Here is a 72,089-nt window from a genome sequence, read left to right on the forward strand (position 1 = left end):
GAGCTCTGTTTTTTTTTTTCCTGGTAATCCCTGATCTGTCTTATTAATAATTCTAACCTATAGACTAAGCTTTTAATATAATCTCTAAATATCACTATATCAACTAGCTATTCACAAGTCTGTTGTTTCTAAAAATCCTCTCAAATCAATGTAATTTTGAGATCTAACAGCAAAGATAAAGCAAGAAACAATCAGTGCCAAGTAAACTGGAATGAATATTGGTTTGTCCAAGTTAAATATATCTAGTAGTGCTGGGAAAAGTATGATATACTGTAATGTAAAGAATGAACACACTGTACAATTTAAATGCTAGGTTACAAGCTTAAACTAAATTTATACTAAGCTCTCCAACATGCAACTATGAAAACTCTGTCAGAGATACAAAATTTACAGAGGTGAATATTACCACTGTAAGTAATTTTTCTCTTTACATATATATATATATACAATTATGAAAATTACTCACTTTAGGCACAATTTCAGAAACATTGTAATTAAATGCAAAATTATCTATAATTCCCTAAAATTATACCATCCAGAATAGCCAGAGTAAACTATGTGCATATATATATATGTTTTATCCATCTCTGTGTTAAGTACGAAGAGTTTGATTACTAGGTCAAAACATGTACATTTCAAGGGTTTAAAAAGTTTTAGACATATTTGTGCTTAAAACGAAAAGTAGAATTGCAACATTATAGAAATTAATTAAAATAAATAATTAATTAAAAGCTTTAATTCAATCTATGTTATTCTTAATAAATTAGTAAAGTGCACATTAGAGACCTTCCTAAGCTTAAATATTTGCTTAATATTAGAGAAAGGATTAAAATACATTTTACCCATCTGTTTCCAGCCCTACCCTTCCCCCCATAACTCTCCATTCCCAATCAGACTTCATCTTCTTCCTTATGTCATAAGTAAAATTTCACTGTATTGGTTTCTGACTACAATGAGCAATGAGTGTAGTTGTGCTTTCTGTCTTTAAATGTGTTTCAAACTCTGTGGTATAAGGTCATATTTTTTTCCACTTCCCATTAAGGAGTTCTGCAAACCATTCCTTCTTTTTAAAGCATGGTTGTCCTCTTCTCCTATTCTACACCTATTACCTCCCCAAACAACTCATCCTTAATATAATATCTTTAAGGAGGGCTCATAAAACTGTTTTTCCTGAATTTACCCTTTGTAGTTTATTTTTCAATTCTAGAGAACAAGATTCTGCTAAACTATTGTGCAATGCCCCACTGTTTTGGAGGTGAATGATGGTATTTTTATTCATATTTTAATAGCTAGTTTTCATTGAGAAATACTGAGATTATTTATTAATGAGTTTACCATTTATCCATTTGACAATGCTCAGTGAACATCAATTATGTGGTTTTCACCATGTGAGATTTCAGGAAACAGTGAGTATACTTGTGACCTATCCAAGTCTCAAATCTCTAACCTTTAAAATGGGTTAACACAATTACATATACTACAGTATTCCCAGGATTCAAGTTATTATAATTTAGTATGTTAACAGATATTAACCTAGTCTGTAAACTCTAAAAAGAGAAACATCACTTAAAGACAAATGCTTTTAAAATATATCTCCCTTCTTTTCTAGTGGCTTGCTTTCATTTTTTGTGGGTAATCCCCTTTAGTGTAGCACATAGTAGTCTCACTCTTTTTCTCCTCTTCTTCTTAGTGCCATTTTTCTTAATTTTCTATTGCTCCATTAATATTCTGCCAAGAATATTGCAAAGCTGCAGTGGTCAAAACAGCATGATACTGGAATAAAGATAGATATTCTGACCAATGGAATTGAATACAGTGCTCAGAAATAAATCCTCTCATCTGTGGACAATTGGTCTTTGATAAGGTCATCAAACCAAACTACCTGGGACAGAGCAGCCTCTTCAACAAATGGAGCTTGGAGAACTGGATATCCATATGCAAAAGAATGAAAGAGGATCCATATCTCACACTTTATACAAAAACTCACTCAAAATGGATCGAAGACCTAAACATTAGAGCTAAAACCATAAAACTTTTAGAAGAAAATGTAGGGAACTATCTTATATATCTCGTGATAGGAGGTGGCTCCCTGGACCTAACACCCAAGGCCTAAGCAATGAAGAAAGAAATAGATAAGTGGGATCACCACAAAATTAAACATTTTTGTGCATCAAAGAACTTTGTCAGGAAAGTAAAAGGCAATTTACACAATAAGAGACTTTATTTTGAAGCCACATATAAGATAAGGGTTTAATATCCAGAATATATAAAGAGATTCTACAACTCAATAACAAAAAAGACAAACAACTCAATTAAAAATGAGTAAAAGACATGAACAGACACTTTTCAGAAGAGGAAATACAAATGGCTAAAAGGCACATGGAAAGATGCTCAACTTCACAGGTTATTAGTGAAATGCAAATCAAAACCACAATGAGATATCATCTCATACCCTTAGAATGGCCATTATATATAAAAAAAAACAGAAAATGTCAATTGCTGGAGAGGATGTGGAGAAAGAGAAACACTTAACCACTGTTGGTGGAAATGTATAATGTTGCAGCCACTCTGGAAGACAGTTTGGCAGTTCTTCAGGAAGCAAAGTATAGAATTGCCATATGAGCTAACAATCTTGTTACTAGATATTCATTCAGAGGAACTGAAGGACACAGATGAACATTTGCACACCAATGCTAATAACAGCATTATTTATGATTGCCAAAAGATGGAAACAGCCCAAATGTCCATCAATGTTTGAGTGGCTAAACAAACTGTGGTATATACATATGATGGAATATTATGCAACTGTAAAACAGAACAAAGTCATGAGGCATGTAACAATGTGAATGAATCTTGAGGACATTATGCTGAGTGATGTTAGCCAGAAAAAAAAGACAAATACTGTATGGTCTCACTAATATGAACTAAGATTTATGAGTGAATTGTAAAAGTTTAAGGTAAGGACACAGGTTATTAGGAGATAGAAAGAAGCTAGAGACTGTGTATTTAGCACTGCTAAAAGAGTACAGAATGTGCAACAGGATTGATTGTAAAAATTCAGAAATGCATAGCACAATACTATTTGATGGTAGCACAATAATATAAATATACTGAATGAAGTTGTTCTAGTTTGCTAGCTGCCAGAATGCAACACACCAGAGACGGATTGGCTTTTAATAAAAGGGGATTTATTTTGTTGGTTCTTCAGAGGAAAGGCAGATTACTTTCCACTGAGGTTCTTTCTTACGTGGAAGGCACAAGATGGTCTCTGCTGGTCTTCTCTCCAGGCCCCTGGGTTCCAACAACTTTCCCTAGGGTGACTTCTTTCTGCATCTCCAAAGGCCTGGGCTGAGCTGCTAGTGCTGAGATGAGGAATGCCGAGCTGCTTAGGCTGTGCTACGTTGTGTTCTCTCATTTAAGCACCAGCCAATTAAGTCAAATGTCACTCATTGCAGCAGACACGCCTCCTAGCTGACTGCAGATGTAATTAGCAACAGATGAGATTCATGTACTATTGGCTTATGTCTGCAGCAACAAGATTAGGTATGCTCACCTGGCCAAGTTGACAACTGAATCTAACTAACACAGAAGCTGAATGTGACTATAATTGAGGGAGAAGGGCTGGGGACATGTATGAAACCAGAAGGAAATATGGAGGGTAAAGATTGAGATGATATAACTTAGGAATGCCTAGAGTAGACAACAATGGTGATTAAATGTACAAATATATGGATTTTTTTGCATGAGGGAGAACAAATGTATATCAACATTTCAAGATCTTGAAAATGGGGTGGTATACAGGAAAAAGACCTACTTGGAGTGGGTGGGAATCACAACTCATTTAATTAAAATGTCACACCCACAATTGGACATGTCACATCTCCATGGAGATCATCTAATCAAAAGTTTCCACCTTAAAATACTGAGTCATGATTCAAATAAACAGTTTCCCTCACACAATTGAATCAGGAATGAAACATGACTTTTCTGGGGTATATAATACTTTCAAACTGGCGTACTCCACCCTCTGGACCCCAAAAAGTGCATGTTCCTTCCATATACAAAATACATTCACTCCATCACAATATCACAAAACCTTAAACCATTTCAGTAACATTACAAATACCATGCAAGGTAAAAAATAAACAGCACAAAATCTCATCAAAGTCAGCTATAGGCATTATTTACCCTAAGGCAAAAATTTTCCACTGGCTTTGGATCTGTGAAATTCAGAACAAGTGATCTGCTGCCATTATATAAAAGTGAGACAGTCATTGGATACATGCTTCAATTGTGATAGAGAGAAATTGGAAGGTAAAGAGGTCACTGGACCCAAACAGTCTCTAAAATCTGCAGGGCAAATTCCATTGGATTTCAAAGTCTAAGAGTTATTTATCCTCGGGGCTTTAGAAAGCAGTAGTCCCAGCCTTTCCAAGGGCCTCTACAGTGACCTTGCTCTCTCTCCAAATGCTGGGGTGAGTTACAGCACTGAGGCATGTTGAGGGGACCACCTTTTTCTCAGCTCCACCTTCTCCAAACACTGGACAATACCCAGGACCTCTGCCATTTCTGAGGCATATGCTCAACCCCTCCAGAACAATGGGGTGGAAGCCAGGCTTTCCCCAATTCCTGGTTTAAATGCTCCACCTTCTCCATGGCCTGAGTGGGTACAACTCTTCCTGAGCATTGTGGTGAATGCCTGTCCTCTGATTCTGGGATAAACTCACCCTCTCCTGGCCTCAGATTTCCTGGCTACAGACTTTAGCTTCCATGGTTCTGCTTCTGAAGCCATGTTTCCTTCAATTTGTCCCTTTTCTGACTCTTCTAGTCCAGACTGGCAGTGGTTCCATTTATCCATTAATACAGATCCCACAACGCTCTTGTTGGTTTTCTATGTAGTATGCTGGGATCATAACCATCAGACAATAAACCATTCTGCAAATCCTTTCTGGATAACTCCATTTCCAATTCTGTTTTTTTTTTATGAAATGGCTGACTGGTTCCATGTTTGATTAAATCCTCATATGGGGCCCTATTCACTGGTGTCTCTCTTTTCCAAACCATCAATTTCTGTATTGTTTGTACCCAAGAGTTCAGTTCTCAACTTATCTCATTCCTCTCACTTTTTACTATAAACATCAAGGAACAGCCACATTTTCCATATGTAGTTTGAAAATTTCCTTAGCTAATTATCCCAGGTTGTCATCTATAACTTTAACTTCCATCCAACAGCAGGACACAATTTTGCAAAATTATATGCCAATTTAAAACAACAGTCACCTTCCTTCCAGTTGGCAATGCCCCATTCCTCAGTTCTGTTTCAGTTCTCATTGGAGACATCTTTAGATTCCATATTTCTACCAACAGTCTCCTCAAATTATTCTAGACCTTCTCTATCCAGATCCTCACAACTCATCCAGAATCTTCCCCTTACCCATTTAAAAAGCCATACCAACATGTTTGGTATTTGCAAGCTGCAGAAACCCACTTCTCTGGTACCAGACCAGTATTAGTTTGTTAAGCTAACAGAAAGCAATATACCACAAGTGGAATGGCTTTTAAAAAGGGAATTTAATAAATTACAAGTTTACAGTCTAGTGCTGGGAGAATGTCCAAACTAAGGCACCAACAAGAGGTTACCCTCATCCAAGAAAGGCTGATGCCATCTGGAACACCTCTGTAAACTAAAAAGGCACATGACTGAGATCTGCTGGTGCCCTGCTCTTGGGCTCCACTGCTTTCAGCCTCTGTTTCCTGTGGGTGTTCCTCACTTGGCATCTGTGGGCCCTCACTTAGTTCCTTAGGGACACAACTCTGGGCTCTGGCTTGCTTAGTATCTCATGATAAGGCGCATGGTGACATCTGCTGGGCCCTGCATCTCTAAACATCTGGTTTCATGTTGGCTCTGTTGGCTCTGTCAGCTCTGTTCTCCAAATTTCTGCATCTATGTCAGCTCTGAGCTCTTTCCAAAATGTTTCCTCTTTTAAAGCACTCCAGAAAACTAATCAAGACCCACCTGGAATGAGTAGAACCATATCTCCATCTAATCAAAAGGTCATAATCACAATTGGGCATGTCACATTCCCATGGAGATAATCTAATCAAAAGTTTCTGTCCTACAATATTGAATCAGAATTAATAGAAATGGCTGATGCATAAGATCAAAGCAGGATTAAACGTGGCTTTTCTATGGAACGTAATAGCTTCAAACCGACATAACATACAATGGACTACTGAGCTACTGCAAGAAGGAATGAAGTTGTGAGGCATGCAACTAGGTGAATGAGTCTTGAGGACAACATATTGAATGAAATGTCAGAAACAGAAAGACAAATATTATAATGTCTTACTCAGATGGACTAATTATACAAACTCAGAGAATTGAAGTTGAGAGCATGGGTTATTAGGTTGGGGCCTATTATAAAGGGTTTTAGATTGTAAGCTCTTACAGAAGTCTATTTTGAAGTTGTAACTGTTATTTCTAAATTCTGAGAAGCTGAGTTATTTGTGTATAACCAGGTCCTTCCCTGGAACTTTGGGTATTTGTGTGTCACCTGAGACTCAGGGTTAGAGCTCTGAAGTTATGAAATCAGCATTATCCCATACAGCAACTGTTAAAAAGTTGAAAAAATGACCAGACTTCAATGAGAGATAAAAATGAAACTGATCTGGATAGGACTAAGGTAAATTAGAATACAGGTAAAGGATGATAGGGTCCATATTTTAAAACTTGGACTGCTATGTGAGACCAAATGAAGAGATGTTTATATGTTGCAAATTTTATATTTTTGGTAGCACATTGTCTAATTTAACTTGTATGGTTAGTTTATTCAAACTCTGTGATTACATGGAATCTTGAATAGAGCAGGGAATCTTGTTGGTTTATACAGTTATGTATGTCCCAATACATCCCAGAGTAATTTGAACAGAGAATAAAAAATTATTTGCAAAATCCCTTTGGGGAACTGGGGAGAGAGGAGGAAATATTCAACTTCCCCAACTGGGGAATTCCTGATACTCTCACAAGCAGTGGTGATAACCAATTCAATAGGCTGAGCCCTCAATCTTGAAGTTTACCCCTATGATATATATTCCTGCAAAGGAGAAGTTAAGCCTACTTATAATTATACCTAAGAATCATCCCCAGAGAACTTCTTTTGTTGCTCAGATGTAGCCTCTCTCTCTCTCTAAATCAACTCAGCAGGTGAACTCTGTGCCCTCCCCCTTACATGGAATATGACTCCCTGGCAACATGGGACAGGATTCCTGGGGATGAGCTGGGACCTGGCATCATGGGATTGAGAAAGCTTTCTTGACCAAAATGGGGAAGCAAGAAATGAGACAAAATAAATTTCAGTGGCTGAGAGATTTCCAACAGAGTCAAGAGCTTATCCTAGGGGTTATTCTTACTCATTATACAGATAACCCCTTTTAGTTTATGGTGTATTGGAGTGGTTAGAGGAAAGTACCTGAAACTGTTAAACTGTATTACAGTAGACTTGATTGTTGAAGACCATTGTCTAGCTATATAGTTTTTACAATGTGACTGTGAGATTGTGAAAACCTTGTGGCTGACACTCTTCTTATCCAGGGTATGGACAGATGAGTAAAAAAAATAAGGAAAATAAGTAAATAATGAGGGGAATAAGAGGCAAAAAATTGGGGTAGATTGAAAAAAAACAACAAACCAATATTCTGCAAAGAGATGTCTGCATTAATGTCTCAGGATTATTTTCAATCCACAAAAGTAGGAAGTAATTGCAAAGGAAAGGAAAAATAAAATTTGGTGAGAATGAACTCAACCTGTGGTTTCCTGGGAGAGGGCTAAACAGAAATGTAATTTTAAAACTATTCCCACAGGCCCATGTTTTTTCAACTTAAGGTATTTTACTGGAGGAAGTTAGGTAAAGAAAGATAAGAGAACTTGCATAGTTGAGAATAATGTCGTGAAATTCTCAGTGGAACAGTTCTCTTTTCTGACACTATTTTTGTTCTTTTGTACTTCACAAATTAGATCATTTAACTCTGTTCCAGCATGCATATATCATCCCACAACAGCAGCTTCTGTGAAGTTCAGTGTGGTATATACAACACACAGGGTTGTGTTTAATTTGTTCAGTAATGCCTGAAGAAATGATTTACTTGTCTCTCAAATTTCCAAGTCTTTCTAAGGTGAAGAAACTCAGGAGAACAGGTAAATATTCCTTGCAGCATTGAACTATTACAGAGAAGAAAACAATTCAGCTATTTTAGTGGGTATTTGACTTTCAATTATGGAGTGCTGTTGGTATGTGTTGACATTACCAGTTCAGAGAATCACACTAAAGGTGTCTGAAGGAGCTGTGATTATGGTCATTTTTGTCTGGAAGACTTTCTGAAACTCCATCTTCTCTGGGTTCATGAAACCACTATGACAGAGCCTAGATTTACTGATCTTATTTGTTTATAAGATAATTAATATGTATGAAGTAATATTGTTATCTGTTCCTCTGGAAATCCAGATTTCTGGTGTCACCACTGTATTATTTCATATATATTTTTTAGACATTTTAGTACGATCTCAGATACTGGCTATTAGGGGAAGGAATAAAAACAATAGCATGAATTCTATGCAACTACTAAATGAGGTAAAATAGATGTATTCCATGATATTAGCAGACAATGGGCCCTAATCATTGATGACATATAACAGACATTTATTTCTTTCTAAGGTGAAGTAAGACTAAAGGTTCCTTGTTCTGCATGACATAATTTTAGTCTGTTTTGCCAAGTTCAACTCCTAGAATGTTAGAGATAACTATGAATCAGTAGGAAGATATTTAGGAAAAATCATTATTGTATTTACCAAAATTTCTTTACTACTGTGGAGTACATGATTCTTTGTGCATTCCCTGTGTTTTACTTTTTGTTATTTATAATCTATTGTTTGTAATATTTTGATATCTTCCATTTAGTTTTCAATTTTTATCATTAAGTCTTTTGATTTTAATATACAATTATATATTCTATGTATAAGTAGAATTTTTAATTTTTGAATTGATCCAAAATTATTTTATTTTTAAATGATGAAGAGAAAACACTTGATATAAAATCTCTAATTATAGAATCTCAGCATCATGTCGGTGGATAAAGTTTTAGGAACTTGATTTCCCAAAGGAGTCTCCTCTTTCTGTCTCTATGATAGCTGAAGAAGACATTGTATGTGTTCAGAGAAAGGTGTCACTGCCTTGCCACCCCATTAGCATCAAAGATGATTGATATGAGCTATTTATAAAACCATATATGTGATTTGTGTTCTGTCACATATCTCCCGATCTGTTTTACTTCCTGAAACAATTTTATCCCTTTATATAGATCTGGCCAGTTGCTTCTAATTTTATTTTTGTAAAAGATCAGAGAGTGGTTGGCTACAAAAACAAAAAAACCCTCCATGATCAGAATCAGAACCAAACCAAGAAACACCAGGAATATCTGGATAGCTAGAATATGAAAAGAAGATGAGGAAAAAGATGATTTTTTAATTTATTTTTAATTTTAATCTTTTTCCATGAAAAGATAATCATGAAGTATCAGAGTTGGAGCTGGGTAGTGGAGCTGAAATTGGAACAGAGAGCACAGTTGGGTGGCAGAGCAGAGTTGTGAGAGGTAAAATCCTTTGAATAAATAGAAACCCTGGCTCCAGGAGAAGATTAAGAACATTATAGGAGACCTTAGGACATAGAAACCAGACATCACTTTTGATTGTGCATGGGCAGGCACCAGGAATCGAACCCAGGTCTCCTTCATGGCAGGCGACAACTCGGCCTGCTGAGACACGGTGGTCCGCCTCCAGACATTACTTTTAAAGATAAAATGTATATGAATTTTGAGAAGGGAAGCAGGGTGGATAAATAAAAGATGATAAACTCATGTCCTTTAGTTATGTGAAAACACACAGTTTTTATTACTTTCTTCATCCATCCCTAGAGTTTAAATATCTTTAACTGAATTTTTCCTCTATTTAGGATATTACACTTCATGAACTTATTCGTTTTCATTTTCTATGGTTTTATACTTTTGCTGTCTTCCACAAGTGAATTTCTCCATTTATCTTTTCATTTTCTATTAAAAATGTGTTTCCTGCACCATTGTTTTCTTTACAATGAGCTTTTTTGTCTGTTTTCTGTTTCCTTTTATAACGTTCTATTCTTATTGCATGGATGCAAACATTTATCTTACTTCTCTAATACTTGTAGTAATTATATTTTCAAGTCAACATTATTGAAGTATAATTTACATATAAAATAATGCATCCAATTTAAATGAAGAGTTAGTTGTGCTTGAAAAATGCATGTACCCATGGAATGACCACAGTTAAGATATACAGTATTTCTGTCACTCCAAAAAGTTCTCTTGTATGCCATTCCAGTAACTCTACCACCACTACCAATCCCAGCCCCAGGTAATCACTGATCTAATTTTGGTCATGATAGATTAGTCAGCTGGTTTAGAATTTTATACAAATGAGTTCAAAAAGTACATTCATGAAACATAATGCTTTTGGTATTCATCCTTGTTGCATATATCAGCAGTTAATTCTTTGTCATTGCTGAGTAGTATTCCATTGCATGGATTTACAATATGTTTATTCAATCACCTGTAGATGGACATTTCAATTGTTTACAGTTTTTGGATAGTATGAACAAAGCTGCTATGAATATTCATGTACAAGTCTTTGTATAGACATATTTTAATTATTTATTAATTATTATTATTAAGTAAATATCTAGGAGTAGAACCCTGGGCTCTATGGGGTGTGTATAACTTTATGAAAACAACTATAAAAACCCTTTTCTACCTTAACACTTCCACCAGCAATGTAGAAGAGCTACAGTTTATTTAAAGAGTTTTTTAGTGTTCTTCTCACGGTGTTATCTCTGCTTCTTCTAAATTCCTTTTGTCTTTGTTTTTTCTCTCAGTCTTTCATATTAGGAGCTTTCATCAAATATCTGACAATCCTTGATTGTCTGCAACAGTTAAGTGTGTAATGCCAAACAGATTACTCAGACCTCAGTGTATAGAAGATGGGCTTGTTTACTAGCAATCATTATGGGCTGACACAATTCAATAAGTAAATATTTATAGTTTTCATTTTTTTCCCTTTTGGTCCAGTCAATTCTCCAGAGATTAATTTTCCAGTACTGTACCCTAGGCATTCTTTTATTAGAATGGGTAACAGAAAGTAGCCCACCTGTATAAAGTGGGAAAGAAAACATGGTGCATGTAGGGAGTTATCTGCATCTTATATAGGCTTCCAGGCACTCTTCCAGTTTTCAGGCTTGCCCGCATCTCCACGTGGAGAGATAAGGTATCAGGATTCACCAATTCACGTTGCTTGGGGGTTCTTTAGTGAGAATCAGTTTTGCACCCTCACTACTAGCTTTGGTTCAGCCTCTATAAGATCCACAAGTCGCTACTGGTTTTTCTATCTTCTATCTTGCTTCCAAATATTGTTTTTGTGGTTTTCTTTCTCTTCCTCTTTATCATTATAAAACTATGCCTTATTTAACCCCATCTCTGTTTTGTTTTGTTTTGTTGAGTTTTTGAGAGGAAACAAAGGTAAATAAATGAGATTTATTTGAATGCTTAATTCCAGAATGATATTTGATCAAAATTTCAATCAATCCAAAATGTGCTTTGAAAGAGAGAGAGATTATAAGGAATTGACTCATGTGACCATGGAGGCAGGCAAATCCGAACTGTAAATTCGAATAAAGATGAGGATTTCTGAAATGGAATCTAACTGGCTGGAAATTCCAGCAAGAACTAATGCTGAAGTTGAGTCCAAATTCTTCAGACTTCTGCAATCCTCAGTTCTGGCTTTGAAGACCTCTGGCTGACTGGATGAGAAGACCCCCACATTGCTAAAGGGAACCATCCTTTGTTGACTGTAGATATAATCAGTGGATTATAGATTTAAATCCCATATCAAAATATCCTCACATTAATAAGCAAGCCAATATTTAACCAAGCAACTGGACACCATAACCTAGACACAAAAAATTAATCATCACAGAAACTTAAACATGTATTAATAAAAATCACAAAAAAAAATCAAGAGAGAATTAACACATTTAAGAGCTGAATCAATAAATAGACAGTTTGGGGAATGAAAAAGTAATCTGAAACTAGTTTCTTTGAAAAGACCCAGTCTTAGTCTCCTAGGATGCTGAAAGTAATACCATGAAATGGATTGGCTTAAATAAAAGGAATTTATTTGCTTACAGATGAGGCTGGGAAAATGTCCAAATCAAGGCATCATCAAGGCAATGCTTTGTTCCCAAAGACGAGCTGCAGGAGGTCCTTGGCTCATTTGTCACGTGGCAAGGCACATGGCAGCATCTGCTGGTCTCTCCCTTCTCTTCTTGGTTTTATCGCTTTCAGCTTCTTTCTTCCATTGCTTTCTTTCTTTCTTCTATGAATCCATTCCATTTAAAAAGGACTCCAGTAAGAGGATTAAGGCCCATCCTGAGTGGGGTGGATCATACCTTAATTGAAGTAGTGTCATTTCAAGATCCTACTTACAATTAGTTTACACCCACAGGAATGGATTCGATTAAATAACTTGTTTTTCTGAGGTACATATAGTTTCAAACCACCACAGACTCCAAATGCCAAATTGATTAAAACATGGAGGAAGCAAAATTGTCAAGTATTAGGAGTAAAAGTAAAAACGTAGTCCAGACAGGGAAGGAATAAATATGTATAAGAATAGCATATGCAACTTAATGGCAATACATTTGAAATTGAAAACAAAAATTGAGCAGATCAATAATCATAAAATGTATCCTAAATTTATCAAAGACATAACATTGCAATACTAGCATGGAGAAAAGAAAGAAGGGACATTCAGTAGGTGGGTAACACTTGGCACCTGGAGATGGGAAGAGTGAGTTGCAGTGATGGGCTGATAGGAGCAGGATTGGAAGGTAGGGGAAAAAAAGAAGAGAACACTGAAATACATTTCAAAAAGAGAGTTTCAAAAAAAATCCAGAATATGCATATGATCATGTTTACATAAACTTTATGTGTTTATTGTTTAGATACGAATGTAGAGATGTATTCAAGTTGGCTGAACACAAATGAGGACTATTTCACTTTCTAAACAATTTTTTTCAACACCCGTGTTTTTAAAGTATTCCAAATAAAGAGTTCCAATACTCCTATACACTGCAGGGTAAGGAATGGAGAAGAGGGAGGAGGGATAAAATGTGTTGCTTCTTGTAGTTTCCCTGAGTTCATGCTTCTTCACAGAACCTAGAGCTCAGGCACGTGCACGATGTCCAATTGCTTTAATTTCACTAATGGTGAACCCGGTAGTGCTGGCTGGACTAGGAACCCAGAGGCTAATGCATAAGTTAGTCTTTTTCTCTGAGACTTCTACTGGTTTTATTAGACATGTCTTAAATGAATCCAGGTTCTAAAACATATCCACATGAAATTTCAGTATAATTAGAGTGGAAATCAAGTTTCATTTCCATAGAATCATATAATGCCAAACACTCTCTTAAGTATATATATATATATATATATATATACATTTTTCTTTTTTACATGGGCAGGCATCAGGAATTGAACTTGGGTCTTCAGCATGGCAGGTGAGAGCTATATCACTGAGCTACCATTGCCCGCCCCTCTTAAGGATATTTTAATATCAGATTTCCTCGGGGCTAACTACTCACCATCCAAATAATACTAAAGACAGCAATTAAAGCTTATTTTTCTAAAAGTTGTAACATCAGTAGGAGAACAAAAGTATAACTAATTTTACCCTGGGAGTTTTCAAAAAGATTTCACTGATCTGCTGAGGTACATTGTCCATATCCTTGACCTTTTTTTCATTCTCCATCCCGTCCTCTCTTTGCAAACATCTTCCAAAATGCCATCATTATTATTTTGTTTTTGTCTTCTGATTTTCTAATAGGTTGTTATTAACGCCTAAGAATTTTAACTATTTCAGGTGAATATAATCTCATTTCCTGGTATTTGAAAGATAATTATTCACAAGGATAAATTCTTCTTTTTGAGAACTTCCACAGTTGTTCTTCACATTAGCATTATAATCAGCAGGTATAGTGTGTTTCCTCTAATATACTGTAAGCTTCTTTGAGAGCACAAGGTATGGCTTTTTCATTCTTTGTATTTATTGTTGGAATGAATGCGTTAAATGAATAGATAAAGTAAATGAGCCAACAAATAATAAGGAAATATTTTACTAGTTGGGTTTTGTGTGTGTGTGTATGTGTGTGTGTGTGCTTTATGGCGGGGCCACATTTCATTCTTTCTCCATGTGAGTATCCAGTTATCGCAGCGCCATTTGTTGAATTTTTTTGTTTGTTTTTGTTAGTTTCTTTGTTTCGAAAGTGCATGAGCTGGAAATGGAACCCGGATCCCTGAACTACCTTTGCACGGCCTTAATTAGTAGTCTTCTGAAAATCAAAGTTGGAGTATCTTTATGAGGAAAGACAAATCTTTCTCTACACTTATCAGTAGGTTATTTGACATTTAAGAAAAAGTAGGGTATTGGGCGGGCAACGGTGGCTCAGTGGCAGAGTTCTCGCCTGCCATGCCGGTAAAACCAGGTTGGATTCCTGGTGCCTGCCCACGTAAAAAAAAAAAGGGAAAAAAGAAATGGGGCCTCAAGTACCTGAAAATACAGCTTTTCGATAAAAATGCAATATATATGTACAATGTCAAAACTTGAAAACATAGAAAAGCAGAAGAAACTAAAAACAATTGATAGTTCACCAATGGGAGTTAACAGCTGTTACAATTTAGAATATGCATTAATGTCTTTGGGATCACAGAGTAGATATTTATACAAACTTTCAATTAATTATTATTAAACATATCCCAATTTATTTTATCATATAACATTTTATATCGCCTAACATTTTTGAGTACTGTTTGTTTTTCTCAGCTCTTCACATGCATTTTCTCATTTAATCTCTATCCCAACCATATCCTATAGCTGCATTTTTTCCCTTAGTTTCCAGCATCAGAGAACTCAAGTTCCTTTTCCAATGCACACATTTTATAAGTGGTCTGTGGGATATATTTCATCATACATATGCCATTTCATTTTATTTTATGGTTGCAATAATCTTTGGCCTTTCCTACATTTTTCTATCCCTTGTTATATTGACTATGTTTTCTTCTATTCTCTGACTATCTTTCCAACCTCTGGTCTTGTAAAATATCTATTAACTATTTCTTTGATAATTTAAAGTATTTTTCTAACTCCATATTTTGAGAGCATCTATCTCAAGCTTGGCTGCTTAGTTGAAAATGTGCTATCCCTCCTTCTCTCCTGTAAAGGCAGGCCTACTGAGGAAATAGAGAGTATAGCTGTAACAATAGTAGCTAATACTTCTGGACTATAGTCTTTGTAAATATTTTACCCTCATTTAATCCTCCTAAAACTTAAAAATTAGTGGTTCTGTTAAGTTGCAGGTCTGGCAGGTAAACTACATCAGTTTCTCTCTAAAACCCTGATTATCATATTAGAAACCATAAAATGGGGAAGTCATGAAGTTTTCTTAACTTTCTATAGTTCATAGAGCCATGATCCCCCTCTACTGAAATTTTTTTTTCTTCTTATTCTGAGACTGATTTGTACCAATTCTACACCCTTAATATCTTTCCAAGAACCTCAAATTATAACACACAGGCTCACAAATATACTCTAGTGCCCCCAGTGTCAAAAGTGCAATTTCCATTTGCATAAAAACTAACTACCAGATTATACCTTCTTTTATTGCAAATCTCTGCTTCACATAGAGGTTGTTTTTTTGGCCCACTTATATGGGCATTTCATTGCTGAAACAAGTACTCAATTGAATAAAATAACACTTATATTTTAAATTTTAATCTTAAAAGTATAGAAAGTATTCTATTCTTTTGTAGCTATTATTTTTCTTATGGACTTTCGATTCAATTTTAAAACAATAACTAATGTGTTATATATTTTAGTGGACTGTGTAATAAGCACCTCAGACTATGTTACAGTCACTAGTTAATCTCCAAATATGAATTATAGATGACCAGGACCTCATCCAATTCAACACATGAGCATATAAAACACAACAGTGGAGAATTGAACAGTTGGAGAGAAATCTGTCTTTATACATGCATATATTTAAAAACATTGCAAGTGAACACATAATTTAAAAAATATATCAGAAATCACATTAAGAATGTTTAACAATTTAAGCTCAAAATACTGTGAAGACTTAAAGCAGAAGGGGAAAGGTAAGTGAATATGGTTCCTCTGTTTCATATCATCTTATCAGTGACTTAGGGCTCCCCAATTTCCCTTAGCCTTTACCTGAGTACAAAATCTTGGAATATTTCTGAAATGAAAAAGATGGACCCAGACCCTGACCATACACCCAAAAAAAACAACCAACCAAGCAACCAAAAAAACATGGAAACTTAATGACCATCTACACATTATTCCATGGAAAGAAACCTTTTTATCTCTCCTCACTTAGTTTATATATGCTTTTAGTTATTACTATTATTTTTTTTACACTGTCAACTTTTACCTTCAGGTCCTGTGATCCTGGTAAACAGCATAGCTTAAGAAAGTCCTCATGTGCTGTGTTACTGACCAAGAGAGCTTTAACTTTTTCTTAGCTTGCCTGAAGGTTAGCCAGGCTTCTGCCTGTTTCTAGACTCCCGACCTTCACCTTGGCTCTTACGGAATCCAGAAAGCATATATTCCGCTTGGCCTCACCAGTAAATTAAGAAGAATAGCGTCATGTGGTAGACACATCCCATTGCTTGCCCTCCCCTCCCAATACTCTTCTAATAGCTCAAATCCAGTCCTTAAAACTCTCCTGTCTGCTTCAGTGGAGTTACTCTCTCTCTCTCTCTCTCTCTCTCTCTCTCTCTCTCTCTCTCTCTCTCTCTCTCTCTCCCTCCCTCCCTCCCTCCCTCCCCCCCTCCCTCCCTCCCTCCCTCCCTCTCTCTCTCTCTCTCTCTCTCTTCCTCTCTCTCTCTCCCCTGTTATGATAACTTTCTCTATTGCGAACAACTTGGAATAAATTTATCTTTGCCTGTTTCATGTGGCTTGGCGCAATTTTTTTCTTTGACAATATCAAACTAATCTCTCCTTCTCCCTCTCCCTTTCCTCTCTCTGTCTCTCACCTCTCAGGTTAGAGTCACTGTTTCTCTCAATCCCTACGTCTTCTTCCTTTTTCACAGTCGCATTTTAATGGAGTTCAGCTATGAGCGAATACAAAGGGTATGGAAGGTAAATATTGCTTCCTCACATATCTGAAGCCTTTTATTTTTACTAGGTATGAGTTTAAAGGTTGAAATTGAGTTCTCCAATGAATACTGGGAAAGTTGGCTCATTGACTCTTAGCTGACCTTGTTGCTAATTAGAAGGCTGTCCCCTGTGTGATTTTCGAGCCATTTAAAATGACCCTATTTTAGCTTTTTAAGATATTTTCCTGATCTTAGGGTTGTTAAATATTTAATATATCCTGGGTGTGGTTTTTTTTCAGTAATTTATTACTGTGTACTCTGTGAGCCTTCTCAATCTTAAAACGTATATTTTTCAAGTCTAGGGGGAATGTCTGCTACTGTGTGTATATTTTTCCCCTATTTATTTGTTCTTTCTATGACTTCTCAGGTTCAAATGTTAAGATTTGTGGATTGTCATCTTTCTTTTGTTTTTCTAGCTTTAAATTCTGGGAGATTCCCTTAATTTTATTTTTTACTCTTTCTATTGATTATTACTTTTACAAGCGTATTTTGAAATCTTAAAAACCATTACTATTGAATCATCTAAATATAATAATTGAGCGATATTTTTAAAGAACACTCTCCTCTTCCCTAAATTATTTTTTCCCTTAGGGCCAGTTTATTTTCCTTCCTTTAAAAAAATCTTTTCTTCCCCTCTATCATGGCAATTATAGATATATAATTATATATGTAATATATATATATATGTAATATATATATATGTAATATATATATATATTACATATATAGTTGACATATATATATGTCAACTATATATATGTATATATATATCAAGTACTTGGGGAACCCTGAAAATATGAGGTTTTCTGAATAACAGAAAAGTTTCTCCTCTTGAGTAATTTATGATGTAATAGGAGAGACAGATAAGAGAAAATTGTAAATCGGTATAATAAGGTCTCATAAACATAAATATATGGTGCAAAGAACAATACAGTTAGAGTGAACAGTCCAGTGTGCGCGGGTGTACAATCCTCAATGCTGGAACTGGAAGCATATAAAAATGAAGGTAATGAGAAAGATCATGGCATTCTTGGAAATACTGAAGATATCTGGGATGAATGGATAACAGGAACTGAAGACAAATAACAAGAGATAGAGTTGGAGTGTCATAAGGGTCCCTGTAGGTATTGGGAAGGATTTGAGCATTAACCCGGAAGCCTTGGGAAAAGATTGGATCCTTTTTACCAGGGTCTTATGGAAATATCGTTTTGGAAACAGTGAGGACTATTAACAGGTTGTTACAGAAAATCTAGCAGAATAAAATAGACTAGGGTCCCATTGTAGTATTCCAAACTGTATTGAAGTTTTTCTCTGATGGTTTTTTAATAGTCCCTTTCTATATTTATGATTTTTCTTCTACAGGTTGTTTCAGATAAAAATTCCAATTTGTCCCAGATCATATTCCCTTCCTTCTCTCATATCTTGAAAAATCACCTCATTCAATATATACCTTTGTTAATCCTTTCAATATCTAATACAAACATTGGAAATTACTGGTATATATGCTTTTTGTGGTATATCTGTGCATACATATTATGCATATGCACATTTATATCATATCTTTACAACCCTTGTTCATTTTTTTCAGAACTTGAACTTAACTTATCCCCATAGTCATGGGTATGGCATGGAGATAGCTGTTATTACCTGTCCACTGAACCAAAAACTTTTCAGGACAGTGGCAATGATTACAGAAAGAATCATTCCTCCTTAATGAAGATTGACAATGAGGAAAAATTGGAATAGAACCCAGGTCTGTGTTGGGAAATGTGGTTGTTCAACAGAAATGTCTTGATATTATTAAGGTACAAGTAAGGAGAATTTGGGTGATGACATTAATCCTTGGCACTTCTTAATTAAATGCCCTTCCAGTCCCTTATCCTAACTCCTTCCCTCTGGAAGGAGTCCTAAGAGAATCATTATATAATAAGTTTAAATAGCAAGAATATATGATTATTAGGAGAATGACCAGGCCATCAGATATAGGCAAGCTATGAAATGTATTTTTTTGGTGTTTCCTGTTCTGGTTCTTGCAGAACCAGAAAGTAGATGGTGATGAATTATTTCCTGCTTGGACCATTGATACAAATTAAATAGTGGGATCCTCTTCCCCCACTATTTCTTTTCACTTATTGTCCACTGAAAAGAAATCATACACTTTGGACTATAGTCTACTTGTGATTATGTTATCTAATTTATCCCTATGCATGATTTCTACTTAGTGCTATCAAACTAACACAAGAAGAAACACATGTAATAAAGTTTCTACAAAGCTCATGATTATTTTGTTGTTACCTTTCTTAATATCTGAATGTAGAAACAATACCTAATCCCTAGCAGTGGAATTTTAATACTGTCACTATCCAACCCTTCCCCAGTCTATTAAACAACCTGTCATGTATAATTTGCTCCAACACCACAGATTTTGTCATCAACATTTACCTAAATATGGTTCATGCTTCTGTAATTTTGTCATTGTTAGCTCTATAATCTAAACTATTCATCCCTTCCTTTGCACTTGATCAGTCCAACTCATTTTTCAAGTTGCAAACTTATTGCTTCATTGAACTATTTGCTTCAACCACAATAAATTGAAATAGTGGTTTTCTCTTTCACACTCCCACGGTATTATAATTTTAATCAACAGCTTTAATATGACTATCTTCTCTGCTACACTTTCTACCTTGGAGGTAGAAAACATATTTTGTTCATCGTTTGCCCAGCATTTTGTTTTCTAATACAATTTCAGTCACTCATTTAAAATTTGTTCTGTTAGCATATGATGGGTAAGTGAATGAGTGAATGAATGCTAAATCACCCTCACCAAAGACTCTATACAAAAGTTAGGGGACATTCAGTCAAATGCAAAAAGGAAATTAATTCCATGGGCAGCTTGTCCATGGATGGCTTAGTTTTCAGTCTCATCAAGAATTTTGATGGACACACATAGAAACTTTCACGTCCTTCACACAGCAGTTGTGCTGGGAATTTAGTCTTGAGTTCATCCCTTTCTCTAACTGTATCTACCTTATTTAGGAACAACCAGCTAGCATCATTATACTTTTTCACACTACAAAACTCAGTTAAAGTATCAAATGCACTGCCATCCAGAGCCTTGCCTTTTATGAGTATTTGAGTAGCAGTATTAAACGGTGTTTTTTTACGTGTCACTGTTATCAGTTTCCTCCATGGACTATCAATATCATCTTGATCACTGGGAATAGAGTCACTAGTGGTTTTATAATCTCACCAGATTAGAGAACCAATTCCAAAAACATCACAACCAACTCAGAAATCTCATCCTTAAGATTCTATTTCTCAAGAAACACTTTCAGTACCAAAATATGTATTCATCAGGGTCCTCTAGGGAAATGGTACAGAATATATTTATATATATGTATATAGGCAAATATTTTGAGATTTATTATAGAAATTGGCTCACATGACTATGGACATTCTGTAGGACAGGCTACAAACTAGGAACTCCCAATGAAAGTTTAGATAAATTTCCCAGGAGAAGTTGTTTGGCTGAAACAGAGATAGAAACTTTTCCTTCTGACTGCTGAAATCATCATTTCTTCCTTTAAGGTCTTAGCTAATTGGTAATCAGTTATAGATGCAATCAATTAATGATTTAAATCCATGAAATATCCTCACAGTAACCTTCAGGCCAGTTCTGTGCTTGAGCAAACAATATATACCATAACCTAGCTGAGCTTTTCAATTTTCTGTGTGAGTGCTCTGCCTATGATACCTTTATAGCCACACTCACTATAGTTAGGACAGAATTGCTTATTTATTTATTCATTTATTTGGAAATATTTTTCTTGTGTAGCTGTTTATTGCTTCAACACCCCTTTAGGCTACAAACTATATATATATATATACACACAGGGCAAAAAGAAGGAACTTTATTCAAAAGTGTGAGTCCTCTTTTCACTTCTAACATTTGTCTAGACACTAATGATTAAGTCCTGGTCTAATTTTTTTTATTATTAATTAACGGAAAAAAAGAAATTAACCCAACATTTAGAAATCATACCATTCTACATATGTAATCAGTAATTCTTAACATCATCACATAGATGCATGATCATCTTTTCTTAGTACATTTGCATCGGTTTAGAAGAACTAGCAACACAACCAAAAAAGATATAGAATGTTAATATAGAGAAAAAAAATAAAAGTAATAATAGTAAGAACAAAACAAAACAAAACAAAAACCTATAGCTCGGATGCAGCTTCATTCAGTGTTTTAACATGATTACTTTACAATTAGGTATTATTGTGCTGTCCATTTTTGAGTTTTTGTATCTAGTCCTGTTGCACAGTCTGCATCCCATCAGCTCCAATTACTCATTATCTTACCCTGTTTCTAACTCCTGCTGAACTCTGTTACCAATGACATATTCCAAGTTTATTCTCGAATGTCGATTCACATCATTGGGACCATACAGTATTTGTCTTTTAGTTTTTGGCTAGACTCACTCAGCATAATGTTCTCTCAGTCCATCCATGTTATTACATGCTTCATAATTTTATCCTGTCTTAAAGCTGCATAATATTCCATCATATGTATATACCACAGTTTGTTTAGCCACTCGTCTGTTGATGGATATTTTGGCTGTTTCCATCTCTTTGCAATTGTAAATAACGCTGCTATAAACATTGGTGTGCAAATGTCCGTTTGAGTTTTTGCCCTTAATTCCTTTGAGTAGATTCCCAGCAATGGTATTGCCGGGTCGTATGGCAATTCTATATTCAGCTTTTTGAGGAACCGCCAAACTGCCTTCCACAGTGGTTGCGCCATTTGACATTCCCACCAACAGTGGATAAGTGTGCCTCTTTCACCGCATCCTCTCCAGCACTTGTCATTTTCTATTTTGTTGATAATGGCCATTCTGGTGGGTGTGAGATGATATCTCATTGCGGTCTTGATTTGCATTTCTCTAATGGCCAGAGACATTGAGCATCTCTTCATGTGCCTTTTGGCCATTTGTATTTCCTCCTCTGAGAGGTGTCTATTCAAGTCTTTTTCCCATTTCGTAATTGGGTTGGCTGTCTTTTTGATGTTGAGTTGAACAATCTCTTTATAAATTCTGGATGCTAGACCTTTATCTGATATGTCATTTCCAAATATTGTCTCCCGTTGTGTAGGCTGTCTTTCTACTTTCTTGATGAAGTTCTTTGATGCACAAAAGTGTTTAATTTTGAGGAGTTCCCATTTATTTATTTCCTTCTTCAGTGCTCTTGCTTTAGGTTTAAGGTCCATAAAACTGCCTCCAATTGTAAGATTCATAAGATATCTCCCTACATTTTCCTCTAACTGTTTTATGGCCTTAGACCTAATCTTTAGATCTTTGATCCATTTTGAGTTAACTTTTGTGTAGGGTGTGAGATATGAGTCTTCTTTCATTCTTTTGCATATGGATATCCAGTTCTCTAGGCACCATTTATTGAAGAGACTGTTCTGTCCCAGGTGAGTTGGCTTGACTGCCTTATCAAAGATCAAATGTCCATAGATGAGAGGGTCTATATCTGAGCACTCTATTCGATTCCATTGGTCGATATATCTATCTTTATGCCAATACCATGCTGTTTTGACCACTGTGGCTTCATAATATGCCTTAAAGTCAGGCAGTGCAAGACCTCCAGCTTCGTTTTTTTTCCTCAAGATGTTTTTAGCAATTCGGGGCACCCTGCCTTTCCAGATAAATTTGCTTATTGGTTTTTCTACTTCTGAAAAATAAGCTGTTGGGATTTTGATTGGTATTGCATTGAATCTGTAGATCAATTTACGTAGGATTGACATCTTAACTATATTTAGTCTTCCAATCCATGAACACGGTATACCCTTCCATCTATTTAGATCTTCTGTGATTTCTTTTAGCAGTTTTTTGTAGTTTTCTTTCTTTATATAGGTTTTTTGTCTCTTTAGTTAAATTTACTCCTAGGTACTTTATTCTTTTAGTTACAATTGTAAATGGGATTCATTTCTTGATTTCCCCCTCCGCTTGTTCATTGCTAGTGTATAGAAATGCTAGATTTTTGAATGTTGATCTTGTAACCTGCTACTTTGCTGTACTCATTTATTAGCTCTAGTAGTTTTGTTGTGGATTTTTCCGGGTTTTCGATGTATAGTATCATATCATCTGCAAACAGTGATAGTTTTACTTCTTCCTTTCCAATTTTGATGCCTTTTATTTCTTTTTCTTGTCTAATTGCTCTAGCTAGAACCTCCAACACAATGTTGAATAATAGTGGTGATAGTGGATATCCTTTTCTTGTTCCTGATCTTAGGGGAAAGTTTTCAATTTTTCCCCACTGAGGATGATATTAGCTGTGGGTTTTTCATATATTCCCTCTATCATTTTAAGGAAGTTCCCTTGTATTCCTATCCTTTGAAGTGTTTTCAACAGGAAAGGATGTTGAATCTTGTCGAATGCCTTCTCTGCATCAATTGAGATGATCATGTGATTTTTCTGTTTTGATTTGTTGATATGGTGTATTACATTAATTGATTTTCTTATGTTGAACCATCCTTGCACACCTGGGATGAATCCTACTTGGTCATGATGGATAATTCTTTTAATGTGTTGTTGGATACGATTTGCTAGAATTTTGTTGAGGATTTTTGTATCTATATTCATTAGAGAGATTGGCCTATAGTTTTCTTTTTTTGTAATATCTTTGCCTGGTTTTGGTATGAGGGTGATGTTGGCTTCATAGAATGAATTAGGTAGTTTTCCCTCCACTTCGATTTTTTTTAAGAGTTTGAGGAGAGTTGGTACTAATTCTTTCTGGAATGTTTGGTAGAATTCAGATGTGAAGCCGTCTGGTCCTGGACTTTTCTTTTTAGGAAGCTTTTGAATGACTAATTCAATTTCTTTACTTGTGATTGGTTTGTTGAGGTCATCTATGTCTTCTTGAGTCAAAGTTGGTTGTTCATGTCTTTCCAGGAACCCGTCTATTTCCTCTAAATTGTTGTATTTATTAGCGTAAAGTTGTTCATAGTATCCTGTTATTACCTCCTTTATTTCTGTGAGGTCAGTAGTTATGTCTCCTCTTCCATTTCTGATCTTATTTATTTGCATCCTCTCTCTTCCTCTTTTTGTCAATCTTGCTAAGGGCCCATCAATCTTTTTGATTTTCTCATAGAACCAACTTCTGGCCTTATTGATTTTCTCTATTGTTTTCATGTTTTCAATTTCATTTATTTCTGCTCTAATCTTTGTTATTTCTTTCCTTTTGCTTGCTTTGGGATTAGTTTGCTGTTCCTTCTCCAGCTCTTCCAAGTGGACAGTTAATTCCTGCATTTTTGCCTTTTCTTCTTTTCTGATATAGGCATTTAGGGCAATAAATTTCCCTCTTAGCACTGCCTTTGCTGTGTCCCATAAGTTTTGATATGTTGTGTTTTCATTTTCATTCACCTCGAGATATTTGGTAATTTCTCTAGCAATTTCTTCTTTGACCCACTCATTGTTTAGGAGTGTGTTGTTGAGCCTCCATGTATTTGTGAATTTTCTGGCACTCCACCTATTATTGATTTCCAACTTCATTCCTTTATGATCTGAGAAAGTGTTGTGTATGATTTCAATCTTTTTAAATTTGTTAAGACTTGCTTTGTGAACCAGCATATGGTCTATCTTTGAGAATGATCCATGAGCACTTGAGAAAAAGGTGTATCCTGCTGTTGTGGGATGTAATGTCCTATAAATGTCTGTTAAGTCTAGCTCATTTATAGTAATATTCAGATTCTCTATTTCTTTATTGATCCTCTGTCTAGATGTTCTGTCCATTGATGAGAGTGGTGAATTGAAGTCTCCAACTATTATGGTATATGAGTCTATTTCCCTTTTCAGTGTTTGCAGTGTATTCCTCACGTATTTTGGGGCATTCTGGTTCAGTGTGTAAATATTTATGATTGTTATGTCTTCTTGTTTAATTGCTCCTTTTATTAGTAGATAGTGTCCTTCTTTGTCTCTTTTAACTGTTTTACATTTGAAGTCTAATTTGTTGGATATTAGTATAGCCACTCCTGCTCTTTTCTGGTTGTTATTTGCATGAAATATCTTTTCCCAACCTTTCACTTTCAACCTATGTTTATCTTTGGGTCTAAGATGTGTTTCCTGTAGACAGCATATAGAAGGATCCTGTTTTTTAATCCATCTGCCAATCTATGTCTTTTGATTGGGGAATTCAGTCCATTAACATTTAGTGTTATTACTGTTTGGATAATATTTCCCTCTAACAGTTTGCCTTTTGTATTATATATATCGTATCTGATTTTCCTTCTTTCTACACTCTTCTCCATACTTCTCTCTTCTGTCTTTTTGTATCTGACTCTAGTGCTCCCTTTAGTATTTCTTGGAGAGCTGGTCTCTTGGTCACAAATTCTCTCAGTGACTTTTTGTCTGAGAATGTTTTAATTTCTCCCTCATTTTTGAAGGATAATTTTGCTGGATATAGGAGTCTTGGTTGGCAGTTTTTCTCTTTTAGTAATTTAAATATATCATCCCACTGTCTTCTAGCTTCCATGGTTTCTGCTGAGAAATCTACACATAGTCTTATTGGGTTTCCCTTGTATGTGATGGATTGTTTTTCTCTTGCTGCTTTCAAGATCCTCTCTTTCTCTTTGACCTCTGACATTCTAACTAGTAAGTGTCTTGGAGAATGCCTATTTGGGTCTAATCTCTTTGGGGTATGCTGCACTTCTTGGATCTGTAATTTTAGGTCTTTCATAAGAGTTGGGAAATTTCCAGTGAAAATTTCTTCCATTAGTTTTTCTCCTCCTTTTCCCTTCTCTTCTCCTTCTGGGACACCCACAACACGTATATTTGTGCGGTTCATATTGTCCTTGAGTTTCCTGATCCCCTGTTCAAATTTTTCCATTCTTTTCCCTATAGTTTCTGTTTCTTTTTGGAATTCAGATGTTTCATCCTCCAAATCACTAATTCTATCTTCTGTCTCTTTAAATCTATCATTGTAGGTATCCATTGTTTTTTCCATCTTTTCTACTTTATCCTTCACTTCCATAAGTTCTGTGATTTGTTTTTTCAGTTTTTCTATTTCTTCTTTATGTTCAGCCCATGTCTTCTTCATGTCCTCCCTCAATTTATCGATTTCATTTTTGAAGAGCTTTTCCATTTCTGTTCATATATTCAGCATTAGTTGTCTCAGGTCTTGTATCTCATTTGAACTATTGGTTTGTTCCTTTGACTGGGCCATATTCTCAATCTTCTGAGCATGGACCGTTATCTTCTGCTGCTGGCGTCTGGGCATTTAGACAGATTTCCCTGGGTGTCGGACCCAACAAGGTTGTAAGATTTTTCTGCGAAATCTCTGGGTTCTGTTTTTCTTATCCTGCCCAGTAGGTGGCGCTCGTGGCACACGTTTGTCTCACGTGTTTGGAAGGGATCCCCCCGGTCACCGATCTCCGCGGCTTGGGGATTTCCGATCCAATTCTCTCCATTGGTTCGGGGGGCCGCGTGTGGTGGGGGCGTCAGCCGCTGCGGCTTGAGGGGACCCTGTGGCTGGTTGCCAGCCACAGCGGGCCCGGGGAATTCGCCACCAGACCAGGAAGTCGCCCATGAGGGAGGGGCATCGGTCACTGGCCGCCGCGGCCTGTGGAATTCCCCACCGGACCAGGAAGCCGCCTGCGAGGGAGGGCCTCCGCGGCTTGAGTAGCCCTCTGATCCGAGACTCGTAGCCGGACCAGGAAGCTGCCCACAAAAGAGGGGCGCCGGCCGCCTCGGCTTGGGAAACTTGCCTCTCCGAGACTCTCAGCCGGCCCGGGAAGGAGGGAGGGAAGAGCTCCGGCCGCCACAGCTGCCACTGCTTGGGAAATCGCGCGCCGCTCAGGGATCTCACCGCAGCCGAGTCCAGACTGGGGTACGCTGTGTGTCCATTCCCTGCCATGGCCCCGGGAGCTGTTCTGCACTGTTTCAGTTCACCTAGTAGTTGCTTTGGAGGAGGAACTAAGACGCACATACCTTACTAAGCCGCCATCTTGGCCCTGCCTCTCTTCCTGGTCTAATATTTTTATTTATCCTGTACTCTTCCTATTATAAGTGCTGAATTTTTCTCTTTATGGTTTGTTATATGTACCACTACCACTTCCATTACCATCCAGAGAGAAATGTGGGATTTTTTTAATCAACTCAATAAAACATGTCATTAGAAATTCTATATATACCAGTAAAAATGAGCTTAAATTGAGATGAGAAATCATCTAGATCTCTCAAGCACTCGATATCCTTGAACTGCTTCATAACAACTTTTAGGTCTGAACACACATCTAGACTTAAGCAAAGAAAATTATTTGAAGCCTGTGCCATGGTTAATGCCTGATATTCGCATCTATCGTGTGATGATTATAATCTGTTTCTTTGTATGGATCAGTTTTCATAATTTCAAGAGAACAAGAAGACTGACATACAAAATGGCTCTTACCAGCCACTTGTTGGTTTGCGTAGGTCAGTTCCAGCTGCGATTCTTTGTTTTAACATATTATCAAATAGTGACTTTTGATTTTCAAAAGGAGTCCTAGTTTGAACAATACCCATCGTGGTGGTCAAATGCCTGGAACAGAGGCTGGCATTAACATCCTAGTTATTATCACAAGTATATATGTAACCTCTCAGACCATTAAAGTGACAAGCGACAGGAATCACGTCTGTCCTATAGCCCTTCTGCCAAGAAATCTATGACTGAATAAAATGGTGATCCTCTTGTTAAAAATTCTTACTAAGGAAAAAAAGTAGTCTAGAGGGAAAATTGGGGGCATTCCTTAAGGCAAATCCAAACAATCTGTGTGATTTAGATGGAAAATATTTTGAAATTTTTGAAGAATACCATGATTAAGCAAAGTAGAATATAGATACAGCCATAAAGTTGTATAAATACATATTCCAGTCACATACTAGTGAGGGTGACCAACTTATAAATATTTAAGTGTAAATTATTTTAATTTAAATATAAAATCAGAGCTTGAAAAGAGGCATATTTGTGCCACATAGAAAGCAAAACCTCTATATAAGGTAGTTAGAGAAAACCACGTGGAAATTATCACAAAAAAGAAGAAGTAATGGGAATTATTCCACATGAAGAACAGCATTCAATAGCCCAAAAGTTTGAAATAGCATGGACTTTTATGATTCTGAGAATGTTTTAAGCCTGACGAAAATGTAAGCCCTTTTCCAGTAGGAAAAAAATTTTAAATGTGCCTTTATCAGAAAGGGAGTAGGCAGTAGATAAGACATAGTTGAAATCTTTCATTGCTATAAAGTACCATCTTCATAATGTGCTTTTGAAAGAGAAAAATACATCAGTCAGGGAAGCCAATTAATAAACAGATAGGAAATGAAGGAAAACTTAGAGCTGTCATTGGTTTGTACTGTAAGCTAATCACCTATGAGGGATGAAGGTGACTGAAATGACTAAGATGACTCAGTTTTATGTCTTGGATGACTTGTATTTATACACCAGAAAATAGTATCAGTTACGTGCTTTGGTGCTTTTGTGAGCTTCAAGCTCAATGGATGAATGTAATAGAGAAACATGTAGATTTATATGTACTTTTTTTCACCAAGTTTACTAAATATTAATTGCTTACAAACTATTAATGATTAAAAAGTACTTTTAATTGGAGATACTGGATGAATAAGACACCAAATCCCCATCATCAAAGGGAATTTGAGCTTGGTAAGGAAGAATTTTGGTTAATAAAATAAGCAGATGAGGTACTGCATCCAGAAAGAATGGGTAGGCTATGAAGAGGAGAAAAAAAAGGCTAGAACCCTAGATATCACAATTAAAGAGCCAGAGGATAAGGAAACTAGCACAAGGGTCTATGAATAAATTACTAAAGAAATAAGGAGAGAGCAAGAAGGCATGATACCATGGAAGGCAAAGAAGAATTTCAAGAACTTAATCAACAGTAAAAATGCTTCAGAGAAAATAACTATTACCTTAAGATACCCTATCATGCAATGAATATCTGTTATTTACCTACAATAAGACATACTTTGGACAAGGCTTTACATATGGTATTTTATTGAACCTCAAAACACATAGTGATATAAGTTTTATTATTCCTAAATATCAGATCAGGAAAGTGTGGCTCATAGAGGGTAAATACGTTTCTCAAGGTCTCATGACTGATAAGCATTAGAAAACAAACTTCATCCTGAGGCCCAAAGTGAAGTCTAAAAATAATGCACTATTAATAATTACAAGATGACTCTGCATAAGTATTATAAATGAAGTGATATGTGCTACATATTCATTACATTTTTAGTCTTCGGACAAGTATTTCTTAAGGGTTTATGGACTGAATATGGCCTAAACGCTGAGGATAGAAGAGTAAGTCCTACCCTCATAAATCTTACAAAAATGTATTACCTGGAGTGAAGCAAGACAATAAATCAAGAATTATGCAAATGATTTTTTAACTGCAATTGTAATGTTATATACTACATATGAAAAATATAGTGTTCTGAGAGGTTAGACTTGAAAGCAGCATGAGGAAACTCGAGATTATTCTCCTAATAATCTTGAAAGCTAATAGAAATCAAGATATATTTTATATCTCAACAGTAAATTCAACATTTCCAGCAGAGTACTCAAGACGTTAGTTGCTCACTTCAGGATAGGATTCAGGAGAGAGGGAAGTATTAAGATCAGGATACAGATGTATAAACTGGAAAACAGTGGTGATCTAATGGAAAGGACAGCCTTGAATAAATGGAAATCAATTCCACTGCTCATAGAGAAAATAAAATTAGAATCTCTTCAAATATAGACATGTCAGTAATTTGGTGAGTGAGAATTTAGGAGATTATCAGATTACTTTCAATTTGCCCTAAACTAGGAAGAGGGATATGATCGTCTGCTGAATTTTATGGTGTAATGATGGTGTTAAGTAGGAAGCTTCAAAAAAACAAAGGTTTGAAAATTTCACTATGGGAAAGGGTAAAATGAGCCAGGAGGAGGTGAAAGGACTGCTGAGTAGAATTTTGATGGCATGACTCTGGCTCAATTGCACTGGAATGAGTTCTCAGTAGTATGAAGGAGCTTTAACTGGTGTGCGCCTTTTGTTTATAACTGTTCACTAGACGCCTTCCATCACCTAAGTCCTGGCTGAATCTGAACTGTACACTCAACAACAACAAAAATCTAACAGCACGGATGGGTTCAAAACTCTGCGTTGACCTGTGAGCTTCCTGTCCTTTTCTTCCTGTCGATCATAAAGGAATCTTTGGTAATACTAATTTTCCTCCCTAGAACATTGAGCAATAGAGAGAAGCTGTAAGAATATAGTCAAATCAGGGCCAAGCACATTGCCCTGTATAGTAGGAAAGAAAATGTCCCTTTGGAGCCAAGAGAACTCTGCTTTGGTTTTGCCATTTTACATTTGGTTTAAGTGAATAATATAAATTCATATACTTTAATGAAAGAAGATTGTCACAGTATTTTAAACAGGTTATAAACGGGGTGACCATATGATTTATTATCTAAACCAGAACACTTCTGAGAGTGATTGGACACACTATTGATAATTACACCAGGATATCAAGAACAAATCTGGCATGTCCTGGGCAAACCAGGATGTATGGACCCCCAAACTCTGTTGACCTCCTGAGTGAACTCGGTAACAGAAGGACTGGAGAAGCCTCAGGTCACAGACACCTGCGTGCACTGACAAATTCTTATAATAGTGGAAGGAAGACACACCATAGCTGTTGTCATTTTGGCCTTTTTGATTAAAACAAACTAAAGAAAATAGTGATACATTTGGGGAATAAGAGGTCTGATTTATGGGTTATAGTCTGACTTCCATGGCAAATAGAGCACATAACAAACTGCTCTTTCTTTTACTTTTAAACAGGCTTGATGTCCCCATCAATATTTCTAGTGTTGAAGCAGTGAAGTATGAATTATCCAATGGAAGGGAACTAATTGGAAGATCTAATGACTCTAACAGCTATTATATTTGTGAAAAGAAAGTAAATGTAAAAAATTGTCATTCCCAGAATAATGCAAGCACTCCAAGTTTATTACGCTATGATGCGACCAGGAAAACGACCATGCCAGCTGAAAACATGCAAAAGCAATCTTTCTAATCAAAGGAAACCTCTTTTTGTCGAAACCTTAAAGTTCCTCTTTCTTTCAATTATAAATGTATAGGGAAATGGAAAAATAGTAAAGCTAATATTACTTGTTGCACTGTAATTGGAAGTATTAGAAACACAGAATTAAAGTGGTTTATATTATTGAGAGTAGTGTGAACAGTGATTGTTTTCCTCTTCTATAACTATCTGTAGGGGGTGAAAATCTTTTCTTTGCCTTGGCATATGGGCATGCTTCTTTCTAAGTCTGGATTATCTTTCAATGTTTTATGCTTTGTTTTCCATCATGTGAAATATCTCTAAGAGTTCTTTTAATATGAAGGTTTGTTTCGTTTAGTTTTGTTTTACTGGTGTCACTTCCCTTGAGAAATCATCATCTACTTGGTCATGACCACTTTTTGCACTTACACTGACAATTTTCCTTCATTAAGTTCCTCTGGCTAGAGAGGTTGAGTCTCTGAAATGACGGTGGTGTCAACACTTCCAGGACCAGCTATTCCTTCTAATTCTATTTAGATTCTACTCAGATCCTGCAAAGTTTTTTGCACAGTGCAGTAAAAGTTTCAGCCTTACTGCACAGGTTTTGCTCACTGTTACTTCCAGTATGTGTGAATGTTTTCAATCGCATGCTTTATGTCATGCGAATGTGCAAATGTCAGTCTAAGATAATAAGTTGTAAAAGTTGAAATAACTACTGGTCCATGAGCTGGATTAGTAAACTTGAGTTTGGTGGTAAACAGAAAATTTTCAGTTTCATTCAGAACTCATGGTATCTGAGTGACCATGAGCATTATCCAATAGTACCAGCGCTTTAAAAAATTAAATTAAATTATTTTGTCTACAGTATCTCTAACCCAGGAGACAAGGAGGCCAAACAATTGTATGCTTTTCTGTCTATTTGTGAACTGAGAGATTCTCAGTGACCAGCCACAGTTATACCTTGAAAGAAATGATAAGACTGGTTACTGATCACAATGAGCACCTGTTACTCACATAGCAGAAACGTTTGTACTTTGTGCAATTGTGTGCAGTTGATATACCATGGTAAATGAAAACTGAACCCGTTGTTGGGAGACTTCTGCTACTTTGCTGAACCATGGTCAGTAAAATCTGTGCATATCAGAACCTTGCAAAACGAGAGGTGCCTGTACTTCCAATACATATCAGTAAAGTGTGTGATTATAGGTCTTCCATTGACTTCTGTAAATTATAGAAGTTTTTAAATCCAGTGATGTCTACTTTAATCATAATCTCACTATTATGTCTGTGTAAGGTACTGGATGTTGAGAATAACAATTACCTTATCCCTTTCCTCTAGCTGCTCAATGCCACCAGTAATATATTAATAAAAATTTCTTTCTGATTTACCTTTTAACTCAGATGTTTAACAACTTGGTAAAAAATATATTTCAGTGCATATATTTTTTTAGAAGCTATTTGATTTCTCTTTAGCCTTCCTTTTAGTTACATTCTTCCTTTGTGCTGCTTTAAACTTCTTGTGAAATATTAGAAAGCCGTGTTTCAGGGAAATTGGCCAAATAATTCATGATGCTGAGAACCTAATGAATTGATAATCATACTTTCTCTCCATGTGTTACTATATAATTATCACACTTACAAGTTTCTCAAATATGTATTTCTACAATATTATATCTGATATCTTAGAAGATAAGAAAAAAACATTTTGTAAATTGTAGAATTCAACACCTATTTCTGATTGAAGAAGAAAAAGGAGGAGGATGAGGAGGAGGAGAAACCTCTAAATGAATTAGAAATAGCAGTGTATTCTAACAGAATGTTCGTATATGTAAAAGTAGAGAGCGGGTGACGGTGGCTAAATGGAAGAATTCTCACCTACCATGCCAGCGACCCAGATTCAATTCCCGAAGCCTGTCCATGTCAAAAAGAAAAAAAAAAAAAAAAGAACCAAAATGAAACAGTGATTCTGCACATATCATTTCATAACAACCAAATGTGACAAAAAATGTATTATTATTTAACATAGACCTAGAATTCTAGCAGGTGAAACAAAGAGAACAATAAAGAAAAATTAATGGTGATTGATTACAGAAAGGAAGACAAATATCATTTGTGGATTTGTAGTAAATAAATATGATATAGACAAAAGTGAGTGAACACCATCCGGCTTAAGTTTTCATTAACCTGGGGCCAGATTCACAACCAATATCCAAAATATTTAGCTTATTATATACAAATAGCAAATAGTTAGAAAACCTAATGAGATGAAAAATAACACCACATATGTAAAATTCATGTGATTAAATTAATAATGTATATGAAAAATGAAAATTAAAAATACTAAGACTGAACAAAAGTAGAGATGTAATTTATTCTTGGATAGAAGTATTCATTTTTTTTTTGTATATATATTTTTTTATTAATTAAAAAAAGAATTAACAATTAGAAATCATTCCAATCTACATGTACAATCAGTAATTCTTAATAACATCACATAGTTGCATATTCATCATTTCTTAGTACATTTGCATCAATTTAGAAAAAGAAATAAAAAGACAACAGAATAAGAATTAAAACAATAATAGAAAGAAAAAAAAACAAAAAAAACAAAAACAAAAAACCTATACCTCACATGCAGCTTCATTCAGTGTTTTAACATAATTGCATTACAATTGGGTAGTATTGTGCTGTTCATTTCTGAGTTTTTATATCCAGTCCCGTTGTACAGTCTGTATCCCTTCATCTCCAATTATCCCTTCTCTTTTTTTTTTTTTTTTAATTAACGGAAAAAAAGAAATTAACCCAACATTTAGAGATCATACCATTCTACACATGCAATCATTAATTCTTAACATCATCACATAGATGCATGATCATCATTTCTTAGTACATTTGCATTGGTTTAGAAGAACTAGCAACATAACCGAAAAAGATATAGAATGTTAATATAGAGAAAAAAATAAAAGTAATAATAGTAAAATCAAAACAAAACAAAACAAAACAAAACAAAAACCTATAGCTCAGATGCAGCTTCATTCAGTGTTTTAACATGATTACTTTACAATTAGGTATTATTGTGCTGTCCATTTTTGAGTTTTTGTATCTAGTCCTGTTGCACAGTCTGTATCCCTTCAGCTTCAATTACCCATTGTCTTACCCTGTTTCTAACTCCTGCTGAACTCTGTTACCAATGACATATTTCAAGTTTATTCTCGAATGTCCGTTCACATCAGTGGGACCATACAGTATTTGTCCTTTAGTTTTTGGCTGGATTCACTCAGCATAATATTCTCTAGGTCCATCCATGTTATTACATGGTTCATAAGTTTATCTTGTCTTAAAGCTGCATAATATTCCATCGTATGTATATACCACAGTTTGTTTAGCCACTCTTCTGTTGATGGAGATTTTGGCTGTTTCCATCTCTTTGCAATTGTAAATAATGCTGCTATAAACATTGGTGTGCAAATGTCCGTTTGTGTCTTTGCCCTTAAGTCCTTTGAGTAGATACCTAGCAATGGTATTGCTGGGTCGTATGGCAATTCTATATTCAGCTTTTTGAGGAACCGCCAAACTGCCTTCCACAGTGGTTGCACCCTTTGACATTCCCACCAACAGTGGATAAGTGTGCCTCTTTCTCCGCATCCTCTCCAGCACTTGTCATTTTCTGTTTTGTTGATAATGGCCATTCTGGTGGGTGTGAGATGATATCTCATTGTGGTTTTGATTTGCATTTCTCTAATGGCCAGGGACATTGAGCATCTCTTCATGTGCCTCTTGGCCATCCGTATTTCCTCTTCTGAGAGGTGTCTGTTCAAGTCTTTTTCCCATTTTGTAATTGGGTTGGCTGTCTTTTTGTTGTTGAGATGAACAATCTCTTTATAAATTCTGGATACTAGACCTTTATCTGATATATCATTTCCAAATATTGTCTCCCATTGTGAAGGCTGTCTTTCTACTTTCTTGATGAAGTTCTTTGATGCACAAAAGTGTTTAATTTTGAGGAGTTCCCATTTATTTATTTCCTTCTTCAGTGCTCTTGCTTTAGGTTTAAGGTCCATAAAACCGCCTCCAGTTGTAAGATTCATAAGATATCTCCCAACATTTTCCTCTAACTGTTTTATGGTCTTAGACCTAATGTTTAGATCTTTGATCCATTTTGAGTTAACTTTTGTATAGGGTGTGAGAGATGGGTCTTCTTTCATTCTTTTGCATATGGATATCCAGTTCTCTAGGCACCATTTATTGAAGAGACTGTTCTGTCCCAGGTGAGTTGGCTTGACTGCCTTATCAAAGATCAAATGTCCATAGATGAGAGGGTCTATATCTGAGCACTCTATTCGATTCCATTGGTCGATATATCTATCTTTATGCCAATACCATGCTGTTTTGACCACTGTGGCTTCATAATATGCCTTAAAGTCAGGCAGCGCGAGACCTCCAGCTTCGGTTTTTTTCCTCAAGATGTTTTTAGCAATTCGGGGGACCCTGCCCTTCCAGATAAATTTGCTTATTGGTTTTTCTATTTCTGAAAAATACGTTGTTGGGATTTTGATTGGTATTGCATTGAATCTGTAAATCAATTTAGGTAGGATTGACATCTTAACTATATTTAGTCTTCCAATCCATGAACACGGTATGCCCTTCCATCTGTTTAGGTCTTCTGTGATTTCTTTTAGCAGTTTTTTGTAGTTTTCTTTATATAGGTTTTTTGTCTCTTTAGTTAAATTTATTCCTAGGTATTTTATTCTTTTAGTTGCAATTGTAAATGGGATTCGTTTCTTGATTTCCCCCTCAGCTTGTTCATTACTAGTGTATAGAAATGCTACAGATTTTTGAATGTTGATCTTGTAACCTGCTACTTTGCTGTACTCATTTATTAGCTCTAGTAGTTTTGTTGTGGATTTTTCCGGGTTTTCGACGTATAGTATCATATCGTCTGCAAACAGTGATAGTTTTACTTCTTCCTTTCCAATTTTGATGCCTTGTATTTCTTTTTCTTGTCTAATTGCTCTGGCTAGAACCTCCAACACAATGTTGAATAATAGTGGTGATAGTGGACATCCTTGTCTTGTTCCTGATCTTAGGGGGAAAGTTTTCAATTTTTCCCCATTGAGGATGATATTAGCTGTGGGTTTTTCATATATTCCCTCTATCATTTTAAGGAAGTTCCCTTGTATTCCTATCTTTTGAAGTGTTTTCAACAGGAAAGGATGTTGAATCTTGTCGAATGCCTTCTCTGCATCAATTGAGATGATCATGTGATTTTTCTGCTTTGATTTGTTGATATGGTGTATTACATTAATTGATTTTCTTATGTTGAACCATCCTTGCATACCTGGGATGAATCCTACTTGGTCATGATGTATAATTCTTTTAATGTGTTGTTGGATACGATTTGCTAGAATTTTATTGAGGATTTTTGCATCTGTATTCATTAGAGAGATTGGTCTGTAGTTTTCTTTTTTTGTAATATCTTTGCCTGGTTTTGGTATGAGGGTGATGTTGGCTTCATAGAATGAATTAGGTAGTTTTCCCTCCACTTCGATTTTTTTGAAGAGTTTGAAGAGAATTGGTACTAATTCTTTCTGGAACGTTTGGTAGAATTCACATGTGAAGCCATCTGGCCCTGGACTTTTCTTTTTAGGAAGCTTTTGAATGACTAATTCAATTTCTTTACTTGTGATTGGTTTGTTGAGGTCATCTATGTCTTCTTGAGTCAAAGTTGGTTGTTCATGTCTTTCCAGGAACCCGTCCATTTCCTCTAAATTGTTGTATTTATTAGCGTAAAGTTGTTCATAGTATCCTGTTATTACCTCCTTTATTTCTGTGAGGTCAGTAGTTATGTCTCCTCTTCCATTTCTGATCTTATTTATTTGCATCCTCTCTCTTCTTCTTTTTGTCAATCTTGCTAAGGGCCCATCAATCTTATTGATTTTCTCATAGAACCAACTTCTGGCCTTATTGATTTTCTCTATTGTTTTCATGTTTTCAATTTCATTTATTTCTGCTCTAATCTTTGTTATTTCTTTCCTTTTGCTTGCTTTGGGGTTAGCTTGCTGTTCTTTCTCCAGTTCTTCCAAATGGATAGTTAATTCCTGAATTTTTGCCTTTTCTTCTTTTCTGATATAGGCATTTAGAGCAATAAATTTCCCTCTTAGCACTGCCTTTGCTGCGTCCCATAAGTTTTGATATGTTGTGTTTTCATTTTCATTCGCCTCGAGGTATTTGCTAATTTCTCTTGCAATTTCTTCTTTGACCCAGTCGTTGTTTAGGAGTGTGTTGTTGAGCCTCCACGTATTTGTGAATTTTCTGGCACTCTGCCTATTATTGATTTCCAACATCATTCCTTTATGGTCCGAGAAAGTGTTGTGTAAGATTTCAATCTTTTTAAATTTGTTAAGACTTGCTTTGTGACCCAGCATATGGTCTATCTTTGAGAATGATCCATGAGCACTTGAGAAAAAGGTGTATCCTGCTGTTGTGGGATGTAATGTCCTATAAATGTCTATTAAGTCTAGTTCGTTTATAGTAATATTCAGATTCTCTATTTCTTTGTTGATCCTCTGTCTAGATGTTCTGTCCCTTGATGAGAGTGGTGAGTTGAAGTCTCCAACTATTATGGTATATGAGTCTATTTCCCTTTGCAGTGTTTGCAGTATATTCCTCACGTATTTTGGGGCATTCTGATTCGGTGCGTAAATATTTATGATTGTTATGTCTTCTTGTTTAATTGTTCCTTTTATTAGTATATAGTGTCCTTCTTTGTCTCTTTTAACTGTTTTACATTTGAAGTCTAATTTGTTGGATATTAGTATAGCCACTCCTGCTCTTTTCTGGTTGTTATTTGCATGAAATATCTTTTCCCAACCTTTCACTTTCAACCTATGTTTATCTTTGGGTCTAAGATGTGTTTCCTGTAGACAGCATATAGAAGGATCCTGTTTTTTAATCCATTCTGCCAATCTATGTCTTTTGATTGGGGAATTCAGTCCATTGACATTTAGTGTTATTACTGTTTGGATAATATTTTCCTCTAACATTTTGCCTTTTGTATTATATATATCATATCTGATTTTCCTTCTTTCTACACTCTTTTCCATATCTCTCTCTTCTGTCTTTTTGTATCTGACTCTAGTGCTCCCTTTAGTATTTCTTGCAGAGCTGGTCTCTTGGTCACAAATTCTTTCAGTGACTTTTTGTCTGAGAATGTTTTAATTTCTCCCTCATTTTTGAAGGATAATTTTGCTGGATATAGGAGTCTTGGTTGGCAGTTTTTCTCTTTTATTATTTTAAATATATCATCCCACTGTCTTCTAGCTTCCATGGTTTCTGCTGAGAAATCTACACAAAGTCTTATTGGGTTTCCCTTGTATGTAATGGATTGTTTTTCTCTTGCTGCTTTCAAGATCTTCTCTTTCTCTTTGACCTCTGACATTCTAACTAGTAAGTGTCTTGGAGAACGCCTATTTGGGTCTAATCTCTTTGGGGTGCGCTGCACTTCTTGGATCTGTAATTTTAGGTCTTTCATAAGAGTTGGGAAATTTTCAGTGATAATTTCTTCCATTAGTTTTTCTCCTCCTTTTCCCTTCTCTTCTCCTTCTGGGACACCCACAACACGTATATTTGTGTGGTTCATATTGTCCTTGAGTTCCCTGATACCCTGTTCAAATTTTTCCATTCTTTTCCCTATAGTTTCTGTTTCTTTTTGGAATTCAGATGTTCCATCCTCCAAATCACTAATTCTATCTTCTGTCTCTTTAAATCTATCATTGTAGCTATCCATTATTTTTTCTATGTTTGCTACTTTATCCTTCACTTCCATAAGTTCTGCGATTTGTTTTTTCAGTTTTTCTATTTCTTCTTTATGTTCAGCCCATGTCCTCTTCATGTCCTCCCTCAATTTATCGATTTCATTTTTGAAGAGGTTTTCCATTTCTGTTCGTATATTCAGCATTAGTTGTCTCAGCTCTTGTGTCTCATTTGAGCTATTGGTTTGTTCCTTTGACTGAGCCATATTCTCAATCTTTTGAGCGTGGACAGTTATCTTCTGCTGCTGGCGTCTGGGCATTTATTCAGATTTCTCTTGGTGTTGGACCCAGCAAGGGTGTAATATTTTTCTGTGAAATCTCTGGGTTCTGTTTTTCTTATCCTGCCCAGTAGGTGGCGCTCGTGGCACACGTTTGTCTGCGGGTCCCACCAGTAAAAGGTGCTGTGGGACCTTAAACTTTGGAAAACTCTCGCCGTCCTGGGGGTTCGCTAGCCGAAGCAGCTTGAGCCGGCCCGGGGTCCGAACGCAGGGAGGGTTGCTGGTCACCGCAGCCAGGGAAAGAGCCCGTCCGAATTTCCTAGTCGGCCCTGGGCAACAAGCGTGGCGGGAGGGCGCCAGTGGCAGCGGCCCGCCCGAGAGAGTGCACGTTCCCCGCGAGTCACGGGTTTGGAAGGGGCCTCCCCCACCCGTCACCGTTCTCCGCGGCCTGGGGGTTTCCGATCCAATTCTCTCAGTTGGTCCGGGGGCTGCACGTGGTGTGGGCGCCAGCCGTCTTTGTTTCAGGGGACCGCCTCTCCAATTCTCCCAGCCGGCCCGGGAAGGGGGAAGGGAGTAACTCCGGCCGCTTGCCACCCCGCCCGGTAAGGCCCGCGCGCCTCGGCGATCTCACCCGAGCTGCTTCTCTCAGCCAGCCAGCCGTTCCAGGATGGGGTACGCTGTCTTTTTTATCTCTGTTGTGGCTTTGGGCGCTTTCTGTATCGTTTCTACTCCCCTAGTAGGTGTACTGGAGAAGAAACTAAGATCCGCGCGTCTTACTAAGCCGCCATCTTCCAGGAAGTGATCAGTATTCATTTTTTAAATGCATCACTTCTCTCAGGTTCATCAATAAATGGAATGCAATCACAAATAAAATTCCAAAAAAATCCATGAAAATCAATATTATGTTTGCAATATTTTAAAAGTAAGAATTGAATTTCTTTTGGTTGCAATCCCTTGCTAATTCTAGCTGAGAGGTGGACAAGCATCACTAACATCACATGTATTGTCTACTAATGCTTTAGAGTAAACATGCATTATTTCTGGTATATAAAGTAAGTTCAAATAATAAATAAAACAATATTTGAAGTGTGTTTATTTTGTAATCATTTATTCTTTTTCTCTGGACTATTGATTTCCAATTATAAGAAATCTCTGAGGAATTTACCAAGCTAATAAAATTGATATTTAAGAAATTCCATGGTCTAGCCCTAATCTTCTCTTTTACTCATGTGTGCAAATATCTTGACTCATTCATTAAAACTAAATTTTACATATGAAAAAAAAGAGTCAATCTCACTCTACACTCTGACTGTGGCCAAATACTCTGTTGGTGAGACTGGAGAAATAAGCATGTGGGTACATTACTAGTGAAACTGAAAAATGATGTAACCCCATTAAGGAGAATTTTGCAAAATGATATATGCAGAAATCCAACGTTGAGGAATCTATTCCAAAGACCAAATCTCTTGGAATCTTTTCCAAAGACCAAAAAAAAAAAAAAAAAGTTTCATGCATAAAGCTATTCCTAACAGCCTCTTCATTCTGTGTGATAAGGAAAGACTGAAAACTACCCGTAGAGGGCTTGGTTAGATAAACTTTTGTAAATTCATACAATGAAGTACCAGGCAGGTCATACCGTTAAAATTTATCTCCAAGATAAACTGCTAAATAAAAAAGCCAAAAGCAAATGTTTGTGGTAAGTAAGTATCCATACTTACTTATGGACAGTATCCATACTGTCTTAACCTTGTTTAAGACAGTATGGATATATAATATAAATACACATACTCAAATACACATGTAGTTTTCTTATATTTTTAAAAATAAATAATTATAGGATAAAGTAAAACTAATAAAATTGTAGAGAGAGAACAGAAGATTATAATGCAAGCTAGACTTGCATTATAGTTTTGATTTTAAACAAATGTGTTCTTACAGTTTTAAAAATGAAAAAGCAATTATTAAAAAGAAAAGGAAAAAATACCAAAGTGAAGTAAATAAATGTAAATACTACCAAATTTGTAGCCAAAAGCACACAGAATTATTAAGTGATATTAAAATATATTTTGACTGTACATTTCTAGTGAGATACAACCTAAAGACCAAAGAAAAAGGATCCCAAATTTACATCTATGAGATATGACACTGAGAAAAGTCCAGATATATCTGATTTACTTTGAATTGGCATAATTGAGTTTTCTGCTTTTAAAGGAAAGGAACCTTAAAAGCTAAGCTCAATCACAGGTACATTAAATATAACTTTTCAGACATTTGATTTTTTAAATTGAGGTGAAATTCAACTAACATGAAATTAATCATTTTAAAATGCATAATTCAGTGGCATTTAGTACATTTATAATATTGTGCAACTACTGACAAATTTCCAAAACATTTCCATTGTCCAAAAATAAAACCCTGTACCCATTAAGCAATCAGTTCCATCCTCCCCCACCTCCATCCCAGGCAGCCACCAACCTGTTTTCTGCCTCTTTGGATTTACTGATTCTGGATATTTCATATAAATGGAATCATACAATACATGACCTTTTGTGTCTCTCTTCATTCATTCCGCATAATGTTTAACAGATTCAAACACTTGTAGTTGACTTGTAAGAGCCATTTATATAATCTGGATACTAGATCCTAATCAAATATATGATTAGAAAACATGATCTTCAATCAGTAAAGACCATGTTTACTGAAAATGTCTTTTCATTTTCTTTGTAATGTCCTTTGATGCACAAAATTTTTTAATTTTGATGACGTTCAATTTATTCTTTCTTTTATTGCTCCTGCTTTTGTTATCTAAGAATTCACTTTAGATCCAAGTCATGAATATATACACCTAAGTATTGTTCTAAGAGTTTTATTGCTTTAGCTTTTATATTTAGGTCATTGATCCATTTTGATTTACTTCGTTGAATAGAGTGTACAAATTCATTTTTTGCAAATTCATATCAAGTTGTTGCAGCACCATTTTTAGAAGAGACTGTTCTTTCTCTGATGGCTGGCCTTGGTGCTCTTATCAAAAATTGATTGACCGGAGCTGAAGCGATACAGACTGTGCAACAGGACTAGATACAAAAACTCAAAAATGGACAGCACAATAATACCTAATTGTAAAGTAATCATGTTAAAACACTGAATGAAGCTGCATCCGAGCTATAGGTTTTTGTTTTGTTTTGTTTTATTTTCACTACAATTACTTTTATTTTTTTCTCTATATTAACATTCTTTATCTTTTTCGGTTGTGTTGCTAATTCTTCTAAACCGAGGTAAATGTACTAAGAAATGATGATCATGTATCTATGTGATGATGTTAAGAATTACTGATTGCATATGTAGAATGGTATGATTTCTAAATGTTGGGTTAATTTCTAGTAACTTCTTAGGTTTTTTGTACATGTATTCATGACTGAGGAAGAATGAAGCCTTGGAACTCAGGGTGGAGATATCTGATTCTATATATTTGAAAATACTGAAATCTCTATTACCATGAATTTTTTTGGCCTGCAGAAACATTCCTCCAACATGGATATCCCTTCTTCTTGATTAAAGATGACACTTTGCAAAATATCATGTGATTCTCACCTTACTGTCTACCTTAAACAAAAAAGGTAAGTCACAATATAACCCAGCCAGATGGAGGGAAAGGACGAAACTTGGTTCACAGATGAGTCAGCTCAGTCTATCGGTGCAAGATGAAAATGAACTACAGCTACACTCCAACCACAAGTAGCCTGGAAAGACAGGAGGCAGAGGAAATCCTTGCAATAAGCAAAGCTTTGGACAGTAACCATGAATATTTATTCTTTGTGTACAGAAGTTTCTTATATATACAGGCTCCTGAACAATGGCAATGGTTTGACTGATTGGTCAAGATCCCCAAAAAATAAAGATTGGATGATGGACAAAAACAGATTAGACTGACAGGAGTGAGCAAGAATTGTGAGAATCTTTGTATTGTATGCTAATGCCCAGAAAGCACTAAACAACCAACAAGACAAAATGACCCAGACAGTTGACATCAGCTAGCTTCTGCTATGGTCCCCCCCAATGCTTGGACTATGGTCACACGAATGAAATGGCCATGGTGGTAGGTATGAAAACTATGCATGAGCCCAATATCCTGGGCTGGCTAGTATATTGCAAGGTTAATCTAGTTACTGTCAGTGCTGAATTCCCAATCTACCAGCAACAGAAAATAATAGTAAGGCATTGATAGAGCACCAGCTGTTGAAAAGACTAACCAGTGACTTGGTTGCTAATGAATTATATTAGATCTTTGAAAGGAGTTGCAATTTGTATTGCCTGGAATAGACTCAGATTTCAGTTATGAATTTTTCTTTCTTGTCCATAGATCCACAATCTGAGGGCTTATTGAGTATTTGATCACCTATATGGGATGCATGATAACATAATATGAGCCCAAGATGCCCACTTACAGTACAGAGGTATGGCATTGAGTGCAGGACTATGGGAGCTACTGGTTCTTTCACATATCTCACTTCTCAGAAGTGCTGACTAGATAGAGTGAAGGTTCAGTTGAGGCAGTTTTGAGGTGATACCCTGCAAAGATGAAGGAAAATACAAAATTTTCATGTGGCTCTATGACCGCTGGGTGGAATACATGGGTCTAGAAACCAGTGGATGGAAATAGGAGTGTCTCCATTTACCATCACCACCACTTACCCTTCTGGGGAATTTGTGCTTCTTGTCCCCACAACTCTAGGATCTGCATATCTCGAGACCTTGGTTTCAAGAGGGGTAACAGTTCTTCCAGGCATTACAGTTAAACTTTCAGCAAGAGATCAGCAGGAAGAAAAGGAGTCATAACCCTGACAGGTGTAATTAACCCCAATTATCAGGAGAAAGTGGCTACTGCTGCATATGATGGAAAAATGAAGCATATGTTTGGCACTCAGGTGATCACTAGGATATTTCTTGGCACTCTCCCCCACCTACTAAATTTTGACTATTAAAGATAAGTTCAACAGAAATGACCTGAAATGAGTATATTGACCAGGGACTTAGAATTGGTCACCACACCAGTTAAGCCATGTCAATCAGCTGTGAGTCTAATTAAGGGTCAGTGGACTCTAAACTGGGTGGCGAAGGAAGAAGGCAATGAATATTTAGCTGCAACCTCAAAAGAGGTTGCATTGATTAGGACTGTCATTTGTCTTCTTGTGAGTTTCACCAGGGAAAGAGATTAACCACCATACTAGAGAGGCTGGTCATAGAACAATTTTATATTATACATACAAATGAAAGCAGTTCAAGAGTACACTGCGGTAAATGCTGTGGTGCACAGGAAAGATTTCCCTTTCAGGACTGAGGTACTCATTTCGCCAGCCACCAGTAATGTTGGCAACTGAATATCCTCACCTGAGTCTTCCTCTGGGGACTTGCTCTTGAACAAAGAAAGCCAGCTCTTTCAGGGATGGCCCACATCAAATGACTGGTTGATGTGGGATCTATAAAGGCCCATCCCTCTTGCCTCAAGGACTACAAGTTAACCCAGCTTTGAGGGTTAATGTCAGTTCCAGAATTCTCCATAGGATTGAATAAGGCCTCTGTTGCAATTACATTGTAGTTCAACTTTTCCCTTTGCCCAATAATACTTCCCTCAAGTGCAAAGGTCTTATTCTCAAAAGTGTTTACCATTACAACTTCTACACTGAAATATCAGATAATCAATGTCTATTTCCTAAGGAATCCTATTTATAACAAAAACCAAAATGATTATTTTTATCCCATTTTATGTGTAAAAAAAGTTATTCTTGCCATGTGACTATTTTAGTTGCTTCCTTTTTACCTAATTCTTAGTATATTCGTTCTTTTACTTATTCATTCAATAGATGAGAATACTCCAGTTGCAAAACTATCAGGCCTGAGATTATAACATAAACAATGGCCAAGGACTCTACTTTTAATGAGCCCAAATGCTCTAGTCTATAGAAGAAGCATCTGTCTTAAGCTATTAAGTATAAAATATAAAAGTGCTATGGAAATTTGAACAAACTTTTCAGGAACTCAGAGGTAGTAACAATATATTTGTGTTTGTATTGGGAAGAGGATTAAAGAGACGCTCCATAAAGATAAGGACATCTTAGCTGAATATGACTGAAAAATAGAAGTGGTTCTATCAATCAAATAATTTCCAAACACCAATGTCTCCATGAGGTTTTCCTTTATCAAATATAGCATGATTAAAATATTTTCTATTTCCACTTGCTGGTTAACCTGAAATTTCTGCCACTCTACTCTCCTGCCACATCAGTCTTAACTGTATTACAACTATATATTTTGAAGGCCCAATTTAAATATTAAAGGTTTTATTAATATTTAATATTATTAAATTATTACAACTAACACTAAATACGAAAATACCAGTCATTAAACTAGCTAAATTAAGCAGCTTGTTTTATTTTTCTTTCTATAAAATTGTGTAATCAGTGGGGTGTAAGGGTAGTTCAGTGATAGAATTCTCACACTCCATGCGGGAGACCTGGGGTCAATTCCCAGCCCCGTGCATTAACCACCCGCCCCGCAAACTCCCCCCAAATTCAACAAACGGTGCTGCAATAACAAGACAGTCACATGGAAAAGAATGAAAAGTGACCCCACCACACAGCACACAAAACAGAAACTGTGTAATCAGAGATTTATTTTTGTTTAATGTTACTATTTCAATGAAATACAAAAAAAAATGGTAGTCATATTTAGTTGTTTGCTGCACAAAAATATTTTTTACTTTTTACTCTTTATTAACTTGGACTAAAACTAAACCTTCAGTTTGATTTAAGCTTCTACAGGGCTTTACATATGTTGTTTGCTTTGGAGACAATAATTATTTACTTGGATTAAAGCTAAAATTTTGAGTCACTGCTTTAAGCCTCTAGAGGGCTGTATATGTATTTAGTTTGCTTTGTAGAAAATAATAGTGATTTATGCACCTATGAAATGTATATAAATATGTGCCATATTCTTATATATTACTTTGCAAAGGAAAATAATTAAATGTTTAAAAATAATAACCATTAGACAGCATAAAATAATATTATATAACTTGAAAAGACAAGTTTTCAGATAAGAATGAAATCTGAAATAGTGACAATAGAGTGTGAAGTAGGGGTACTCCTTTCTCCTCTATACTCTTTCTTTCTCTGATCTCAAGTCCTCCAGATATAAATACTAAAGCTATATTTTCTATCTCAAATGTCTCCTCTAAGACTCACAAATCAATTACCTCTAAGTCACAAAGAAATCTTAAGCATGACTTATACAAAATAAATCTATTTCCTCTCACCCCAAACCTGTACTTTATCATGCTCCCAAACCTCTCCATTGCAACCAATGGCACTATATCCACATGGCTCATGAAACCTGATTGTCATCACTTTAACCCCTCTTCACTCTATTCAGTGCATCAATAATTCCTGCTGATTCTTTATTCATGACACATCTCCAAACTACAATACTGACACCACCATCGTTTACATCATCATTTTTCACCCAGATTTTCAATACCACCTCTTAACTGCTTGCCTTTTCTTCTGCTCTTCCCTTCGAGTCCATTCTTCACCCAACAGCAAAACATTATCTTAAAAAATAAGAACTAAGATCATGTCTTTCCCCTAACTGAAATTCTTTGTGGCCTCCCATCTTCCTTAGAATAAAATCCAAAGGCCTTGTCATGGTAAGGTGCTATCGTACAGGGGTTCAGCCTAACATTTCAATTTGTATTTTGCACATCACCCTTCTTCACACTCAGTGCTCTTTTTTGTGAATCATCAAATACATTCAACAAACCTTACTCCCCCCCATTTTTCCCAACCTTTTTCATCTGCTTTGGATCCATTTTCCATGTCCTATAGATTGTTAGCACTTTCTCTTCCTTTAGGCTGCAATTTAAATATGCCCACTCAGAGATACCTAGCCTTAAAAACATAGACAGTTCTCCTCTATTATTCAGCATCTCAATTCATCTTTATTTCATTTACAGATATTTTTGCATTTTTAATTATTTATATTTTTCGTTGGTTAATTGAGTCTGTTGATCTGTCAAAATAGAATCTCCACAAAGATAGTAATTATGGTTTCCTTATTCAGCTGACTTTTGTTATTGCTGCTGCCACTCAAAAAATGATGGCTACGTAAAGATGTATGGCTTAGTTCATCAACGGTTTCCCTAAGAATATAGAAAGCATGTGGTCTCAAATTCTTAATGGGAAATTTATTCCTAAGTGTTTAAGTTCCAGGCCCTGAGCTGTAGGAATCTGACACTGATTGACCAGTACTATCTGTCATGAAGCTAAAGCCAAAAATTGTCTCCTTTCTTCTTTCTTCTGCTCCTCAACTCATAGTAATGCTTCGGCTATGTTTCCTGCATACAAAGTGCTAAAATAGTTTAAAATGAAATATTCATGAGTTCTGAGAATGTCTATTTTTTAGAAATACAATTGCGTAATAATATTAGCAATAGGATCATTAGCAATATGGGTATGTCATAAATCCGCTGGTGTTTGCTTGTTCAGGCTACATTCTTCCAAGTTTCTGTTTACTTTCTCAATGGAAGATGGCCCAGGTTCAGTAACTCACGATAGGTCCTACGCTTCAAATAATAGACCCTTTCCTCTGGCTGGTACAGAATAGAATAAGAAAAAGAAAGGAAAGATGGAAGATCTTTTTGCAGCTTTTTAGACACTTCAATTTCTTTTAGTAGGTTCAAAGGTTTGTATTGCTAGAGAAAAGATGTTTATATTAAATTACAGAGTATATTCACATATTTTTGGCATTTTAAATATATAATGTTTTCCTATTTGGGGTATGCAATTACCTAGTGCATCTTGGATGGTCTAATACACAGTGTGCTTTTGAAGTAAAATTAACATACTAACATGACCTGTTATAGAGGCTCCTGGATGTACATAAGCACACAAAGGTAGCAGCAAGTTATAGAAAAACATTTCTAGAAATATGGCATGACAAATTTTGTGATATCCAATTGTGAGGCTATCTAGTAAGATCTGTCCAATTGGATTTGAAATGAATTATCTAGAGCATGGGCATATTGGAATGAGACTATCATTTTTATCCGTTTAGATAAGTTAATTAATTTTTCTGTGCCACAGTTTCTTCATGTAAAAAACTGAAGTAACAATACTTCCCACTTGTGGGGTTTGTGAGAAACAAATAAGTTAATAAATACACTTATCAAAATATTTGCCTAAAACATAGTGAGTTAGAAATTGCTTTTATCTGTTATGATGTAGACCCACATTCCTCACTGACTAGACCCCTGACTTTAAGACCATTTGATTTAACAAAGGAAGAAAGAAGAGCGGACAGATGTGGATCTCTAACATGGCATTACTTTTCTCTCCAACCCCTGCCATTCCATCTCCATAAAGATTAACTCAAATCCAAGAATTCCACAAGGACATGTGTTAGGTGGAAAGTTTTTGGTTTCTTGTATCCTGATATCTTGACAACACTTCCAGAGGTTATCATTCACAGGGGAAACCCCACTCTAGATTTTGAATAGAAGAAATATAAATTCCTTAGCCTAAAATATTGGAAAGGGTAGGTTGTCCGTGAATCAAATATATGAAAGTGTAAAACTACCTTTCATAGGACTAATTTTGGCATATTTTCTTCATTAAATTGTAAACTGTTTGAAGGAAAGGGGCATGGAAATCATTAACAATATTTTAGTGCCTGTTCCAATAACATGCACACAGTCAGCTTTATAGGTAATTACTGTTCGAATTGAATCAACACCTCTTCTTTCCAACAATAATCCAAATCATTCTTTGTCGGTAAATGAGTTTTACCATTTTCAGTAACTTTAACCAAAAGAAAAATAAATTAGTTGAGGGCAGACTGAAGGGGCAAATAGGTTTGAAATTGCTTTGTTTTGTTTTAATTCTAAGGGCAAGAGAAAGCTTCTCTTTTTTGTGGCCAATCTGTGGTAAAGTGGAAATGTTGTTCTGAATGATTTGTGTATCATGATTTAGGCATATATGATCTGCCTTATTCTGAAGAAAATATTTTCTAGGGCCCTCAGATGATAAACTGTAGGACATCACGCATTGGTGGTGTGTTAGTTAGATTCAGTTGTCAACTTGGCCAGGTGAGCATACCTAATCTTGTTGCTGCAGACATAAGCTAACAGTAAGTGAACCTCATCTGTTACCAATTACATCTGCAGTCAGCTAGGAGGTGTGTCTGCTGCAATGAGTGACGTTTGACTTAATTGGCAGGTGCTTGAATGAGAGAGCACAATGTAGCACAGCTAAGCAGCTCGGCATTCCTCATCTCAGCACTTGCAGCTCAGCCCAGGCCTTTGGAGATGCAGAAAGAAGTCACCCCAGGGAAAGTTGTTGGAACCCAGGGGCCTGGAGAGAAGACCAGCAGAGACCATCCTGTGCCTTCCACATAAGAAAGAACCTCAGTGGAAAGTTAGCTGCCTTTCCTCTGAAGAACTAACAAAATAAATCCCCATTTTATTAAAAGCCAATCCGTCTCTGGTGTGTTGCATTCCGGCAGCTAGCAAACTAGAACAGGTGGCATTTTAATTTTACTTAGCAACATCTGGGGGTGTGACCTAAGCAACAGTAAAAGTTCCTTAAATCAGTCAGTCATACAAAAGGATGACACCATCTGTAGAAGATGTGAGGACCACAGGTGGTAGGGTAGAGGATGGAGTAGAGGTATATCAATAGAGAAAATTTGATAGAGAAGGTGATATGGGCCAAATTCATAAGACGTTTATTATTAAAGAAGAAACTAGGAGAGGCCATTTCAGGGTAGGAAAGATTCCAACAAAAGTTGAATAACATGAACATATAAGACAATGCATTTAGGAAACAACAAATTTTAATGGGGATATGTAGCATGGGCAGAAATGGTTGGGGGAGAGAGAAGAGGAAAGTAGAAATGAGAGTGGTAGCTCATAGTGGAAAGACATGAATATCATGCTAAGGCCTGATGCTGGAGGCAATAGAGAGACTCTGTCACACATGCCAACCTTCTTAATCTTGTTCATGCTAAACCCTCAGTTTAATGTTCTTCTACAGAGATTTAGAAAGGGAAATGGATCAAGTAAGAATTGCCGGAAGGCTCTCTGCAACCATTTCTAATGCCCCTGTTGATTTCTGTTAGGCTGTGAAATGTCTTCTAACTCAAGGCGTTTGGCTTTTCTGACTGCTGACTTATTATGGGGTGCTCCTGATGGCACTGCTTGGCTTAGAAGATCATGTGTAAGAACCAGCCCAACACCTTGGGTGGGAATTGGATTTAGTTTTTACTCAGACTGAAATTTTATTTAGAAATGGGTGTGGCAACTAATTAGAGTGGAAGAAATAAGTATGTAAGATATGATAAATCCTTAAAAAAAGAAAAGTATAGTATACACAATTACTATGGGAAGATGGAAAATTGAGCAACTTGATGGTGTCAGAGAAGGCTCTGGGGCAGGAGGGATAATCTGGATCACATGAAACAATCATTTTAGACAGAAGGAAGAGTGTGGGCTGAGAAAGGAAGGCAGGGAAGCATATGCCTTGTTAGTGGAGTTCTAAAATGTTAGTAGAGCTCGCTGTGACACCTCTGACCTAAGAAGTTTGAAAATTGCAAATGTATCATATATTTTTCCTTTATTAGAGGAGTTGTAGCAGTAGAGAATAATCATGCATAAGATTCCCATGTACTACCCTATTATTAACATTTTATATTGGTGTGGAAATTTGTTACAATTGATGAAAGCACATTTTTGCATTTATGCTGTTAACTATAGTCCATGATTTAATTTAGGGTTCATTGAAATCATTTTCTAGGAGTAAAAATCAAGAGCTTTGCCGAGAAGAAAAATTTACCCCAGCTTCAACAAACCATCAAATGCCAGCAGAAGAAGTTATCTCGGCAACTAGGAATCAATAGATTCATTTATAAAAGATGAAAGTATCTCCTCTCATGTAAAGCAGAACTCAAAGAAATGCTACAGCAATTGGCCCCCAAAATATGCTAAGTACTCCACCGAAAACAAACAGGTAAATTATTTTGCTGCCTTATGACTTTGGCCTATTATTTGAAATAAGATCCTATTTGAAGGAACTGTAATATAGCAAATTAAAAATACCTACATTATACCTACATCTTAATAAAGTAACCCATCATGGTAAAATTTTAATTGTGCATTTTCTAGCAGGGTGAAGGTAAGTCAGATTTTGATTATTTTCCCTAAGCTTGAAGAAAACTAAATTCTAATATTTAAATCCTTGGAAGATTGTCCTCCAAAAAAATCTCATTCTCAACTTGTTGATGGTTCTTCAGTCTGTGTTCCAACATCCTATCACTTCATATTTTGCACCATTATCAATTTACTCAAATAGTCCTGACTGGTCTGCTTTCCCCCTCTCTGGTAACTATGGATCATTGTCTCCCAGGCATAACCCTATTCCTTGTACTGCCTTCTGCTTTGCCCAGTCCAAGAATGATTTTATATATCTTCTGTATACAAAAATTCATGCCAAAATATGCAAAAAAAAAATGCAGCATTTAAAAAGTTTTCAAATTCTAATCTAGGCCTAGTGAGTAGGGGAGGGAGGAGCTCTGCAAGTTAATACTTACTGTGGTAGTTAGGTTCAGGTGTCAACTTGGCCAGTGAACATGCCTAGTTCTGTTGCTGTGGACATGAGCCAATGGTACGTGAACCTCATCTGTTGTTGATTACATCTGCAGTCAGCTAGGAGGCATGCCTGCTACAACAAATTATGTTTGATTTAATTGAATGGTGCTTAAACAAGACAGCTCAATGTAGCACAAGCCAAAGCATCTCAGCATACCTCATCTCAGCACTCGCAACTCAGCCCAGGCCTTTGGAGATGCAGAAAGGAATCACCCCGGTTGTTGGAACCCAGAGGCCTGAAGAGAAGGCCAGCAGAGATTGCCCTGTGCCTTACCATGTAAGAAAGAACCTCAGTTGAAAGTTAGCTGTCTTTCCTCTGAAGAACTATAACTAAATAAATTCCCCTTTATTAAAGGCCAGCCCATCTCTGGTGTGCTGCATTCTGGCAGCTAACAAACTAATACACCTACTAACATTATTTATGCAAATTTGAGACCAAATTTTGGGGTGATGATGACATTTATATTCAAGGTCCCCAATAAGGTCTCAAGTACAAGTGGGAAAAGGAGGAGATTCTAAATGGGGACATGGAAGTTGTCACAGAAAGTAAATATTATATTTGCCACACTAAGTCAAATATTGCTTTAAATCACCCATATTTGATACAGATAAAGACAATAAATAAAATCTACTGCTGATTTTCCAGATCATGGATCTAAATCCTGTCCTAAGAAGTAGCAATGGAATGATGGGTGTTATAAAATAATTCAGGAATCTAAAGCATGGCAAGGAAGAAGGGAAAACCTGCCTCTAGAAATCCTATTTTGCTTAAGGTAGAGAACGATGAAGCACTGGTTTGTGTCTAGGTTTCACTTATTTGGGGAAGATTTATAAAGGAACAGGAGAGTCAGTACATAGCAAACATTTATTGAGTAACTAATAGCTAAAACTAGTCACTCAGGTGAGTCTATTATTATATTTAATCTTTTCCTTTTCTATAGACGAGTTTTGCAAAATAATTCCTAATTTTTAGATATGGAATCTAGGCTGAAAGGATAAAAGCACAATAGATACGGGATTTCATTTAAATCCTCCTTTCATTTTTCTTATTGAATTCTAAATTCAAATGCATCATTTTAAGAAGAAAATCTATGATAATGACAATGTGTAAGATGAAAAAAGTAAATACAAAACAGATGAAGAAATTAATGACTTTTAAAAGACATCCTTTTGTTTTTATTCTTATATGTATTTTTTGGAGTAATGAACATGTTCAAATATTTTGGTGATGAATGTACAACTGTATGATATTGTTCTACTTTGCTAGCTGCCAGAATACAATATACCAGAAATGCAATGGCTTTTAAAAGGGGAATTTAATAAGTTGCTAGTTTACAGTTCTAAGGCTGAGAAAATGTCCCAATTAAAACAAGTCTATAGAAATGTTCCATCAATGGCATCCAGGGAAAGATACCTTGGTTCAAGAAGACCAGTGAAGTTCCGGGTCTCTCTTCCAAGTGAGAAGGCACATGGTGAACACAGTCACGGTTTCTCTCTCAGCTGGAAGGGCACATGGCAAGCACGGCGTCAAGTGCTAGCTTTCTCTCCTGGCTTCCTGTTTCATGAAGCTCCCCAGGAGGCATTTTCCTTCTTCATCTCCAAAGGTCACTGGCTGGTGGACTCTGCCTCACGTGGCTATGTCATGCTGCTCTGCTCTCTCTCAGAGCTCTCATTCTCCAAAATGTTTCTTTTTTTATAGGACTTCAGAAACTTATCAAGACCCACCCAAATGGGTGGAGACATATCATCACCTAATCCAGCTTAACAACCACTCTTGATTAAATCACAACTCCAGGGAGATGATTTAATTACAATTTCAAACATACAGTACTGAATAGGGATTATTCTGCCTTTATGAAATGGGATTTTGATTAAAACATGGATATTCTAGGGGACATACATCCTTTCAAACCAGCACAATGATAAAGTGAACCATTGATTGTACACTTTAATGATTATATGGCATGTGAATATATCTCAATAAAATTGCATTTAAAAAGACATTCTATTTTGAATTTATAATTGTTATTGCTTTAAGATGCATATATATATATGTATAAGGATGGCTTATACCAACTTATTTGCCTTCTAACAACACTGACAATTAACTGCAACACTGGAAAATTCTAGGAGAGAATGTTTCATGGGAGAAATCAAACTTTCAGTCTGCATAAATTCAAAGGAGCCTAGAAAAGGTTATGATCATGTGACTGATTCTGGGAAAAAATACTTACAAGAGTAAACACAGGGATTTTGTTTAAATTGGACTTGATAGAAGCTGGGAACAAGAGCAAGTGTAAGACAAAATGCATTTCTAACTCCTGTTTTTCTTTCCCACACCCACACAGAGGCCCTGGGTGTGCAGTGCAATAACGTCAAGAATTCTTGATACATCATCATCACGGCAAGCTCCAGGAAAAAGGCAGGTAGAGGACTTCATTTCCATTCTGTTTTTATCTTCTATAGGGCATTACTCACTCTCTCTCATCCTCCCTGGGTCAGGATTTAACACATGGTACCAACCCTTGGGAAGGTGGCACAACTCTCTTCCCAGGTGTGTGAGTATCCAGTTCTTAGGAAATCATGCTGAGCTGTTTTTCTCTTTAGTGAATTTTGTCTTGTATTTAGTGATCCTTTCAAACCCACAAAAGTTCCTTTAAAATAAACTGAAGTATTTCAAAGAGGCAAAAGCATCTTTGGAAATTTTACCTTCAAGAAAGACTCTTAGGCTCTCTTCTCCGTGACAAACATGGTTATAAACAAATTACTTTGTTGATTTGGAGGAGATGTGGAAGTTAGGTATACAAGTTGTGTTTTCGTGTGTGTGTGTGTGTGTGTGTGTGTGTGTGTGTGTGTGTGTGTGTGTGTGAAATCTCTTGACTAAAATACCTCCTAAAAGCCAAAACTGGGTAGGAAACACACTATTCACCAAACTATTTCATCAAAGTAGTAAAGTTTTATACTATTGGCTCCTTGAAGTATACATTTTGTTATTAACTATTACACATCTTTGGAACATTTACTTAGCTGCTAAATTATGTTAAAATGTGAGTTTATAGAAAATATGCAATTTTCTTTCAAGAATGCTCAATTGCCTGTCATTATATCAAAACTGAAAATATTTAAAATCTTTGAAAGCTGTTGTAAAGTAGGCAAAAATGTGAAATGCCAGGGTTTATATTGATTGGGAAACCTGACTTTATTGACTCAACAAAATCCCATTTGTCCACAAAATGTCCAATGAAAACCTTAGCTGTTATATGGTAGTGCTGTCCTACCTGCTAGTCAGTTTTCTAAGAAGTCACATAAATTCATTTCATTCTAACCACAGCCTTACAAGATAAGAACTATATTACTCTGATTATAAAGAGGAAAAATTAGTCAAACAGAGATTAAGTAACTTGCCCAAGGTCACAGAGATAGTGACTGGTGGAGCTAGGATTTGAATGCAAGCAGTTTGGTTCCAGTCAGTGCTATTAACCGCTATGGTTTGTGGTCATGAAACTGCTTTGTTACTTAATACTTTGACTTAGTAGAAGCTATCTCATACAGATGACCTATTCTGAAAATAACTGGAATAAAATAAGGTTATTTTGGCCATGACTATAATCACTAATATGGCACTAGTTGATAGATCTCTTTATAAACAGTTTAAGACTGAGTTTATAAAGTTCTGCTCTGCTTTTAAATAAGATCTATATAATTTTAAATACTGGGGAAATATATACTAGAAACCTTTTCAGAAATGAAGTTTGGGTTGTTAGGGTTTTGTAACCAGAATAGCTAAACATCACTCAAAAAACATTTTGTGTGACATTTTTCTTTCTTTTCATGATTACATACTCAGTGCCTTGGCCACTGTGATCTTGTATTACCTCTTAAGGGCTACTTCCTCTTCTTGCACAAACAGCCCAAAGAAGAGCTGTCCTTAGACTTCACCTGCCACCAATATCCCCAGAATTAGGGCACAGACTTAGGGTCCATGATATCCTAGATTTCTGTCAAGTGAATTAGCCCCCTCCATTGTCATCCAACAAGGGTAAAAGACAAAAGACTAGGCAAGACTTAATTTTGTGACATAGTCATGTAAACATACTCGGAAAAAGTGGTCAAATTTTCTTTGCAAAGGAAACTCGAATAAATTCTAATTTCAAATGTGGCAGAAATGAAAGTTTAGATGGGAGACATGATTCATTTTGGAGGGTAATAAAAAGCAAGTTGGGGCTCATTTCTCACCAGCAACCTAGACTACAAAGTACTTAAATAAAGACAAAGTAGCTCAAATTAGCATCACCATCTTTTAACTTCTCTTTAAATGCCACTGTGAATCTCAGTATTACTGGAACACAAACTGTGAACCACTGTTAGTGTTAAAGGATACAGCTTAATACTTATGCTCCCACTGGTTATGTTTGGGATTAGAACTTCCATGTTTCTACCATTAAGAATAAGAATCCAAAAGATTTTTTTTCTAGGGTTGGAATTTAGTCAAAGAATAAGAAAGACAATAGCTTCTAAATGCCTCTAAAGGATCATGCAGGGTTGGATTGAATGCTGCTTCAAAAAAAAAATTACAAAGCAACTCTGTATTAGTCAAGTCTCTTTAGTAATAAATAATAGAAATCTAAGACAGTCTAGTTCGGGCAAATAAAATCAATTATTATGCCATCCATCCAGGAAGGATACTGAAGTGGTGCACAAAATTATAGGAAAAGCTACAGAATTCAGGTTGGAAGAGATGAAAATCCCACTCTGCTATCCTCTACTTTTCTGAGTATTGATTTTTTCTTACAGTGTTTAGACCTTCCCCATGGGATATACAGAAGGCCACAAGTAGCCTAACTTAGCAACCATAGTTAAAATAAGGTTTCTGTCGCTGAGATTTCATGTATCAACTCACAGAAGAATTCATATTTTCCCTACTTGGGTCATCTAATCTTTGAGCCAACTAGTGTGACTAAGAGTTAAAGTTCAGGTCTGAATTCTATGGCCATTTCTCATCTGAAAGAGATTCAGGATGCCTGGAAATTTTCAAGGAATAGAGAAGTTGAGCTTTTCAAAGAAATGAGGGTATCATTTCCAGGAAAAATAATAGAGAGAGAGAAAGAAAAGAAACCATGGAGCTGCTAAAAAGACAAAATCAACACTTTCCATTAGGTTTGCATCTTTACACAAACTAAACTAAAAGATGAAGTGAATACTGTAATTAATCACATTAATATATAAAATTTAGTTTTTAGATAGACAAATAAAACCTATAGTTGTATAGTCAAACATTGAGGTACAGATGTCCAAATTTGTCTACAAAATACTTAGACAATTATGCAAAATGATCCATGAATATCCACAAGTAAAATCTGAGACTAATGTCAACTATTCATAAATACTTACATTTTTAAAAATTTGCTAGGAGTTTACTTATATTAATTCATAATTATTATGACTTGATGATGATATTATTTTAATGCCCAATTTCCAGAAGGAATTTTTTATCCAATGGCTTAAGTGATTTCCCAATATTTCACTCTAATTGGTGGCAGAGCCGGGATCTGAAATGAACTCTCTTTAACTCCAATATCCATTCTTTCAAACATTAGGCATTCTGCTTTTTTTTTTTTATTTCTCATTTCTTTTACAAAAGAGGATTAAGAGAACACAGAACATTTATTCTCACACAAAATCATCTAGTCTCCTATTCTGATTGTTCAGCATGTACAGAGCTAGCACATCAATATCAGCAACAGAAACAATGGAAATTTTCATAAGAAACGTCAATAACAAGAAGTATTATCTTTAGGATTATCTTAATTGCTGAAAGACGTTCTGGTTAATAACTTTGTACTATTTTGAGTCTTTGATTCATTTTCCCCAAATAAAAGATTTTTAAAACATTTATTCTACTAATTTTAAATAATCTGCAGTTTCTACTAGTTATTAAGTAGAAATAAAATAAAGCACACAACATTTGAAAATCATCAAAGTTTTTGAACTGCATTCATGAACTGAAATCTTTTTGCAAATTCTCTTCAGCTTTATATCCACCAAATGCTATCCAAGAGTTGAGTCGAAAACATCTACCTGGGTGCACGGGTAGTACAGTGGTTAGAATGCCCGCCTTCCATGAGGGAGACCTGGGTTCAATTTCCAGACCATGCACTCCCCCAAAACATATATATATATATACCTGTATTTTTAAAGAAGTTAATGCCATTCCCCACAGTTGTAGGAGTTAAAAGGTTATTGTTTAACCTAAAGCTTGCAAACACAAGTCTGTGAGGAAATGCAGACTTGAGCTTTCAGGATCTGAAACTTCAATAGAAGCTGAGATATGCAGATAAAGCACAATGAGGTGTGGAAGAGACTTGCTTAAGGAAAATCAACATCCTAGCGTTAAAAGTATAATTTTGTACTTGGCTGAAAATAAACTTGTCTGAAGACTGATGTCTCCGGATCCCTGACCCCAGTCTCTCTCTTATTTTTACTTTAACATTCCTTAGGGTCATAGCTGCGGCCAACACACAGTCACTATAATTTTTATATTATCTGATTTAGAAAACAAGGATAGTTTTGATTAATTCACTAAAATTATTTGAGAGAATGATGGAACACATTAATTTGGAAAAAATTAAAACTTGTAATATAATTCCTATAGTAAAACAACTCTGGAAAACTGAGAAGTCCCGGAAATAGACCCATGACCTGGTCATTATCAAATAAATCCAATAGGAATTTGGATATTCTTTTTACTATACTATATGTCTATTGGGAAAATAGGACGGCTTGGGTTAAGAGCTATAAGTAGTGCCTGCAGGTTTATTTTTCTCCTTGAACATTTGTCTAATAGTTCAGTGGCTAGTATTTTTTCTAGTACTTTGGTTTATGTTGAGAGAAAATATTTCACTCCACTCCCTTCTGTTGATTATGCGGTCATTCGCTAAAAATTGAGCAAACACCCTGACAGGCTACTGCCACCTAGTGGTCCTCCGGAGAAGTCTCCTGAGGTCCTTCAGGACCTGCGATTCCCCGCATGAAATGATGCTACAGTCACTGTACTGGAGAACAATTACGGAGGCACTGGGTCAAACACCACCATGACATCTGTGTCCCCTGCTGGAAACAGAAGACATTCTCTTCAGGTGTGGCAGTTTTTTTAATGGACATTTGGCCTCCAAGAAACAAGTTATTTTAGCCCTTAAAATGAAGCTTTTTTTTTTTTTCCAGCTCACTGTTCTTTCTCTGAAGGGTAACCTTCAGTTTCGCAGGCACCCAACAGAGAAACTACAAGATCGTGCCCAGCCAAGCCTGTGGACCGTTCTACCTCATCCAATCCTTGCCCCAAACTAAGACATGTAAACTTTATACCTGACTCTCTGTGAGGAATGTGAGTCCTGCTTTTACAGGGGTCCTCTTTTATCAATATTCGTGTTTTTTAATCATTGTCGTTACTAAATAAGTTCATTTCACAGTCATATGCCCAAGTCTTCCAAATTGCATAAAGGAATTCTGAACAAGTATTGATAGTCTAAAAATATCTGGGAAGCATGAAGATTAGTGCCATATCATATATTATTATTTAAACAGATTTGAGTTATGCCTATATGGAGTTTTATTTGGGGACACAAATAGAAAAGGCATTTATACCAAAAGAAGTTATTAGAACATGAAGAAAACAGAGTGACTTCAATATACCTGTCTTAGTTTGCAGACTGCTGAGATCAATACCACGCAATGGGCTGGAATAAACAATGAGATTTTACTGGCTCACGGTTTTGAGGCTAAGAGAAATCCGAAAGTGAGGCTTCAGTAAGGTGATGCTTTCTCTCTGAAGATGGTGGTATTTTGGGGGCTGGTTGCCCCAGATCCTTGGGTTATTTTGCTTTCCTGCCATTATGACGATACAAATGGCAGTGTCCTCTCTTTTCTCTTCTGGATTCCAATAACTGGCTTCCTGCTCCTGGCTCTTCCCTGCTGCTTTCTTTTCTAAGTCCTCCCATAATAGAATTAAAACCCAACCTGTTTCAACTGGCCTTAAACAAAAATAACTTCAAAAGATTCAATTATAAATGGTTCACACCCACAAAAATGGGATTAAGATTAAGAATATGTTTTTCTAGGGTACAGAACTCAACCTACAGTGATGCCTAAGACTGCATTAACTGGTTCCTCTTCAATATTTCCATATTGAAGTTTTCTCTAGGATCACACTATCTCAGTGCATAATGGTTAGTTGAGTATCTGGAAGAACAGACTTCTTTCCCCGTTAGCCCTGGGCCTGGAAATTTGGAAAGTAGCTTTCCCCAATGCCCACAAATTATAGAAAGGGTTAGAGGAGAATCCCCTAGGGAAACACTGATCAAGAAATTTATCAGAATTTCAAACTAGAAAAAAGTACCATAAAAATATGCAATTTATTTTTAACTTAGATTAGGGAAGAGATTTGAGCAATATAAACTCCATAAATTTTAATGATATAAAGCTAAATATATAAAATATGTTTTAGAAACCTGCAGAAAGACCAGTATTAGGAAGGTTGTGGAGTAATGGGATATCTCATACATTGCTTCATGAATTTAAATTGGTACACTTTAACTCTTTGGTGGTATACCCATGACCAAAAAATTGTAATCCGATGTACCAAACAAATGTGTATATATCTAGGTATATGCGTACACATATACAAAAATACTTATATTATCACTACTTATAATAGCAAAAAGCTGGAAACACCACAAATAACCACAAACAGGTGAAAAGGTAAATAATTTGGAGCATATTCATACAAAGAAATGCTATCCAGTATTAAAATGAATATACCAGGGTTCTATGCAACAACATGGATGAATCTCATAAATATAATGTTGGGTAAAGAAGACCAGATGCAGAAATATCTATTTTATGTTTCTATTATATAAAATTTTAAAACCTGAAAACCCAAATTATAGAACTCAAAAACTAAAGGGTACTGGTTAGTTTGGGGAGAAATGAATGGTAATAGTTGGGAGGGTGCACAAATTTTTTTTTAAGGGTGTTGAGAATGTTCTGTTTCATGATACACAGCTGAGATTATTTTGCAGTGATTTATTACGTGTACAGTTGTAATTTGTGATCCTTTCTCAATGTGATAAACTTCAATAAAAGTTTTTTGAAAAGAGTGGAAAACAGATAAGTCCATATAAATTATCGGTGACAAATTGAGAAAAATAATAAATGCAGCAGATAAGTTCATTTGTATTTAAAGAGCTCTTACAAAGAAATAAGGAAAGCAAAAAATCCTAACTGAATAAAAGACAGTGGATATGAACCAACAGTTCACAGAATAATAAAAGTAAATGGCATTTATGCATATAAAATTAACACAACTCATCAAAATGAAGATTTTAAGAAATACTTCATCGCTCAGAAAGATAAATATTAAAAAAGCATACCAATATCCCATTTAGCTAGTATATAGGCAGGTTGTCCAAAAATCTGATTTGATAGCTTACAACAAAATGTAGCTTTATTAAACCTTGAGAAACTGTCTAGAACCCTTTTTATAATGTAGTCATATTTATCCATTGTTCTCAGCTTAGGAGATTTCACCAAAATTCAAAACAATAGGAAAACTCCTATTCTATGCTATGTTACATTAAGACAAAAGGAAACAAAAACGTATCTCAATTTTGATTATGTAAGTCTGATTACTTTCTTTTGAAGGCTGTTCTAGTTTGCAAGCTGCCAGAATGCAATATACCAGAAACAGAATGGCTTTCAAAAAGGAATTTATTAAATTGCAAGTTTACATGTTCTAAGGCAGTGAAAATGTCCAAATTATGGCAAGGCTATAGAAATGTCCAATCTAAGGCATCCAGGAAAGATACCTGGGTTCAAGAAGGCCAATGATGTTCAGAGTTACTCTCTCAACTGGATAGGCACATTTTAAACATTGCAAGGTCTGCTAGCTTTCTCTCCAGGCTTCTTCTTTCACGAAGCTCCCCCGTGGGCATTTTCCTTCTTCATCTCCAAAGGTTGATCTCTGGCTACTTAGGATTTTGTGGCTTTTGTGGCTCTGAAGCTTTTTCCAAAATGTTTCCTCTTTTAAAGGATTCACCTGGAATGGGAATCTCCCATTAATCAAAGGTTAATGCCCCACAATTGGGTCTGTGGAGATGATCTAATCAAACTTCCAACCTACAGTACTGAATAGTGCTTAGAAGAAATTGCTGCATCCACAAGATGGATCAGAATTAAAATATAGCTTTATAGGGCACATAATACTTTCAAACTGGCACTGGAGGTTTGGACTTTCTATTTGATGAGGGTGTGTTTATTGATTACTTTTCTCTTGGTAGCAATGAAAATTGTCTGGTTGATGGCTATACAATTAAGGGAGGATAATGTGAGACATGGACTATTGACTTGGGACATGATACATGATACCCAATGCATGGAGGTGGCTGAAGGATGCACTGACTGGGAAGTAGAATGGTGAACTGTGGTGTATAGTATGATCATATATTGTTCCAATACAGAATGGAAGGAAGTCATGAGGTATGCAATGATGTGAATGAACCTGGGGGACATATGTGATGCAAAATAAACCAGAAACAATATTGTATGGTCACATTTAGCAAATACTTATAAGAAAATTGGGGCCTAGATTTTAAGCTTTTATAGCAGTCACATTTAGTCTGGAGCTGTAATTGTTATTTCTAAATTTTGAAATCTGTGCTATATATGTATAACCTGGTATTTCCCTGGAACTTTGGGTACCTGTGTGACACCTAAGACTCAGAGTTGGAGTTCTGCAGGTCTGAAAGTCAGCATTGCCACATACAACAACTGTTAAAGAAATGTAAAAAGAGAGCAGGCTTCAACTGGAGATAAGGATGAAACTGACAGGGTCAGGACTAAGGTAAATCAGAATGCAAGGATAAGGAGGACATTGCCTGTATTTTAGAACTTCACCTACTCTATGAAACCAAAGGAAGAGAGGCTTATTTTGTCTGAAACCTAACTTTTCTGTCACACATAATCTAATTTAACTCATCTGGGTATCATTTAAATGCACAAACATATGGAACCCATATTAGGAATGAGTGCTTGTAATTTTGCATAGATTAATGTAGTGCCTAGATACATCTGAGAGTATGCTGAGTGGATAATCAAAAAGTACTGGTGAAGTTCCTTGAGGAATAGGAGAAACAATATAGAACTATTCATCTTTATCACCAGGGAAAGTCCTGGTACTGTCTCAAACATTAGGGACTCCCACGTCAATAGGTCAAGCCCTTGCTCTTGTGTATTTATGTAGCAGAGAAGCTAAGCCTACCTTTAGTTATGCCTAAGAATTATATCCAAAGGATCACTTTTGCTACTCAGATGTGGTCTCTCTCTCTCTAAACCCAACTCTGTAAGTAAATTCATTACCCACCTACCTACATGGGACATGGCATCCAGGGTGAAAGTCTCCGTGCCTACATAGGATATGACTGTCAGGGATAGGCCTGGCCATGCCACTCTGAGATGGGCAATGCTTTCCTGACCAAAAGGGGGAAAAGAAGTGTAACAAAATAAGGTATCAGTGGCTGAGAGAGTTCAAATACAGTCGAGAAGTTATTCTGGAGGCTACTCATAAACGCAAACCAAAACCATTCCTGCCAACACTAAAGACCACCTAAGACACTATCTGAGATTCTATGAAGGTCCCATGCATTATGATTACTTTGCAGAAACCTACAACCTCCATACGGGTTTCTAGGCCAGATAAGTCCTGAAACCCAGAGAAGCCAGCCTCTCCAGAACATCAACTAGTTCCATCCCCCTAATCCCCCTTTCCAATATAAAAAATTGAAAATGGGCGTAGTACAAATACCCGTAAAGATTAGGAGAAAGATCAAAGGAGAAGGCAGGATAATAACAGAGAAAATAGGATTTAACAAATGAGTATGACTGTCAAATCATTATACTGATATGTCTTTTAGTCTCCAATGTCTTGGAGGAGCTAGAAGGAAAAACCTAAAATTGTGAAACTGTAAACCATGCCAAACTCTGAAATTTGTACTATGTCTAATTGTTGTGGTGTGCTTTGAAATTTATTGGGGTTTTTTTGGTATATATTTTATTTTTCACAATAAAAAATAAAAAATAGACTTCCGGAGAAGATGGCGGCTTAGTAAGACGCGCGGATCTTAGTTTCTTCTCCAGGACAGCTACTAGGGGAGTAGAAACGACACAGAACAGCTCCCAAAGCCACAACAGAGATAAAAAAAAAAGACAGCGTACCCCATCCTGGAACGGCTGGCTGGCTGAGAGAAGCCGCTTGGGTGAGATCGCCGAGGCGTGTGGGCTTCACCGGGCGGGGCGGCAAGCGGCCAGAGTCACTCCCTTCCCCCTTCCCGGGCCGGCTGGGAGAATTGGAGAGGCGGTCCCCTGAAACCGCGGCGGCTGGCGCCCACACCACGTGCGGCCCCCCGGACCAACTGAGAGAATTGGATCAGAAATCCCCAGGCCGCGGAGAACGGTGATGAGTGGGGGAGGCCCCTTCCAAACCCGTGACTCCCCGGGAACGTGCACTCTCCCGGGCGGGCCACTGCCGCTGGCGCCCGCCCGCCACGCTTGTCGCCCCGGGCCGACTAGGAAATTCGGATGGGCACTTTCCCGGGCTGCGGCGGCCAGAAACCCTTCCCGCGTTCGGACCCCGGGCCGGCTCAAGCCGCTTCGGCTAGCGAACCTCCCGGACAGCGAGAGTTTTCCAAAGTTAAAGGTCCCACAGCACCTTTTACTGGTGGGACCCACAGACAAACGTGTGCCACGAGCGCCACCTACTAGGCAGGATAAGAAAAACGAAACCCAGAGATTTCACACAAAAATCTTCCAAACTTTTGGATCCAATACCCAGGGAAATCTGTCTAAATGTGCAGACGCCAACAGAAGATAACGGATCACGCTCAAATAATTGAAAATATGGCCCAGTCAAAGGAACAAACCAATAGTTCAAATGAGATACAGGAGCTGAGACAACTAATGCTGAATATACGAACAGAAATGGAAAACCTCTTCAAAAATGAAATCGATAAATTGAGGCAGGACATGAAGAAGACATGGGCTGAACATAAAGAAGAAATAGAAAAACTGAAAAAACAAATCACAGAACTTATGGAAGTGAAGGACAAAGTAGAAAAGATAGAAAAAACAATGGATACCTTCAATGATAGATTCAAAGAGACAGAAGAAAGAATTAGTGATTTGGAGGATGGAACATCTGAATTCCAAAAACAAACAGAAACTATAGGGAAAAGAATGGAAAAATTTGAACAGGGTATCAGGGAACTCAAGGACAATATGAAGCGCACAAATATACATGTGGTGGTTGTCCCAGAAGGAGAAGAGAAGGGAAAAGGAGGAGAAAAACTAATGGAAGAAATTTTCACTGAAAATTTCCCAACTCTTATGAAAGACCTAAAACTACAGATCCAAGAAGTGCAGCGCACCCCAAAGAGATTAGACCCAAATAGGCGTTCTCCAAGACACTTACTAGTTAGAATGTCAGAGGTCAAAGAGAAAGAGAGGATCTTGAAAGCAGCAAGAGAAAAACAATCCATCACATACAAGGGAAACCCAATAAGGCTATGTGTAGATTTCTCAGCAGAAACCATGGAGGCTAGAAGACAGTGGGATGATATATTTCAATTACTAAAAGAGAAAAACTGCCAACCAAGACTCTATATCCAGCAAAATTGTCCTTCAAAAATGAGGGAGAAATTAAAACATTCTCAGACAAAAAGTCACTGAGAGAATTTGTGACCAAGAGACCAGCTCTGCAAGAAATACTAAAGGGAGCACTAGAGTCAGAACTGAAAAGACAGAAGAGAGAGGTATGGAGAAGAGTGTAGAAAGAAGGAAAGTCAGATATGATATATATAATACAAAAGGCAAAATGGTAGAGGAAAATATTATCCAAACAGTAATAACACTAAATGTTAATGGACTGAATTCCCCAATCAAAAGACATAGAATGGCAGAATGGATTAAAAAACAGGATCCTTCTATATGCTGTCTACAGGAAACACATCTTAGACCCGAAGATAAACATAGGTTGAAAGTGAAAGGTTGGGAAAAGATATTTCATGCAAATAACAACCAGAAAATTGCAGGAGTGGCTATACTAATATCCAACAAGTTAGACTTCAAATGTAAAACAGTTAAAAGAGACAAAGAAGGACACTATATACTAATAAAAGGAACAATTAAACAAGAAGACATAACAATCATAAATATTTACGCACCGAACCAGAATGCCCCAAAATACCTGAGGAATACACTGCAAACACTGAAAAGGGAAATAGACACAAATACCATAATAGTTGGAGACTTCAATTCCCCACTCTCATCAATGGACAGAACATCTAGACAGAGGATCAATAAAGAAATAGAGAATCTGAATATTACTATAAAGGAGCTCGACTTAACAGACATTTATAGGACATTAAATCCCACAACAGCAGGATACACCTTTTTCTCAAGTGCTCATGGATCATTCTCAAAGATAGACCATATGCTGGGTCACAAAGCAAGTCTTAACAAATTTAAAAAGATTGAAATCATACACAACACTTTCTCGGATCATAAAGGAATGAAGTTGGAAATCAATAATAGGCCGAATGCCAGAAAATTCACAAATACGTGGAGGCTCAACAACACACTCTTAAACAACGAGTGGGTCAAAGAAGAAATTGCAAGAGAAATTAGTAAATACCTCGAAGCAAACGAAAATGAAAACACAACATATCAAAACTTATGGGATGCAGCAAAGGCAGTGCTAAGAGGGAAATTTATTGCCCTAAATGTCTATATCAGAAAAGAAGAAAAGGCAAAAATGCAGGAATTAACTGTTCACTTGGAAGAACTGGAAAAAGAACAGCAAACTAATCCCAAAGCAAGCAAAAGGAAAGAAATAACAAAGATCAGAGCAGAAATAAATGAAATTGAAAACATGAAAACAATAGAGAAAATCAATAAGACCAGAAGTTGGTTCTATGAGAAAATCAATAAGATTGATGGGCCCTTATCAAGATTGACAAAAAGAAGAAGAGAGAGGATGCAAATAAATAAGATCAGAAATGGAGGAGGAGACATAACTACTGACCTCACAGAAATAAAGGAGGCAATAACAGGATACTATGAACAACTTTACGCTAATAAATACACAAATTTAGATGAAATGGATGGGTTCCTGGAAAGACATGAACAACCAACTTTGACTCAAGAAGACATAGATGACCTCAACAAACCAATCACAAGTAAAGAAATTGAATCAGTCATTCAAAAGCTTCCTAAAAAGAAAAGTCCAGGACCAGACGGCTTCACATGTGAATTCTACCAAACGTTCCAGAAAGAATTAGTACCAATTCTCCTCAAACTCTTCAAAAAAATTGAAGTGGAGGGAAAACTACCTAATTCATTCTATGAAGCCAACATCACCCTCATACCAAAACCAGGCAAAGATATTACAAAAAAAGAAAACTACAGACCAATCTCTCTAATGAATATAGATGCAAAAATCCTCAATAAAATTCTAGCAAATCGTATCCAACAACACATTAAAAGAATTATACATCATGACCAAGTAGGATTCATCCCAGGTATGCAAGGATGGTTCAACATAAGAAAATCAATTAATGTAATACACCATATCAACAAATCAAAGCAGAAAAATCACATGATCATCTCAATTGATGCAGAGAAGGCATTTGACAAGATTCAACATCCTTTCCTGTTGAAAACACTTCAAAAGATAGAAATACAAGGGAACTTCCTTAAAATGATAGAGGGAATATATGAAAAACCCACAGCTAATATCATCCTCAATGGCGAAAAATTGAAAACTTTCCCCCTAAGATCAGGAACAAGACAAGGATGTCCACTATCACCACTATTATTCAACATTGTGTTGGAGGTTCTAGCCAGAGCAATTAGACAAGAAAAAGAAATACAAGGCATCAAAAATGGAAAGGAAGAAGTAAAACTATCACTGTTTGCAGACGATATGATACTATACGTCGAAAACCCAGAAAAATCCACAACAAAACTACTAGAGCTAATAAATGAGTACAGCAAAGTAGCAGGTTACAAGATCAACATTCAAAAATCTGTAGCATTTCTATACAACTAGTAATGAACAAGCTGAGGGGGAAATCAAGAAACGAATCCCATTTACAATTGCAACTAAAAGAATGAAATACCTAGGAATAAATTTAACTAAAGAGACAAAAAACCTATATAAAGAAAACTACAAAAAACTGTTAAAAGAAATCACAGAAGACCTAAATAGATGGAAGGGCATACTGTGTTCATGGATTGGAAGACTAAATATAGTTAAGATGTCAATCCTACCTAAATTGATTTACAGATTCAATGCAATACCAATCAAAATCCCAACAACTTATTTTTCAGAAATAGAAAAACCAATAAGCAAATTTATCTGGAAGGGCAGGGTGCCCCGAATTGCTAAAAACATCTTGAGGAAAAAAAACGAAGCTGGAGGTCTCGCGCTGCCTGACTTTAAGGCATATTATGAAGCCACAGTGGTCAAAACAGCATGGTATTGGCATAAAGATAGATATATCGACCAATGGAATCAAATAGAGTGCTCAGATATAGACCCTCTCATCTATGGACATTTGATCTTTGATAAGGCAGTCAAGCCAACTCACCTGGGACAGAACAGTCTCTTCAATAAATGGTGCCTAGAGAACTGGATATCCATATGCAAAAGAATGAAAGAAGACCCATCTCTCACACCCTATACAAAAGTTAACTCAAAATGGATCAAAGATCTAAACATTAGGTCTAAGACCATAAACAGTTAGAGGAAAATGTTGGGAGATATCTTATGGATCTTACAATTGGAGGCAGTTTTATGGACCTTAAACCTAAAGCAAGAACACTGAAGAAGGAAATAAATAAATGGGAGCTCCTCAAAATTAAACACTTTTGTGCATCAAAGAACTTCATCAAGAAAGTAGAAAGACAGCCTTCACAATGGGAGACAATATTTGGAAATGATATATCAGATAAAGGTCTAGTATCCAGAATTTACAAAGAGATTGTTCATCTCAACAACAAAAAGACAGCCAACCCAATTACAAAATGGGAAAAAGAGTTGAACAGACACCTATCAGAAGAGGAAATACAAATGGCCAAAAGGCACATGAAGAGATGCTCAATGTCCCTGGCCATTAGAGAAATGCAAATCAAAACCACAATGAGATATCATCTCACACCCACCAGAATGGCCATTATCAACAAAACAGAAAATGACAAGTGCTGGAGAGGATGCGGAGAAAGAGGCACACTTATCCACAGTTGGTGGGAATGTCAAATGGTGCAACCACTGTGGAAGGCAGTTTGGCGGTTCCTCAAAAAGCTGAATATAGAATTGCCATACGACCCAGCAATACCATTGCTGGGAATCTACTCAAAGGACTTAAGGGCAAAGACACAAACGGACATTTGCACACCAATGTTCATAGCTGCGTTATTTACAATTGCAAAGAGATGGAAACAGCCGAAATCTCCATCAGCAGAAGAGTGGCTAAACAAACTGTGGTATATACATATGATGGAATACTATGCAGCTTTAAGACAGGATAAACTTATGAAGCATGTAATAACGTGGATGGACCTAGAGAACATTATGCTGAGTGAGTCTAGCCAAAAACTAAAGGACAAATACTGTATGGTCCCACTGATATGAACAGACATTCGAGAATAAATTTGGAATGTGTCATTGGTAACAGAGTCCAGCAGGAGGTAGAAACAGGGTAAGACAATGGCCAATTGGAGTTGAAGGGATACAGACGGCGTAACAGGACTAGATACAAAAACTCAAAAATGGACAGCACAATAATACCTAATTGTAAAGTAATCATGTTAAAACACTGAATGAAGCTGCATCTGAGCTATAGGTTTTTGTTTTGTTTTATTTTGTTTTGATTTTACTATTATTACTTTTATTTTTTTCTCTATATCAACATTCTATATCTTTTTTGGTTATGTTGCTAGTTCTTCTAAACCGATGCAAATGTACTAAGAAATGATGATCATGCATCTATGTGATGATGTTAAGAATTACTGATTGCATATGTAGAATGGTATGATTTCTAAATGTTGGGTTAATTTCTTTTTTTCCGTTAATTAAAAAAAAAGAGAGAGAGAAGGGGTAATTGGAGCTGAAGGGATACAGACTGTACAACGGGACTGGATATAAAAACTCAGAAATGGACAGCACAATACTACCCAATTGTAATGCAATTATGTTAAAACACTGAATGAAGCTGCATGTGAGGTATAGGTTTTTTTTTTCTTTCTATTATTGTTTTAATTCTTATTCTGTTGTCTTTTTATTTCTTTTTATAAATCGATGCAAATGTACTAAGAAATGATGAATATGCAACTATGTGATGTTATTAAGAATTACTGATTGTACATGTAGAATGGAATGATTTCTAATTGCTTTGTTAATTCTTTTTTTAATTAATAAAAAAATTGGATTGAAGGCATATAAAGAAAGAAATCTAACAGAAATAGAGTTATAATTATGAGCAATAATGGAGCAATATAGCATAGTAACAAAATCAGTGATACAGGAAACATTATGTGATAATTTCAAACTATACAGCAATATGGTACTTAATTGTTCAAGCCAAAATATTTGTGTTTTATTGATAGTATAAGACAAATAAGAATGGGAGCAAAAGACTGGACAAGAATTTAAATTGTCTTGAAAGATGATTAAAATTTTAATAAGTGGCAAATATGGAAGAATTTTACCTTCATGTGGAAATTGATGAGCAAAATTACAGACAGCAAACAAAGGAACTGCATAGGGGAAACACCAAAAGACTTGGAATGAAGTCTGCCCAATTTTCAAATTCAGTATGCACAAATGATTCAACTGTGTGAAAATATATTCAACCTCATTTGTAATAAGGAAAATAAAAGCAGAAGGAATTATCATTTCATGAGCACAAAATTTTAAAAATCACATTTTTATTAAGTATCAAGGGTTGTTGAAAATGTGTAGAAACTAGACTGTATGCTGGCTGGTCGATACGATAGATTGCAATAAGAATCTCTATTATTTAGAACATAAACTTTTGCTTATGGAGTGTTAAAATAAGATTAATTACTACAAAATCAGATGAGCAGATTGACAAAAGGCAAAGACATGTTATTAAAGGATGAATTGCATATGGAACAAGATGTAATTTTAAATGTGGATTTACAAAGAAAAGGCTTGGAATAGAAAGGTTTGAAAGGAATTCCATCCTGGGGCATCCCTACAAATTTGACCTGTGGAATCCATACATTACTTTCAAGCAAAAAATCATGAATTGAATTAAAACTATTTTATGACAATTATTGAAAAATATTTTGGCACCTTCTTCAGTCATACCAGACATTTCAGGATACCAAGGATATATTTACTATTTACCTTATAACTAAAATAAGCACTGAAGTCTTTTTAAAATATATACTCTAAATGGTGTAGGGACATCTTGATATTCATGTGTGCCAAAAAACACATACATTTATATATCCGAAATAAAAATTATTTTACTATTTAGTTATAATCGCAGAAATATTTTAAAAGGTAGAAAGCAGAACTGCACAGATTCATGCAAATAAGGGGAGAATGAACTGAATTCACCACAGAAAACACAGCAAGAAAGAAGTAGGCAGAATGTATTAGTCAGGGTTCCCTAGGCAAACAGAACCAACAGGAGATATCTGTAAATATGAAATTTTGTAAAAGTGTCTCATGCAAATGTGGGGATGCATGAGTTCAAATTCCGTAGAACAGGCCATGAGCTGGCAACAGCAATGAAGGTCTTCAATGAATTCCCCAGGAGAAACTGGCTGACTAAAGTAGAACAAAAGTTGCCTCTTTAGACTGCTGAAG

The 72,089-nt window shown here is 36.2% G+C and overlaps 1 long non-coding RNA gene across 1 annotated transcript; it reads left to right on the forward strand.

Moving 5' to 3' along the window:
• The first annotated feature begins 8,027 nt into the window (after positions 1-8,027).
• LOC143689777 (uncharacterized) lies at positions 8,028-30,526 on the forward strand. The gene is made up of 3 exons (XR_013178914.1): positions 8,028-8,194; positions 10,959-11,110; positions 30,429-30,526. It is a non-coding gene; the product is annotated as an uncharacterized LOC143689777 (long non-coding RNA).
• Positions 30,527-72,089: the final 41,563 nt, after the last annotated feature.

Source organism: Tamandua tetradactyla, chromosome 7 (assembly GCF_023851605.1).
Source record: "Tamandua tetradactyla isolate mTamTet1 chromosome 7, mTamTet1.pri, whole genome shotgun sequence".
Lineage (NCBI taxonomy): Eukaryota > Metazoa > Chordata > Mammalia > Pilosa > Myrmecophagidae > Tamandua > Tamandua tetradactyla.